The 72,089-nt window shown below is 47.4% G+C and overlaps 1 protein-coding gene across 1 annotated transcript; it reads right to left on the bottom strand.

The window, feature by feature from the left end:
* Positions 1-24,890: 24,890 nt before the first annotated feature.
* MSMP (microseminoprotein, prostate associated) lies at positions 24,891-42,169 on the bottom strand. The gene is made up of 3 exons (XM_069626535.1): positions 41,902-42,169; positions 33,867-33,975; positions 24,891-25,703 (listed from the first exon to the last, which is right to left on the bottom strand). Exons 1-3 carry the CDS (start codon positions 42,002-42,004, stop codon positions 25,514-25,516), a joined length of 402 nt encoding a protein of 133 aa, XP_069482636.1. The 5' UTR covers positions 42,005-42,169; the 3' UTR covers positions 24,891-25,513.
* Positions 42,170-72,089: the final 29,920 nt, after the last annotated feature.

Here is a 72,089-nt window from a genome sequence, read left to right as displayed (position 1 = left end):
GACTGGTAGAGATGAAGGCCTCTGGTACTAGGGCTCCTGAGGTTATGCTCAGGCGTTTCCCTTTCCCAGCGAACTTCATCTCTATCAGCCCCTGCTCCCTTTTGCAATGCCTCGAGCCTGGGCTTTCAGCTCCGCAACCAAGGCCTTACTCGACTCTATCAATCTCTGCTGCATGGCTACCTGTTGCTGGATCCTATCATTGTGCTGGCAGAGAGCCTCATTCTCTCTCTGTGCCTCCTGATTGGTCCTGGAGTACTGGGCCAGTCTTTGCTGCAGGAGGGTTACCTCCTGCGTCCCATCCCTACTGGCCTGCTCCTTTCTTGCCAGAGCCTCTTCCACCCTCCTGGTGTGCTCTAACAGGTTCTGATGCTCTTTTTGGAGGTCACCCAGCCCCTGGAGGGCAAAGTGATTTTCTTCAGTTTTTCTTTTTAAATGGCAGACTTCCTGGCCTAAGGTGCCCCTTTCCTGACTAAGAGTCTGCATCTGTGCCGCCAGGTCGTCCCTTTGCCTTTGAAGGGCACCAGCTTTCTGGCGCTCCTGATTAAACTCTGACTGGGTATCCAGGTCTTTCAGGATCAGTTTATTGCTCTCTGCCTTTTCCCTATCTAGGTGGCTTTGCAGGGTGACTACCTGCTCAGCACATGCCCTATTGAAATCTAATTGTTGCTCCAGCTTATTCTGGCTCTGCAGTAGGAAGTCCAAACCTTCTTGGTACTCCTTCTGCAAGGCCAGAAATCTGGTATCCTGGTCAGACTTTTCCTGTTGCAGGATACACATGTCCTCTTTGATTTTAATGAGATACTGTCTGCTCTCATTTTCTGACTCCTGGCTTATGTGCATCCTCTGCTCAGAAGAGACCAGGTCAGATTGGGCCTTCTCTAACGCGATCTGTTGCCTATTTGCCAGATCTTGGCCTTCAGCACATTTGTCCTGCATGGCTCCCATATATAGATACAAATATGCCGCTATCCTAACCATCTTGTCGTGTTCATCTTTAGCTTTAGGAGCCATGTATAGTTCACTCAGGGCCACATGTAAGGGACCCTGATCTCTCCAGATATCTAACCCAGTTGCAGTGACCTGTTGCGTGATTGCCTGCAACCACGCATCCTGGCCCTGCTCAATCCATTCACCTCTCACAAATAGCTTATGTAAGAAGTGCTCTCTGGCTATTTTGATGTCTACCAGTGTCGTCATTCTGGAATTTGAGTTCCTTCCTGACTTACAGAAGTTAGTATTTTATTTTGCAAAACAGACCGTTTCCTTAGAGCGTTCCTTTGAGGGGTGCTTTCACAGTGTAAAACAGCGTGGTGATCTAACCGGATATGTGTATCTGGTCAGTTGGCACACTGTATTAAGCAGCACAAGTGGTAAATCTAACCCAGAATATCCCGGCTCCGAGCCCCCACTCTGTAAGTGACTCCAATCAAGCGATCCCACTAATTCAGTGCCTTGTCTGGGATGCCCAAGGGAAGCCCTTATTTATGTATTTTTATGGCAGGTTATAATCTGGATGATGAACCCTTGTATAACACCCCTGTCTTAGAATCCCCCTTGACCCAACTGAGCCAAGAAGTAGGCTTGTTTTGCAAATTTAAAAGGTTTATTTGAAAAATTAAACAATATTTATATATATATGTATCACACTTCTATAAATAAATTGATAATGGATAGTACACTTGTGAATATGAGCAGTAATCCGCAAGAGGTAATCCTACAGTAGCACAGTTCTTGGTTACTTATGAATAGGAACAGAAGAATGAGGTGGGACAGAATGCTTTATATGGTTCAAGGAAACACAATGATGAATGAAATGCAGTACAGAAAATAACTTGATATGGCTTCAACAAAAGACAATGTAATCACTTTTCCTTGACAATTCACCCCCCCCCCTTTATGCAATATAAGGAGATGGAAAGAAGACACACAGTTCTCAGGAATGCAATCAAATATAATTCAGTTCCCCCCTAGCAAGCTTAGAGGAAAACAGGTATGAGTTTTAACACAGGCAAGATACTTTGATGTGGTTGCAATTAAGTGAAAACTATGCTAAAAAGGCTTTTAATTCCCTATAGGGGGTTCAGGGTGGGTGATATCCAGTTTATATTAGCTCAGGCTCACTTTAGCAATGCTCTATGAGTAACTAGCAGGTAAAAACGAATTTTAGCAAAGGAAAGCAAGGAGCTGCTGATTTTTACACATGGCTGAAATTGTGCACAATGTCAAATTGCGGCAAGGTTATATGTCAGTTGGAAAGCCTAAAATCTTAGCTTTAAGATGACAGTTAAAACTCGCTCCTAGCACAAACGGTTCCGGAGATACGGCCGATTTAGTCATGGTAGTTTTTCGGATTTGAAATTTTAAAGCTCAGAATGACAGATGACAGTTTTCAGTTTTAAAGATGACAGAATGACACGATTCTAGGAGGCAGTTCTAATAGGTTAAAATAGTTTGGATTAGATTATTTTAAACTAAGAGATTGGTTTTGCACAGTGAGTACTCACACTATATTTTTGAAATAAGCCGTCAAGGTCTGGTCAAGTTGGACGGGACTTCCGGCGGGTGGTTCTGAAGTCCCGGCTATCTGGGTCAGCTCTGCTCTCTGGGTCTGTCAAGCACCGGTTCTGCTCACAACGGTCTGGTTTGTGGTTCTCTCTGGTTCCGTATACAGCACTGCTTTCTGGATACTGCTACAGGTTCTTGCAAAAGGTCTTGGCAAAAAATTCAAACAGCTCGCCCGGCTGTTGAATAGTTTGGTTGGTTTTGGGGCCTGCTGAAGAGGATTCAGCTTGTGGATTCAGGCCTCTCTGCTACAAATTCTGGAGTTAATTTCTGCTACATGTTCTGGAGATTGATGGATTTGAAGTCTGGATCTCTGGATGTGAAGTCTGGAGTCTCCCGGCAAAGCGTCCCGCAATAAAGTGGAAAGTAAATCTCCCTACCTGTCCTGCACTGTCTGCTTTTATGTGTTTAGAAAGTGTGTGTGTGTGTGTGACATAACTGAGCCTGCCCCTCTCTACTTGTCATTGGCCCAATTCTCCCCTCTCCCATGATTGGGGGAAGGAAATGGATTGTCATCATGATGAGGTCTGTTTATGGGTCAGAGGATCCTCCCCTGGTCAATTTGCCCACAAATCTATATTGGATTCAAATACATATTTCCCAGATACACAAGTGGTTGACATTACATGTACATATTACAGATGAATTAAGACAGGTCTCTGTTCAAGCCCCATGTTCCTGCGAGCTGGGATTCAGAAATGACAACATTTTGCACTTTTTGGTCGGTTTATCAATATCGGACATTTACCAAAAATTACACAAATGTGCGCAAGGAGTATGGACATTAATTGATGAAGTGTCAGATTTTTAACATGCAGACATTTGGAGTAAGACCCTATTTTCCGCTAGCAACCCCCCAGAATACACCACAGGGTCCTAACACCTCTTAAAACGTGCACAGAAAAATCACAAGAATAATGATATTACTTATATAATTCTGACAAGTCAGTACTATGAATTATCCATCTTTTTTTAAATTATGCTCTGGCCCAAAGGGGTGTGGTTTCCCCCAAGCACATGGTGGAGTTTCTGGTTTGTCCACTTCCCCCAAGCTCAGCTTGCTAGCAGAGGCACTGCCCCTCCCAGTTTCTCCCAAGTGGAAGCCATTTTACGACCCTCCCCCCCAATATAACATTTGCCTGAGTCCAGGACAGGGCTTTGTTCAACTTCCTGCAGTCCCCAGGTGCTCCTCCCATAACCCAATCAGAGAAGTGTCATCTCCTTTTGGCAGGGACAGCAGGAGGCAGCCAGGCCTGGGAATGCAGTTGGGCAAGTCTCAATTGCTGTTGGGGGTAGTTGTCAGGCAGAATTCACCTAAATGTCACTTTAGTTCCCAGTTTTCTACATTCAAATCCAACTTACATGCAGCAATTTTTATATATACATTAAATAATTACTTCCTTCAAGTCATTTCAGAATATAGTTTTACATTGTATCCACCTCTTAGCAAGTCTTTCCTTGGCCTGGTTTGGGTTCATTTGTTCAGTTTTACACCAAAGTCTGGTGGTTTTAAAACGCCGGCTTTCTGATAGTGGTGAGCACCGGTATTGCATCCATTTTTGACATTAAGAAAATTAATTCCCCACAGTTCTGGGTTGCTTTTGGCAATAAGCATTGCCATTCCCAATGGTTTCAGGCTACTGTGTGTGTAGCCCAATTGTGGTTTTAGGCAGTGTCCTCCTGTGCTCACAACATAGGCAAAAATGGGTGGCAGCCTATTCTTCATGTTTTCCCTGTGCATTCTCTGGGGAGTTCTGGCCATCATGATGTTTTCAATGCCAGTAATGCACAGTTTTATGGTAGGGCTTGGATGCATGGGTAAAAACATCCCACAGTTTACTGTAGTGCCTGGTGAAGGAAGCAATGCTTGCTGTCTGCTGTGGGACACATTGCATGGTGGCATTGAGAGGGAGCAATGTTTACCATAGTGTCTGGTGAAGGAAGCAATGCTTGGTGTCTGCTGTGGGACACATTGCATGGTGGCATTGAGAGGAAGCAATGTTTACCGTAGTGCCTGGTGAAGGAAGCAATGCTTGGTGTCTGCAGTGGGACACATTTCATGGTGGCATTGAGATGGAGCAATGTTTACCGTAGTGCCTGGTGAAGGAATCAATGCTTGCTGTCTGCAGCGGGACACATTGCATGGTAGCATTTAGGGGGAGCAATGTTTACCGTAGTGCCTGGTGAAGGAAGCAATGCTTGCTGTCTGCAGCAGGACACATTGCATGGTGGCATTGAGAGGGAGCAATATTTACTGTGGTGCCTGGTGAAAGAAGCAATGCTTGGTGTCGGCAGCAGGACACATTGCATGGTGGCATTGAGAGGGAGCAATGTTTAATGTAGTGCCTGGTGAAGGAAGCAATGCTTGGTGTCTGCAGCGGGACCCATTGCATGGTGGCATTGAGGGAGCAATGTTTACCATAGTGTCTGGTGAAGGAAGCAATGCTTGCTGTCTGCTGTGGGACACATTGCATGGTGGCATTGAGAGGGAGCAATGTTTACCGTAGTGCCTGGTGAAGGAAGCAATGCTTGTTGTCTGCAGTGGGACACATTGCATGGTGGCATTGAGAGGGAGCAATGTTTACCATAGTGTCTGGTGATGGAAGCAATATTGGTGTCTGCTGTGGGACATATTGCATGGTGGCATTGAAAGGGACAATGTTTACCATAGTGCCTGGTGAAGGAAGCATTGCTTGGTGTCTGCAGCGGGACACATTGCATGGTGGCATTGAGAGGGACAATGTTTACCATAGTGTCTGGTGAAGGAAGCAATGCTTGGTGTCTGCAGCGGGACACATTGCATGGTGGCATTGAGAGGGACACTGTTTACCGTAGTGCCTGGTGAAGGAAGCAATGCTTGCTGTCTGCTGTGGGACACATTGCATGGTGGCATTGAGAGGGAGCAATGTTTACCATAGTGTCTGGTGAAGGAAGCAATGCTTGGTGTCTGCTGTGGGACACATTGCATGGTGGCATTGAGACGAAGCAATGTTTACCGTAGTGCCTGGTGAAGGAAGCAATGCTTGGTGTCTGCAGTGGGACACATTGCATGGTGGCATAGAGAGGGACAATGTTTACCGTAGTGTCTGGAGAAGGAAGCAATGCTTGGTGTCGGCAGCAGGACACATTGCATAGTGGCATTGAGAGGGAGCAATGTTTACTGCAGTGCCTGGTGAAGGAAGCAATGCTTGGTGTCTGCAGCAGGACACATTTCATGGTGGCATTGAGAGGGAGCAATGTTTACCGTAGTGCCTGGTGAAGGAAGCAATGCTTGGTGTCGGCAGCGGGACACATTGCATGGTGGAATTGAGAGGGAGCAATGTTTACCGTAGTTCCTGGTGAACAAAGCAATGCTTGGTGTCTTCAGCAGGACACATTGCATGGTGGCATTGAGAGGGAGCAATGTTTACTGTAGTGCCTGGTGAAGGAAGCAATGCTTGGTGTCTGCAGTGGGACACATTGCATGGTGGCATTGAGAGGGACAATGTTTACCGTAGTGCCTGGTGAAGGAAGCAATGCTTGGTGTCTGCAGCGGGACACATTGCATGGTGGCATTGAGAGGGAGCAATGTTTACCGTAGTACCTGGTGAAGGAAGCAATGCTTGGTGTCTGCAGCGGGACACATTGCATGGTGGCATTGAGAGGGACAATGTTTACCGTAGTGCCTGGTGAAGGAAGCAATGCTTGGTGTCTGCTGTGGGACACATTGCATGGTGGCATTGAGAGGGAGCAATGTTTAGCATAGTGTCTGGTGAAGGAAGCAATGCTTAGTGTCTGCTGTGGGACACATTGCATGGTGGCATTGAGAGGAAGCAATGTTTACCGTAGTGCCTGGTGAAGGAAGCAATGCTTGGTCTCTGCAGTGGGACACATTTCATGGTGGCATTGAGAGGGAGCAATGTTTACTGTAGTGCCTGGTGAAGGAATCAATGCTTGCTGTCTGCAGCGGGACACATTGCATGGTAGCATTTAGGGGGAGCAATGTTTACCGTAGTGCCTGGTGAAGGAAGCAATGCTTGGTGTCTGCAGTAGGACACATTGCATGGTGGCATTGAGAGGGAGCAATATTTACTGTGGTGCCTGGTGAAAGAAGCAATGCTTGGTGTCGGCAGCGGGACACATTTCATGGTGGCATTGAGAGGGAGCAATGTTTAATGTAGTGCCTGGTGAAGGAAGCAATGCTTGGTGTCTGCAGCGGGACCCATTGCATGGTGGCATTGAGGGAGCAATGTTTACCATAGTGTCTGGTGAAGGAAGCAATGCTTGCTGTCTGCTGTGGGACACATTGCATGGTGGCATTGAGAGGGAGCAATGTTTACCGTAGTGCCTGGTGAAGGAAGCAATGCTTGTTGTCTGCAGTGGGACACATTGCATGGTGGCATTGAGAGGGAGCAATGTTTACCATAGTGTCTGGTGAAGGAAGCAAGGCTTGGTGTCTGCAGTGGGACACATTGCATGGTGGCATTGAGAGGGAGCAATGTTTACCATAGTGTCTGGTGATGGAAGCAATATTGGTGTCTGCTGTGGGACATATTGCATGGTGGCATTGAAAGGGACAATGTTTACCATAGTGCCTGGTGAAGGAAGCATTGCTTGGTGTCTGCAGCGGGACACATTGCATGGTGGCATTGAGAGGGACAATGTTTACCATAGTGTCTGGTGAAGGAAGCAATGCTTGGTGTCTGCAGTGGGACACATTGCATGCATGGTGCCATTAAGAACGAACAATGGTGAAGGAAGCAATGCTTGGTGTCTGCAGCGGGACACATTGCATGGTGGCATTGAAAGGGAGCAATGTTTACTGTAGTGCCTGGTGAAGGAAGCAATGCTTGGTGTCTGCAGGGGGACACATTGCATGGTGGCATTGAGAGGGAGCAATGTTTACTGTAGTACCTGGTGAAGGAAGCAATGCTTGGTGTCTGCAGCGGGCCACATTGCATGGTGACATTGGGAGGGACAATGTTTACCGTAGTGCCTGGTGAAGGAAGCAAGGCTTGGTGTCTGCAGCGGGACACATTGCATGGTGGCATTGAGAGGGAGCAATGTTTACTGTAGTGCCTGGTGAAGGAAGCAATGCTTGGTGTCTGCTGTGGGACACATTGCATGGTGGCATTGAGAGGGAGCAATGTTTACTGTAGTGCCTGGTGATGGAAGCAATGCTAGGTGTCTGCAGTGGGATACATTGCATGGTGGCATTGAGAGGAAGCAATGTTTACCGTAGTGTGAAGGAAGCAATGCTTGGTGTCTGCTGTGGTACACATTGCATGGTGGCATTCAGAGGGAGCAATGTTTACCGTAGTGTCTGGTGAAGGAAGCAATGCTTGGTGTCTGCAGCGGGACACATTGCATGGTGGCATTGAGAGGGGGCAATGTTTACCGTAGTGTCTGGTGAAGGAAGCAATGCTTGGTGTCTGCAGCGGGACACATTGCATGGTGGCATTGAGAGGGGGCAATGTTTACCGTAGTGTCTGGTGAAGGAAGCAATGCTTGGTGTCTTCAGTAGACCCATTGCATGGTGGCATTGAGAGGGAGCATTGCTTACTGTAGTGCCTGGTGAAGGAAGCAATGCTTGGTTTCGGCAGCGGGACACTTTGCATGGTGGTATTGAGGGGGAACAATGTTTACTGTAGTGCCTGGTGAAGGAAGCAATGCTTGGTGTCTGCAGCGGGACACATTGCGTGGTGGCATTGAGAGGGACAATGTTTACCATAGTGTCTGGTGAAGGAAGCAATGATTGGTGTCTGCAGCGGGACACATTGTATGGTGGCATTGAGAGGGAGCAATGTTTACCATAGTGTCTGGTGAAGGAAGCAATGCTTGGTGTCTGCAGCGGGACACATTGCATGGTGGCATTGAGCGGGACAATGTTTACCGTGGTGCCTAGTGAAGGAAGCAATGCTTGGTGTCTGCAGCGGGACACATTGCATGGGTGCATTGAGAGGGAGCAATGTTTACCGTAGTGCCTGGTGAAGGAAGCAATGCTTGGTGTCTGCAGCGGGACACATTGCATGGTGGCATTTAGGGGGAGCAATGTTTACCGTAGTGCCTGGTGAAGGAAGCAATGCTTGGTGTCTGCAGTGGGACACATTGCATGGTGGCATTGAGAGGGAGCAATGTTTACTGTAGTGCCTGGTGAAGGAAGCAATGCTTGGTGTCGGCAGCGGGACACATTGCATGGTGGCATTGAGAGGGAGCAATGTTTACTGTAGTGCCTGGTGAAGAAAGCAATGTTTGGTGTCTTCAGCGGGACACATTGCATGGTGGCATTGAGAGGGAGCAATGTTTACCGTAGTGCCTGGTGAAGGAAGCAATGCTTGGTGTCTGCAGCGGGACACATTGCATGGTGGCATTGAGAGAGAGCAATGTTTACTGTAGTGTCTGGTGAAGGAAGCAATGCTTGGTGTCTGCAGCGGGACACATTGCATGGTGGCATTGAGAGGGAGCAATGTTTACCGTAGTGCCTGGTGAAGGAAGCAATGCTTGGTGTCTGCTGTGGGACACACTGCATGGTGGCGTTGAGAGGGAGCAATGTTTACTGTAGTGCCTGGTGAAGGAAGCAATGCTTGGTGTCTTCAGTAGACACATTGCATGGTGGCATTGAGGGGGGACAATGTTTACCGTAGTGCCTGGTGAAGGAAGCAATGCTTGGTGTCTGCTGTGGGACACATTGCGTGGTGGCATTGAGAGGGAGCAATGTTTACTGTAGTGCCTGGCGAAGGAAGCAATGCTTGGTGTCTTCAGTAGACACATTGCATGGTGGCATTGAGAGGGAGCAATGTTTACCATAGTGCCTTGTGAAGGAAGCAATGCTTGGTGTCTGCAGCGGGACACAATGCTTAGTGGCTAGGAGACGGGGCACTGGTTATTGAAGTGCCTGGCGAGGGAAATACAACTGGTGCCTGATAGGAAACCTGCTATCATGGTGTTTGAACATGTAAATAATTCTGTAATACATGATACTTAGTGACTGGGAGATGGAACATATTTACCCTAATGTCTGAAATCATGCTTATTGCAGAGTCTGGAGATGGAACAATTCTTGGTGTCTTTCTGTAGGGCAGAATGCAATGCTTAGTGACTGAGAGAGGGGGCTATCGTTACCGTAGTGTCTGATGAGAGGAACTAATCTTGGTGCCTGCAGTTGGACACATGATTTATTGATTGGTTGGGGGGTAATTATCATCATATTGTCAGAGATAATTCTTGGTGGCAGATTTTGGACTAAATGATTAGTGACTAGTGGAGAAGACATGATACTTAACGTAATGTCTGGACATACACATGATTCCTAATATGTGCTGTAGGACCAAATGCTTAGTGATTGGGAGAGAGACACATGATTGCCATAGTCCCTGGAGGTTGGAGTCTGCAGTAGGACGAAAAGCTCAGATTTTGGAGCAGGTCATGATGCTCTGGACTGATATTTTACACAATGCTTGGGGGGCAGAGATTGAATACAAAGCTCAGTGAATGTGAATGGATGGGTCCCATTCTTAGTGCTGTGGGTGGGCAATATGCCTCCTGTCTTGACTAAGGTGCACTGTGTGGTAGCTGGTGTAGCATGCAATGTTCTGGGGCCGTGGCTCGATGCACTTGATGGCTCAAGTTAGATACAGTCGTGGGTAGGATTGGGGACAATACTCCATGGGAATATCACAATGATGAGTTCTTGACTAAAACACAATGCCCAGTTTTTCTGATGGGCACAATACTGAGTTACAAAGGTTTGGCAGAGTGCTGGGTAAATAGATGGGCACATTCTTGAGTGACTAGTGTTGGACTCACAGGTTAGGCACAGTACTTTGTTATGAGAATGGACAAAGTGCTGAGTGTCTGGGGTTGGACACAATGCTCTTGTAAGATGGTGGTACTTTGCTGAGTGTCTGGGGTTACTTGGTACTGTAGGTCATCCTTTATAAATAATGCTGTGAAGCCTGCAGGTGCTCAAGGGCGCAGGAGTTTGATCCTGCTGGGAGCACCAGTTTGCCAGAATGAGCCACCGTAGCTAAGCTCTGCCCACACCTGCATCCATCCTCCAGTCATCCCCCGTTAGGGCTGAAGCCTGCAGGGATCAAGAGTGCAGGAGTTTGATCCCGCTGAGAGTTTGAGCAGGTTGGAGAGGAGCTCACTTTGCCCGGAATTGCCTTTCTTTGCCTTGCAGCATGTATCTGGTTTTGCAGGACTTGCAGGGCTACCATCTCCCCACTACTATTCAACATCTTCCTTTATCTACTTATCAGAATCATCAAAAGCCACAGCCTCACCTGCTACAACTACGCAGACGATGCACAAATGATCTTCAAAATACAAGACAACCCGGAAATAAACTCAACGCTAGAAAACTGCCTCCGAGATGTATTCCTCTGGGTGAACTTCAACTGCTCAAAATCAACCCAGGCAAAACAGAAATAATGATCGTCACAAACAATGGAGGCGAAAACAACTTCATCCCTTGGTCAAGGGAACTCGGGACAACCCCAACACCCTCGCCGATTGTAAAAAAACCTGGGGGTCCTGATGGACAATAATCTCACGCTAGAGCCACAAGTAAATGCCCTTCTCAAGAAAAGCTTCTTCCTCCTGCGAGCGGCAAAGAGGAGCCTACCATTCCTATTGTTCGCCAACAGAACAGCCACCATAATCGCCCTAGTCATGTCCCGAGTAGAGTATGCCAACAGCCTATAACTAGGCATGCCGGAACGACTTTTAAAAAAACTACAACGCCTTCAAAATGCGTCAGCCAGATTGCTTCTGTAACTACCCCATAGAGAAACCACCACAACAGTGCTGAAAACACTACACTGGTTACCAATAAAACAACAAATAAAATTCAAAACAATGTGCATCATGCACAGAGCGGTACACAACGAAGGTGCTGAGTTCCTGAGAGACAATTTCATGATTCCTGCCCCTCATGTCCCCAGCCCTCCAAGATGTCAGGCTGGAGCAAGGCCACGATCACCTACATGGCCCTCAAGGGCCTCTCCATCCCTCCAAAGACCCACTTGGAGTCAGACCTGGCGCTTGTGGCACCAGACTCACTCACTCCCATAGGATAACATTGGGGATTGGACTTGTAGTGCATTGATGGGTTACCGATCATTTGGTCGAAAAAGAAAAGGTTGACAGGACAAATGGTCGACGCAATTTGGTCAAAAGACAAATGGTCGAATTTATATTTTTATTTTTTGTTTGTTTTCGCATATTTTTTTTTTTGTGGGCGATTCCCTCCCAACCCTCTTTTTTTGCTGAAAAACCCTTTCTTTTCCTAAACGAAAACCTGAAAAATATATATAAAAATAAAAACAAAAATTCGACCATTTGTCTTTCAACCAAATTGAGTCGACCATTTGTCTGTCGACCAATTTTCTGTCGACCAAATGACCGGACAGCGCATTGATGGGGACAAGATGGATGTCCCCACATATTTCGGTTCCCAGAACTGCATGTGCGGTCTAGTCTTTTGGGTGTGGTTCAGCCCAGAGACACCTGGGATACCCAGAGACTATTTAAGCCACACCCAGGCTGAGAAACATGCTTTGTGTTTTCTGCACCTGCAGCGTGACACTCACCGTGTTCGGATAGGTCTCCAGTAGGCCTGCATCTTTCTTCTGCGCTCAGCTCCTGCAAGAACAAGAACACCTTTGGGAACAGCCTTACCTTGCGGCGCTTCTGCCCATCATTCATCGCTCCTTCTGTTCTGCGGGCATCTTCGGCGGTGTCATTCCCATACCGGCATGCCGCTTCCTAAGGAAAAGGGAAAAGAACAGAAAAAAGGCATTAGTTAGCATTCTGCAAACCTTCGCTTATTTTTAAATGCTGTACGAGCTTCAAACGCTTACCTGAATCCCAGCCGCTCTGGGGGAACTCTGTCTCTGGAACTTCTCATCCATCTGCAAGAGGGAAAAGACACTCCAGGTTAGCGTGGAAATATCTAGAGGCGCCGCATACCGCACTTACCCAACGCATTTGTTCTTCATAACCGGCATCCACGCTGAAAACGTTGCGGCCCCTAAAAGACACAGAAAAAGAACTCAGTTCAATACAAATACAAAAGGGGTGCATCGCGCTCTCACTCACCTTCAGCGCTACTCATCTCATCAGCACGCTGCCATCCCCGGACGCCGGCCCTCATCTAAGGAAGGAAAGGAACGAAGTTAGAGAACTGTTCAAAAGACTCATTATACTTACCTGTCAGACTCTTGCCAGTGAAGTAACTAGGCAGCAACGAGCCCGCATCAATCAACGTGCCCCTGCGCTGAAAGCAGGACACAGAGCACACTATCCAAGAAAACAAGGTGAGCTGTGAATCAAAGGGAAGGGTTGGACCCCAGGGAAGAGGGGTTCAAGCACACAGAGACAATAGGGAGTTAAACTCTACCAAGCCTGTGGTTCAGGCCCAGTCTCCAGTCGAATAGCCTCCAGGGAAGGGTTCGAGGTTGTGAGAGGTCAGAACAGTCTGACTGACGTCTCTGTGGATACCAGGTGAGCGTTATAGACAAACTGTGTCTACATCAACCAAAAGGAACGCTCAGATCAAGCATTGACATCCCACTGGAACCGAAACCCTACAACAAAAGAAAGCTTGAAGGATCCTCCTTCTCTAACCAAGTCCCAAAAACCTGGAACGACCTTCCAAAGTACATACGTAACACAAGAAACCATCTACTATTCAGGAAACTACTCAAAACCTGGCTCTTCACGTCATAGCTAGAAAGACCAGCCACAGGGGCATGCACACAACTAAATAATCAATGAACGTAGAGAGAGAGAGACCTTGATCCACACCAAGCAATTAATGGGAAAAACCCTCAGGAAAATATCCCACAACATACTAAATGACTAACCGGTAGACAGCCGCAATACGAACAAAGACCGTATACATAGCAAGACAAAGACAGAAACACCAGGACAAATCATGAAGAGGACCATGACCTTAAACTGTAGCCATTCCCAACAGACCTAAGGACAACAGATAGAGAGGGAAAGGAAGCACTACACCACAAGCCCCAATCCAGTGGGTGAGAAACAGAATGTTCCATCACTACACACTGTCCTCCAACTATACAGCAGGAAGCACAATGCCACACTACACAATAAACTACTACCAAATGACAGCCCCAAGGATGTTTACCCACCCAACAGAAACCAAAGAACCAACGGAAAGACAGTCATGACAGGAGGAAACAAATGACTGAATACACAGACTCACCAAGACAGAAGCAATAGAACACCACATCAACACCACTCCGACCCTGAACCATTCAAAACCTCAACTGAGCAGTGTCACACTAGATAACAAGAGAATAGATATTAGCTACCCAGTCCCACAACTGTAGAAAAGGTTCAGACACACCTATCAACCCAAACAATACTCACTATGATACAGTTGGGCTAGCGCAGCACCAACAAAGCGAGTCGGCCCACGAGGAACCTGCATCAACCCAACCCACAGGTATACAACTCTAACGGAATCGGGAGTACCTGAATCAGGATACAGACCCCACTAACCCAACCCTTAATCTTCTGCATACTTAAACCACACAAAGCCAAACAACCACCTCAGTCCCAGCAATCCGCACGCACTTTACCACACCACATCAACAACACATAAACATCACCTACAGCACTCGAGGTCTCGCCCGATCCGATACTAGCACCAAAGCCCAGCATTCGGTGTATATCGAGCTGAAGCTGCCAACAGCACATCACTTCTCCCACTCTCCTGCACCCCTCCTCCCGACTAACCCTACCCGCCCTTCCTGTTTACAGATCCACCAGAGCGCCTGGGGACCAATTCTGTTGGTGACGGTGCGCTATATAAGTACCTTTAACATAACATCTCAGCACAACCCATAAATGACCAAGCGACCCAGTGAGCCTCCCCGCGAGCATGCCAGCTACCTGCAACCCGCAAGGAGCTGCCTCATCTGAAGAAGAGGACGAGACGAAAGGTAACGGTCGGCCCAGGGAGGGGGGAGCACCGGACTTGGTGTGCTCCTTCAGCTGTCGGGCGTACCTCCCTGGCATATGTTTAGAGTAACTTTACTACATGACTGCTTCGGCAAACCCTCAGTCACTTGGTGAGGGGACGCTCCCTTATTCACCACCTAGCAGGCGATTTCTAATTCATGGTTTTTGGCTTGTCCATTGGTCTTTGAATATCCTATTCGACTTTTAATATCCCAAATCACCTCGAAGTGCTGTTGAACTGTTGATTTGGGTTTTAACATTTAACATTGTGTTTTTAAAATCTTGTAATTTTTTATCCAAAATTTTGAACAATGGTTTACCTTATTGTTCTTTTTTCCTCCAACTGTCAGTGTGACCAAACACAAGGCAACTAAACACATTTCACCCGGTGGGGGGAAGAAAAGGGCACATAAATTGCTGGAGCCCATTAAAGATGTTAACATCTTATTCACAGAAATCGATGGCCTTCTGCATGATATTGAGGGCCTGAACACCGGGAAACAAATAAACTCCCCACATAGAGATGTCACGGCGGCCTCCAATTGTATACTTACTGCAAAAGATAGCTGAATTCTACCCGAAAGCAAAGCCCATGTTCTTAAGCCCACACTCCAATCGCAGACACACAGCCCTAGGCTTCAAGAAAGACAAAAAGACCATATGGGAGCCTATGAAGTGGGTCTATTTGAAGGCCAGGGGGGAGGGAGAAATGATGCTCTCCCAGTTAGCACAATGGGGGAGATAGGAGCACAAGTGATAGAATCACATACAACCAATAGAGATCTCCTATCCCTATCTGGCCCCTCAAGCCCCAATGAGGAAGGTGGTGTGCCACCCACCCCCAAAGGCCTGCCAAGATCCATTGAGAAGGATGGGCCATCATCCACTAATAAAGGGAAGGGAGATGCTGTTCCCCAGGCCACCCCCGGATGGGAAAGAAGGGGAGATAAAAATCATGGTACCCACAATAAATCGCACACATGGTACCCATGGTACCCACAATAAATCGCTGCCTGGTCCTGGGTGAAGACTCTCATGGGAAACGTAGTATGGACATCACTAAAGTCCTGGGGCCCCTAGATAGACCTATGAAGGTCGCAATTGTTATGGAGAATTCTCTGTTTAGGCTGAATGTCCTAACCTAGTGAGTCCCCCAGCAGCTTTGCTGGATTTCTGGGGTTTATTTTTTTTCTCCTGCCAAGAGTGAGACTCTTTTACCCTCACTCTTGGGCATGATTTGAGTGTGTTTCTTTGAGTCTAGATGTGTTTAATGGGCTATGGGGTCTTTTACTCCATAGGGCTACCTGTGTTTTTGTGATGTGTTACACAGCACCCTCAGTGCAGTGACACAGGGGTGTCTTAGTGACCCCCCAGTATAGACTCCATACCCTGGGACTGACTACTGTCTCCCAGGGCATGTAAAGTCACCATTGACTTTACTAGTCTTAAATTCTGAACAGAACCAGTACAAACCATCATATTGTGGACGTACTGGCTGGGGCAATTCGATTGCCCCAGGGTCTGTTAGTCGAGGGGGCACGTCTCTGTCCCCCCTGATCGAGTTTTGGCTGGTGGCAGTGGATACTACTTTTCATATTCAACCGCAAATATTTTCCTATGGGATTTCCCATTGTTTTAGGTTACTATCTTTATTTAACTATTTAGGGTAGCCTCTAACATACCGCCCTGTTTATTTAATTAATATTAATTCTCCGGTTGGTATTTTTTGCCAAAACTTGATTCTAAAATGGCGTTTGTGCTCTTTCTGTGACTCCAACCCAAGTCGAGCCCTTTGTTCAACTTTTTGGCGGGCTTCACCACAGAAGCCCTCCAAAGTGGTGCCACTATGTCTGGGGTACTTAGGAGGGGTGGAGGGGAATTTAGGCACCCTGGACTGAGTTGCCTAGGCAACTCAAGTCGCACTCCATCCTGATTGGCCCAAGTGGTGAGCCGGCCGGCTCACCACTTACCATGTTTGAGTGACAGCTAGGCTGAGTGAATGGGGGTTTGCTGCATAAAAGCAGGGCTTTGGGGACTGGAACTTCAGAAGTCGCCACAGGACCTAAGAATCCGACGAGGGAGAAGCTGAGCCGACCTGCCACGACACCACCACCGGTGGAGCCCTGCTGGACTGCCTCACCAATTTTCCCAACGACAGAGGAGATCTCCCGCCGGAGAGTCTTCTTCCTTTGACTGGTGGGGATAACCAATTTCACTGTCTTTCCCGACGTACCTCGTGGCCGCCTTGCCCATGCCAAGCACCCCGGCAACCGGGATACCACGTTTTACCACGCCCGCGAAACCAAGGTACCACCTTTAACCGGAAAACTCCGCGGCTGGTTTCTTCCCTGGTAGTGCAACGACCTTCACCTTTCCTCCAAGTCGAGATCTTCTCTTCCCCTGGACGACAACCCAATTTACAACCACTACCAGGTAAAACTGCCACCGCTGGAGGATCCTTCCCACTTAAGGTACCGTGTCCCGCCTGGCTTCCCTTGCTACCGACTGTACGGGGTAGATTTAGCCCCCGGCTTTCAAATCTGGGTTAGCCCGGGACACCTTGGCTAAACTTTTCTAAGCCTCTCTAAAACTCCTCTTGAACCCTCTGCAAGACTTTTCTAAGCCTAGTGTAACTGTGTGATCTTGGGCGCATTTGTGCTCTGCTCTCTCTAAGAGTGGGCCCAGCCTTTGGACTTTGGCTCAACAGTTACTTTTCGCTCTCTGCCTTGCTAACAGTGTTCCTGAATCATAGAGTGGTGTACCTCTTCATATTCTGTCTTTTTCCCTCCCTTTGTCACAAACTTATTAGAGTGCAATCTAGTTAAGCGCTCACCTCTGTATGAAAATAAGTGGTGTTTTACTGTTATTTATCTAATAGGGAAAAAGGGGTGTATATATCATAATAGTAACTGTGTTTAGGATAAGTTTACAATAAGAGCGCTGGAGTGTTTCAACTGTGTGTTTTTAAATAAATAATTATACACTTTGATACCAACGCTCTGGTCAGTGTTTGCTTGTATTGTTGTATCTGAGTGCCTATTGAGTATACTTTGCATACTGTCTAACTCTTCTTGAGGGACGTCTGACTGCTCAGCCACAGCTACCAGGTAAATCTGGGTGGTGCAGACTGCTACCAAGTGGGTTTACTGCTAACACCTGTAGTCTTAAATCTGTTGCAGTGTTCCCCAAGGGAACTGCACAGGATTCTGCCTAACAGCAATCCCCTAGGATTCAAGAATGGGGATATATAGGGGGACTTAAACAGAAAGTTCTACTATGCCAGATATCCCATTTGGGAATGGGGGGGGGATGCTCGGGATCCTACCCGGGGACCCCTGGGTCCAATGGCTATAATGTATGAAAAGTTGGAAAATCAATGAAGGAACATTTTCAATTACTTGCCGCGGACATAGCTTTGATAAAGGAGAGGATGTCAGTCACCCCAGTCATGGTGCCCCAGATCCTATTGATCCCACTGACTGGTGATAAACTTAATGGCATCTCATCCAGGCTCCGTCCCGCAGCTCCAAGGCCATCACAGAATAAGAGTGGGAGCAAAGATAACAGTGAGGGAGAGGGGACTCATGGAGGGGGGGGTATTCCTTGTCCTTGGGTCAGCGTACGCTCAGGCCTAGTGGTAACTACGGAGGCCAGAGGAAAGAGGGCAGGGCGGCGCAGTGTCCTATGTCGTCTAGTACTCAAAGGTATATCCCACGCCCACTATATTATCGGCCCCATTGGCTCACAACACCGAATTCAATACCGGTGTGGACTAGGAGTGCGGAGACCGTTGGTTATGATGATGGTAAGGAAAAGGGACAGCACAATTGGCCATCAGTCATACTGCATAATGTGGAGAAAGTGGTTTCCGGGTTCCACGAATCGCAAGAGTCCCTCATAAACAAAGCAACGTATTACCTAAGATCAACAAGGGGTTGCAAATCTGTGAACAGAAGTGACATAGTGAGCTGCACAAGGCAATCCTCGTCCAGTAATGGTGAGGACACCATAAGCGATTGGTTGATGAGTGGGTTGTTAGCCATAGAGTCACAAACATACCCCCCTTTGGGTTCTAGAATATCAGGGCAACTGTTGACACCCGACCCAAAGCTAGTTGGATCCTTATGGGACACCCCCCCACCCCCCTCTAATAGAGACTGTAGCACACATCCGAATGCAGACGCCGGATTGAGGGGCTCTGCTGCGCATCACCCTTAATGGTGGAATTTTCCTCCTTATATGTATCGAGTCGTGGTACCATGCCAGAATCGGATTCGTTGAAAACTATTTGAGCCTATAGATGTATATCTCATGCTGAACATTGGCCATTTTGCTCGGCTTTCCGGCACTGTATGCATTTCCCAAAACTAATTCAGAGTAACGGCCTTACATATGAATGCTGGCCTTACTCACATCTGAGAATAGTGCCCTTGGTTATGACCATTTTACATTAGTTTGGTGGAACATTCGTGCACTGAATGTGGCATTTGCACATCCGCACTTATTAGTGTGCTATCAGAATAAACATGATCTTCTCCTTGCCCTGAGATCAATCAGAGCGACGACTCAAAGAGCCCTCCACTTTCCTCAACAAAGAGCATCTGACTCAAATATGTAATGTGAGATTCATACATTTTCACCAACTGTCATTTGTGCCTTGATAAAGATGCAAAGGGTCGAAACACGTGTTGGCACTATTGTTTTCTGACCCTGTTGCTCAATTCTCCAGGGCACCTTTATGTATTTGGACACTTGTTCGTTGTATCAGATTTTATTGGTTTCTAAGTTGTTAATATGATTACATTTTCTTGGACTACTTCACAATTCTTTCATTTGTATTAACAATTGTCAGTGCAACTTAGGTGACCCACCTGTTTTTTCCTCCCCCTCTAATATAGTCCCAGTCCAAACCAAGGGGAGGTTGCCAAGTAGACCTAGTGGGAAGAGTGGGGGGAAGGGGTACGGACCTCGAAGCCGTGGACTGAAATAAAGAGATCAATGCCCAGACGATCCAGTCCAGTGAGAGAGCAAGAGAGATCCGTTTGATCTCTTGGAACATAGCGGGCCTCAAGAAGCACATGGCCGTTCCAGACTGGTGTGACTGGGTGGGGGGGGGGAGGGGGGTAGGGGTGGAGGGGGGGGGGGGTTTCACGACTTGATATGTTTCCAGGAAATATGGGACATGGATCCAACTAATTTTGATGGCTATGCGGTATATCGGTTGTCAGCCCAGAAGGGCCCAAAGGGGAGGCCTTATGGGGGCTGGCACTTTGGATCAGCAGAGGCCTTGATTTCCAAATAACTAAGGTTGCCTGTGAAACTCCCAACACCCAGTATTTGGGACCGAGTTCCCAGGGTTTCCAACACATATCCCTTTGTAACGTGTACAATCGGGTGGGCAACAGAAACCCAAATAATGCCATTGAGGAGATTGGGAAAAGAATAGAGGCAAGATTGAGCCAGGATAAAGTGAACCATCAAATTATACTCTTGTGCGATCTCAATCTCCAAAGTGAGCCCCTGATAGATCTTGAGGGGGCATGGGATGAGTTTGATGAGGCATGGGACATCCCACCCTTGGTTCCGCCCCCATTGGGTAGAACTCACCCGATGGCTCATAGTTGTGCCACTAAGCTACTGAGTTTGGGGCTAAGGGCTTGTAATAGCCGCTTTACAAAGGACCAGCCGTCAAAACCCACCTTCAAAGGACCTAATGGAAATTCCCATCTCAACTACATCTTTCTATCGGCTAATCTAGGGGGGAAGACACATGACTTTGAAGCCATGAGTACCCAGGGCAGTGACCACAAGCCCTTGACACTGAAGCTCACCCACTTGTGCAGACAGGGGGAGGTCCCTCTAAATGCTCGCAGTTTTCTAGTGCACCTGCAAGGTGCCTCTAAGCAGCGGGTAAAATGGTCTGACCTTTATATTAGAGAATTGAAATCCCAGATATATGAAGCAATCCTCATCGCCCTCAAAGCTTTAGCCATGATGGAAATGGGGGGCGCCGAGATTCTCGCGTCCGTCAAACAAATAGTCTCGGCTATTCAACCGTTTGTCACAAAACATAGTAAAAAGGCTACAAAACATGAAATAAAATCCCAGCCATGGTTCGATGAGGACTGTAGACTGGCAATATCCGACATATTGAACTGCCTAATAAAATGTCATGGCCCAGACAAAACCGGGTCAAAGGTGCGTAGAGCCTATTACAAAGCCTTGCTAAAATCTAAAAAAGCTGAATATTTTCGCTCAGAATGGGAGAGAATGCAGGAAGCTGCCCAGGATAGTGAGTGGATCAAAGGAGGGGTGGGGGGGTCATGACCAACATAAGCCCAAACACATGGTTGAATCATTTTAGGGATCTGTCTGGACGGGGAGATAAAATGAACGAGATGGGGAGTGTTATTTGCAGTGGGGATAGAATGAGGGATGTAGCCCCACTTTCTTCAGAACTGAAGGAGGTACACACGACCATCTCATCACAGAAGTGGGGGAAATCCCACGGCCCAGACCTATTGCCCATAGATCTAATAAAAGATGAAACGGAAGTATGGGCGACCATCCTAAGGCTCTTCTTTAATACCTGCCTCAGTTTGAATAGGGTCCCCCCTCATGGCAAAACGCGACAATAATTGTGATCTACAAGAAGGGGGGAGGGAGGACCCAGCGAATTTCATACCTATTTCCCTTCTAGATAGGGTGGGTCAACTCTTTGCTAGAGCAATCCATTCACATCTCCAAGAGTGGGTCAACCAGTGTAATGTTATTGATCACTTACAGGCGGGTTTTCACCAAAGATTAGCACAATGGACCAAGCCTTTCGCCTACAGCTGATCACATCGGAGTATGTGGCCCTGAGCAAGGTGGAGATCTTCGTGGCCTTCGTCGATATCAGGACCGCGTTCAATGATGTCTCCAGGGCTACATTTGGGGCAATTTTGGACAGAAGAGGGATCCCACAGGGGCTTCTACAGATCATAATCTATTTGTTTTCAAACAACATTGTCTCAGTACGGTGTGGGTCGGGGGGATTAACCCAGCCATTTGAAGTAAACAGAGGTGTCAGACAGACGAGGTGGTTCGACATGTCATGTCGAAGTGCTTAGATCCCCCCCCCAAGCTGGGTCGGGAGGCCTGTCCGATCCTTCTCTTCGCAGATGATGCTGTTTTATTGTCCACCTCTGTGTAGGGCCTCACGAGCACCATGGAGGCCTTTGTAGGGGTATGCTCTGAGGTACTCCTGGAGATTAATAGGGAAAAAACAGAAATGCTGGTGTTTCGACAAAATGTACTACATTAAAGAAATACAGGGTGGCCATTGACAGCACCCCCTTGGAACAGGTCCAACAATATGATTAGTTGGGGCTGAAGTTCAATAACCAAGGAAATTGGCCCTGAAAGATGGCCAAATCCTGCTTGTCATTGGAAAAATATGGAAGAGGTATCCGAAGGTTTTTTACTCACATGGGCGAGGTCCAATTACACCAGCAATCGCAATGTATCGAGGCCAGGAGAGGGCCGCAGATGCTTATGGGGCTCAAATCTGGGGACTCTCGAACACCGAAAACTTGTATGGTTGAGCGATCCTTTCTGAAAAAATGATTAGGTGTGCCGAAACCATGCCAGAGCGCACCTGTTTATCTGGCAGTGAGCCTCAGACCGATTGAGAGAGAGATTGCTTTTAAACTGGTGCAGTATTGGCTGAGATTGGGGTCTGTGCCCGAGTTGCAGGTATATCAGGAGGGCACTGTCAACCCAATGTAGATCCCTGCCTTGGTTCCAGCACATCCAAATAATTCAGATGAGGCTGGAGCTGTGTGGCCTATGGCAAATCCGGAGGGGGTAATTCAAAAGACATAGGCGCAGCCAAAACGAGGGCACAGAGACTAATAGAGGTTGAGTTGCTTAACGACTGCATGAAACTGCCGGCGGGCACAATGTATCTGTCTAGTAGGCTAACAAGGGGCTTTGAGAAATATTTGGATTATGTCAGGCCCCCTTTGGGCCGGACTCTGTATATGAAATGCAGCCTTGCCCAACGGCACCTGCCATCTCCACCTAAAAGATAGGTAGTGAATGGAAACTAAACGTTGTTTTGGCGGAGCTACTGGGTAGCACATCGGACGTTCTTAAAAATGCTCTGTAATACCCCTGGAATACAGCACATTAGGTATGCCCTTCTACTTTTTAAAAGATGCGACAAGGTAAAAGTGGTTTACTCTGTAGCCAATTATCTTGACTTGGCTTGGCGCATAAGAGCAAATGCAATGAAAGATGGCCTTGTGTATTAAGGAGTGCTAGTTAAACCGCATTATGATATGATATTTTATTTATATCACGCTCATACACAAGTATTTCAGAGCGCGACCAAGCAAAGGGAGGGTAACAAGGGAGAACAAAATACGAACTTACTAGGCCCAGTGACATTAAGAACATGCAAGTGCAAGGAAAAGGGGGAAAGTGCATTGAGGGGTAGAAGTGGAAAGTGCGGACAGAAGAGAGAACAGAATAAATAATACGTGGGATAAATAAATAAATAACTGACGACAAAAAGGTAATGCAGCTAGACACATGGCAAGTGCATGATTAGTCAGATAGGGTATATCTGATAAGTGCAGAGGAAGAGTGGGGGGCTGTGTGGGTGTGGGTATGGGTACAGATACAGATCCCTGTGCCAGGGGTGCAGGTACCTGGGCCCGAAGGACAGAGGGTGGCCAGGTGCACAATGCCGAGCGAGAGAAACAGATTAGCAGGGGAGAAGAGGGACAAAGGCAGAAGGGAAGAGGAAGGTCTTGAGGTGCTTCCGGAGCCTGAGATGGTTCTCCTCAAGTTTCAGGGTGGTCGGGAGGCTGTTCCAAAAGGAGGCCTCAGCTGAAGACAGATATCTGCCCCCAGATTGTTTCTTTGAAAAACGCCCGACCGTGAGTGAATTAGAGGTAGAGGAGCGAAGGGCTCGAAAGCGAGGTATTAACAGAGGGATAGTTGAAGGTATTTCGGTCCCATGCCCCAGAAAGCCTTGTGGACAATGCAGAGGGTTTTAAATTTAATCCTTGCATCCACTGGGAGCCAATGAAGTGATTTCGGAGCTGGAGAGATATAATCCCAGGGGTTGAGGCCAAGGACATGTCTCGCAGTCCTGTTCTGGATTAGTTGTAAAGGGCCGAGGGTGGAGGCGGGTAGATTTAGAAAGAGGCTGTTACAATAGTCCATCCTGGAGAGAACCAGAGCTTGGGAGACTCTGAGCTTCTGGGGGAAGGAGAGGAAAGGAGGTGCAGTAAGAAGTTTGACTTTTTAGAGACGTCAGAGATGTGTGCGGAGAAGGAGAGTGTGGAGTCAAGGATGACCCCGAGGTTCTTAGCCTCACAAGTAGGGGGAGGGCCAAGGGAGGTCAGCCAGAGAGTGATGGGAAAGGATGGTGAAGGTGTCCCAATGAGGATGATCTCAGTTTTGTTGGCATTTAGACAAAGATCGTTGGCAGCACACAATTTTGAATGGCGGATAGGCAATCAGAGATGAGGGAAGGTGAGAAGGTGGCTGAAGGAAGCCTGAAAATGAGTTGCGTGTCATCAGCATAGCACTGGAAATTGGAGCAGAAAATGGAAATGCAGTAGGCAAGAGTTGTCTGGTATTGGTTGAAAAGCGAGGGCGAGAGGTTAGAACCCTGGGGAACACCACAGGTAGAGAGGGAGATAGTGGATAGGAATGACCCGAGTGTTACCTGGGAGGGTTGTTCAGAAAGGAAAGAGTTCAGCCAGGCCAGAGCCTGATCAGTGATACCCAGGTTGTCGCAGAGACGATTGAGCAGGATGGTATGGTTGACCGCAGTGTATGAGTGGCTTAACTAATCCCCACTAACAGAGTAACAAAAAATTGCCTTGAATCAAGCTTATGACCTTTTTAACACAGTTATGTTTAATTGGGGTAATGAAACCAGTGATTAATGTTTTAAACAGCAATAGTTGGATTATCTTAAATGTTCAATACTCTATCATTGTAATATTTTAACTATTGGAACTCGAAGGATGAACTGCTATCCCTCCCAAGTCATTCCCTGCCTGCACTATGTTGCACATGAGTCATGTATGTATCAACGTTTTATTACATCATAGTGATTTTTATGTACATGTATGTTTATGGCGAATGACATGAAGTCGAATAAAAGCTATTTGATGATGAATAAAGCTCTTCTCAGATAATTCTAATTAGTTATTTATAACAAGCTTAATACCAAAGAGGTTTCTAAGCGCGGACCCGGGAGTGTTGCTCTGCGTCGTCTTAGCACGTTGCAACTGAGCTATACTACCCGTGCTATGGCAGTATAGGGCACATTCTGTCCAGCTTGTTTGAACTATTCAGTCTGACAGCATGTTATACTCAAAGTCTGGTTCTTTATTTTATTGCAAAATATTCTTCTGCATCGGGCACTAACAGGCAATGTATAACTGGCAATGGCTGTACAAAAACAACTTTGACAAAGTTTAAGGTTATAACTCTCCCCATGGAACTATCTTCTGTGGCTCGCCAGCTGAGTGCAGAGGTGTTGCGCAACTCTCAAGAGCTCACCAGAACCTGTTCCACCGGCATCGATACCGCAATTATCTGGCATGTTCCACAGAAATCAGGCTACGTCCTCTACGCATTCATACCACTGCCGCAGTGGCCGTACCAACATCCCTAGGCGGTGCCAATGATCTATATTGTCAATACCCACAACTGATTGGATGCCTTGTCTACTTAAGGTGTAACCAATATCCTTCCCCACCCACCTCCTGCAGTAAATATTGACTTGATGAATGTTGCAATGTCCATATCTTGATAGTGGTTTCCCTTCTTTGCTTGGTCCCAGACCACATTTGGGCCAACGGTACGCTCTAAGTGGTATGACGGCAGGCACATGCAGAAAAAGTCCAGAAAAAGTCTCTTCTTGGATACTGGTCCATGTCACACAGGTGGATGGATCCTGGTGGCGGTTCTAGCTCAGCAACCGGGTCTCGAAGACATTGTCGAGTGTGGGATCCGGGCTGTCGGCAGATCCCGACTCATGGTCCATGCTGTGTACACACGGGAGGTCGGGGTTGGATTTTTGGACAACCGAGATCTGGCAGGTCCGAGCATCGTAATGCGTCTCGCACCAGTCGGGGAAGTCAATCGGGTGCTGGATGCTGAAAGGGAAACAGGGGACATGTGTCAGCCGTCTTAAAAACATCAGCTGGTGGAGGCAGCATCACACACGGGGCAACAACTCATACAGATAACATTGTCGTTTGGGATGCTTGTCTACAGGTTAAACCGGAAGAGATCACTGACTTTGCTAATGATCCAGTAGAAATAATCTGAGGGGCTCCTCCACCTGTGAACTAATAGCTTCCAATTCAACAACACTCCCTCTTTTTTTTTTTACAACTTTATTTAACTGTTACATTTGCGACATTCAATTTCAGTGATCATAATACATGTATTAGCCGATTTTACATTACATTTACGTCCTCAGGGGGTGGTAGCTCTGCTAGATACTGTTTGTACCATGTCCATATATTCCTGGGTCTAGAGGGGGTCATTACTGAGTCTATATTCAATTCTTCGGTGTCATTAGCCCACAACATGTCTCTGTTCCAGTCCTCTACTGTTGGCGGGAGAGCGTTTTTCCACCTCATCAGAATGACCCTTTTTGCCAACAGCAGACTTAAATTGAGCAGTTTTCGCCAAGTTGGGTTCATCTTCCCAATCGCCCCCAATATATACAACTGCGGTGTCCATTCGACCGGTTGGTCCGCCATCTTATCTAGAGCTCCACAGACTCCGGCCCAGTATTGACTTAGTTCTACACAGTCCCACAGCATATGGTATATATTAGCATTTTCAGAGTTGCATCTTGGGCAGTTGCCAGAGAGAGTAGGGTATAGACGCTTGAGTTTCGCTGGCGTGTAGTGGGTTCTATGGATAATTGTATAGTGTATCAATTTGAATCTAGAGTTGCAGGATACCAGTTTAGTCAGTGCACAGATCTGGGACCAATTCTGTTCTTCTATCGGCTGGTCCAGATCTCGCTCCCAACCGGCCTTTGCGGTGTGGAGTGGTAGTTTTGTAGAGAGTGGAGGCCGTAACCTAACCTTCTGAGTCCCTCCTGTGAATATGTAACCAAGACCCATGTTTATTTCGGGTTTGTTCGGCAATGATGGGTAGATCTGTTGTGTGGGTGTTGCAACCTTGTCAAACTGCTGTCTGTGTGCGTTTGTGTTTCCTACCGTGTCTTTAATCTAATCCCACTTCAAAAACTGTTTATCCCGAAACATCTGTCCCCATTGTGTGATTCCTCTGGCAGTCCAGTGCATTGCCACCGCACTGTCTATAGGGAAGGGTGTGTGGGGGTCGCCCCGTATTGCCATGCTCGGGTGGTATAGTTTGCCGGCTCCAAACATATGATTTATTTTGGCCCATGCAGTGATTGTGACATTGGATGGATGCATAGTGTTATATCGTTTAGGTGTGGGCCTAGTGATTTTCTGTAGGGCCAGTATCGCTTCCTGTTCCCTCGCGGGAGGGGGCGGGGGCCAGGGTTGAGGAAGCATGTAGCCCAGTCGGCAGCATATTGTGCCTGCGCTGCCAGGTAATACAATTCCACATCGGGAGCCATTTGGCCGCCTCTGGAATACGTATCTGTTAGCACCCTCCAGCTCAGCCTCGAGTGGCCTCCCCATACAAACTCTATGCATGCACTATTAATTCTAGAGAATAGTGTGCGACCCAGCCACACCGGTACTGTACTTAACAGATAGAAAAGCTTAGGTAGAATGATCATTTTAATTAATGCTATCCTACCCATCATTGAAATTGGAAGGGCATTCCAGCGCTTAATTTTGGTGCAAAGTGCGTCTGCCAGTGAGCTGTAGTTTAGTGTTCGGGAGAGTTGAGCGGATCTGGCGACTGCTGAACCTAAATAAACAATGTGTAATGAACTCCATATAAGGCCGTGGAGGCTCTGGGGCTGCATGGTGGCATCCGTGAGTGGGAATATCTCCGACTTATTGGGATTTAGGCGAAGACCTGAATATTCACCGAACTCTTTCACTGCAGCCAGCACTCTGCCCAATGTGCGGTCTGGGTTCTTCAGGTATAATAAAATATCATCCGCATAAAGCATTATAATATGTGCCTTACCTTCTAGCCATATCCCGAATGTGCTATAACGGAGTATGTCCGCAAGGGGTTCAATAACCAGGGCGAAGAGTAGTGGGGAGAGTGGGCAGCCCTGCCTAGTGCCCCCCAGTAGTTCAAGTATGCCTGTGAAAGATCCATTAATTCTGATCTTAGCGTATGGTTGCATGTAAAGAATTCGGATCCACCTTATGAAGTTTGGGCTAAATCCATAGTTTCGTAACACCCCGAACAGGAACAACCATGAGACAGTGTCAAATGCTTTCCGCATATCTAAGGAGACCGCTATTCCTTGGGTTTCTGGGGGTATCGTGGCAATGATTTGGTGGCATCTCCTTATATTCATTGCCGTAGATCTGCCTAATATAAACCCAGCCTGATCTTCGTGTATCATATATGGCATCAGTGGTGTAAGCCTAGTTTCTATTATTTTGGCCAGGATTTTGGAATCAGTGTTTATTAGGGATAAAGGTCGGTATGACCCACAGTCTCCAGGGGGCTTCCCTGATTTCAGCAGGAGAGTAATTATAGCTTCCCTGGTGGTTTCGGGGAGTTCCCCTGTGTCCAGTGCCTCCATCCATACAGCGTGGAGCCTTGGAACCAGTTCACTACTAAACTCTTTATAGAACTCAGCACTTAGCCCGTCTGAACCCGGCGCTTTCCCGTTGGGGAGAGCTTTTATTGCATCGAGTATTTCAGGTTCAGTGATGGGTAGCTCAAGTGATTCCATAGTGGTATCCGCTAAAAGGGTTGTGGGTATCTGGGCTAGGTAGCTCTCAGTCTCGTCATCTGTTGCAGTGCTTTGCGGGGAGTATAGGTCTTTGAAATAAGCATAGAAGGTCTCCTTCATTTTGTCATGGTCGGTGGATACCGCGCCATCAGGCATCTGTATGCATGGTATGGTTGTGGGGCCATTCTCTACACGTACTGTTCTAGCTAATAATTTCCCTGGGCGTTCCCCTTCCCCATATCTATGGGCTGCAGCTGGTCGATCAAAGTATCTGACCTCTTGTTCTGCGGTCTCGGTGTATTCGTCTAGTTTGGTCTTTAGTTCAGAGCTGATCTGGGGTGACGGTGACGGGGAGGATGCGTACTGTGGTTGCAAGGATGATATTTGAGATTCTAGCCTAATTAACCTATTCCTAATGTCTTTAAGGATTCCACCCTCCACGGATATTGAGTGACCTCTGATGCAGACTTTGAACGCCTACCATAGTATAGACTGGGTCGAGACAGAGTGTTCGTTGTTATCAAAGTAGTCCTGTATATATTGTTTCATCGAGGTGTTATAAACCAGGTCTTTCAGGGCTGCCGGCTTGAATCTCCAAGGTGGTCTGGAGAGGACCCGACCAGGGATTCTTAGTGTCAGCTGTATCGGTGAGTGGTCTGAGTACGTTCTTGGGTGTATATGGGAGTCTGTGACCCATGCCATGCTGTCCCCATCTATGAGCCATAAATCTATCCTGGAGTGCATGTCATGGACTGTGGAATAATAGAATACTGATCGGATTCAATGTTCTCCAGACGTCTTTTAGTTTTAGATCAGCCATATATAGGTGTATTGCTTGCGCGGCTTTAGTCAGTGTTCTAGCTTGCGTCGATGTGCGATCAAGATGTACATCTAATATTGTGTTAAAGTCCCCGCCACATATCACCAGGGCTGTTGGGTATCTTGCCAATTTTTCAAACACTGAGGCATAGAAGTCTGGTTGGTCAATGTTCGGACCGTACAAGTTCAGAAAGACAAATTCTTTATCATATAGGTTGCCATGAAGCATGACATATCTCCCCCCCCCCCGGGTCACACTCAACATTAATACATTCAAAGGACAGTGTTTTGTGAATCAGAATTGCTACCCCTCTTGCCCGGCTGGAGTATGTCGTGAAATACTGATGTGAGCCCCAGTTAGGCATCAATTGTCCTCCTTGTCGCGGACCAGAATGCGTTTCCTGTAAGAAGATCACCCTGGCCGCATGTCTATTGAGGTAGGCCAGTATCTTCCTCCTCTTAATCCTAGATCCCAGGCCCCTTACATTCCAGCTAAGCATATTAATGTTGTCTTTGTCTAAGCTAGCCATTGTCTATGGGGTGTTCAAAGCCATGTGGCCCCTTAAAATCTGCCATTGTGAGATGGAATGACGACATGTCTGACATCTGTGTGCTTTTCAAAACCCTGCAACTCCCGTGTAAGGCCCTCCCCCCCACCCTCACAGTTCCCCAAACTTCAACTGTGCCATTAGACATCCATCCCTCCCCACCCAACAACATTTCAAGCACCTGCTACAGGGGGGGCTGCGGCGTCTCCAGAGTGGTTTTCAGGGCCTCTAAAGCGTCCTCAGTGCCAGATATCCTAGATTCCGCCTCTGTCATGCCTCTGTCATGCGAGTGGTTGTCTTGTCAAGTTGTTTCTTAATGTGGGCTACACTTGCCGTGATCCCATCTAAATTGTCCGTGAGTGTAGCGAAGCCCTGTTGCATCGCCTGAAAAACGGCCTGGGGGTCCATCATTGTAGCCGGGGGCACCTGCTTCTCATGCACCGGTGTTTCCTGGTTTGTCTCGGGCTCCGCTTCCCTCTTCATCGCGGTTGTGAATTTGCTGATGGTTCCTCTGCCTTTCTTCGGGCCAAAGTTCTTGGGCATCGTCTCCGGAATGGGAGATGTGGGTTATCCAGGCGCTCAATGGGAAGGCCGTGTTGGTTCCACCACGATTCACTCTGCGCTATATCTGCCCGCGGTGGTGGAACAAGTGCCCCATCGCAGCTTTATTAGAAGGGGCAGACGTTTCTCACAGTCATATATGGACGAATGGAGCGCTAGTTTCGGTGCGCATACGGTCATCAATCCCTGGGGGATGGTGGCCTGCGTAGGCAGTGCGGGGAGGCCCCCCCGCGGCCCGCGGGCATGCAAGGCACCAAGCTCTCAACAAGATGAGTTTATTAACCGCCTGTCCCGCAGTCCCCCGAGCCCGCCGGGGTTAGCTGGGCGGCGCGCCGGTAATGAGGTGAGGGGGGCCTACCTCTTCTAGTGCGGTCCGACCACAGAGCAGGCCTTCACCCGTCCGGGCCTCTCAGGCTCCCAGGCGAAGAAGGCGGCAGGGGGGCCAGCGGGCGGTCCTCAATATCCGGGGCAGCCGTGGCTTCCTCACGCTGGATGGATGGCAGGAGCGGCCTGATGCTGCCGCGCTGGGGCGGCGCTCCTCCAGCCGGTCGCCGACATCCGGGCCGCCTGCGGATCATCCGGGCCCCTATCTCTGGAATCCCCGCACCGATCAGCCTGAAATTTCGTTTTGGCTATCTGAAGATATTGTTACCCGTCCTCTGCAAAAATTGCGGGTAACCGGTGTCCGCAAATTATCTTTTCTGGCTTTGCGGCCTTGGGTCTAGCCAGAGCTCACACGAGAGCCGCCATCTTCTCTTGTGCGCAACAGCGCCCCCCCAACAACACTCCCTCTTAAAAAGTCCTCTATTAAATTCCCTGACCTCCTCCATGGCGAATCAACTTCCTCATCAGTTCTGTCACACGCTGCTACAATGTCTGTTTTCCTAGTCTCTGTTCTGCTTTGCATTCTTTTAATCCACGCCACAGTTGTTCTTTACTACCTTGCTCCCTAGTGATTTAGTTCTCAATTATGTGCAATCTACAAGTTCTCTGTCACCCACTCCTCAATTCTCAGATGTTTACTATTCTTGCATTCCCCGTGACCTCCTCCTCAATTGTCATTTGTTGGATGCCACTACGGGGCTCAAAATGAAGATTTGCTGAGCAGAGTTCAAAACTAGCTCATGGGGTCAGGCATCATCCAGTAGGCAGGGGCTACTGCTGGTTAACCAGCACTGTGAGTCTAACTTCCACATAAGATGCACACTTTAACTTTCTGCCCATTATGTGTGATCCATGATATTTAAATGTGTACTAGATATGTTCTAATTCTTCTATATAACATTCTCAAACACTTACACTCTTTACTGTTCTTACATTCTCTGCTACCTCCTCCCGCGTTCTGGGTTTTATTTTGTTCCTCTTCTGTTATTAATTTCTCTTCCACCACCTCCTGAATTCTGGGTTCATATGTTGTCACTCATCTTTTCTTAAATTCTCTGCCACCACTTCCTGAATTCTGGGTTTTCTTGTGTTGCTTTTTTACTGTTCCTAAATTCTCTACCACCACCCCCTAAACTCTGGGTTTTATTTTGTAACTCTGTATTGTTCCCACAGTCTCTGCCACCACCACCTGAATTCAGGGTTTTATTTTGTTACTTTTCACTATTCCTAAATTCTCTGCACCACCTCCTAAATTCAGGGTTTTATTTTTTTACTGTTTATTGTTCCCACAGTCTCTGCCACCACCACCTGAATTCAGGGTTTTATTTTGTTACTTTTCACTATTCCTAAATTCTCTGTACCACCTCCTAAATTCTGGGATTTGTTTTGTGACTCTTTACTGTTCCTAAATTCTCTTCCACCATCTCCTAAATTCTGGGATTTGTTTTGTGACTCTTTACTGTTCCTAAATTCTCTGCCACCACTTCCTGAATTCTGGGTTTTCTTGTGTTGCTTTTTTACTGTTCCTAAATTCTCTACCACCACCCCCTAAACTCTGGGTTTTATTTTGTAACTCTGTATTGTTCCCACAGTCTCTGCCACCACCACCTGAATTCAGGGTTTTATTTTGTTACTTTTCACTATTCCTAAATTCTCTGTACCACCTCCTAAATTCTGGGATTTGTTTTGTGACTCTTTACTGTTCCTAAATTCTCTTCCACCATCTCCTAAATTCTGGGATTTGTTTTGTGACTCTTTACTGTTCCTAAATTCTCTGCCACCACTTCCTGAATTCAGGGTTTTACTTTGTTCGTTTTTGCTGTTCCTAAATACTCTGCCCCCAGCCCTTGAATTCAAGGTTTTACTTTTCACTGTTCCTACATTCTCTGCCACCCGCCCTTGAATTCAAGGTTTTATTTTGTTACTTTTCACTGTTCCTACATTCTCTGCCACCACCTACTAAACTCTGGGTTTTATTTTGTAACTCTTTACTGTTCCTACAGTCTCTGCCACCACCCCCTGAATTCAGGGTTTCATTCTACTGTTACTCAGTTGTCCATAACTGCGTTCTCAATTTGCAGATGTTCCATGTTCTGACATTCTCTATAACCATCAACGTTATTACTTGATCATTGGTCCTTTGTTCTCTGCTAGGTACAATCCTCTGTACTGCTGTTTTACAGTTCAAGGTCTCTCCTTGCCATCCTCGCTGCCCAGTTTAGGTCTTCAGCTTCTCTGCAACCTCCAGCTGAATTCTGCACTTTTCACTTCTCCTACCGTGTCTCATTCTAAATTGTCTTTTTCCCTGGGTTCTCCATAACCAGCTCCTCACCTCTGAGCCAAATGTTCTCTGATGTGTACTATTCTGAGCATTCCTGTGATGTCATGCCTATGGAAATCTTGGTAGTACATTGTGGAGCCCCTCTTACCTTGCTATTATTTCTCTTCTACACTATCTAAACAATAACCCCTAATAAGCGGGTGTTATCACTTGGGCCTAAGTAACAGCCTGATAGAAGCGAGGGCTTTAATGTGGCCGGACACAATTACGACGTGGTAATGCCCCCTACATATGGGTGTTATTGCTTTATTACACCCCTGGCATTTTGTCTGATTGTGAATAACTTATATTTCAAGCTTCAGAAGTTTAATAAACTACAAAATGAAATGGCTGTGAAGGGAAATATGAACATGGGACTACTCTGAGTTCTACCTTCAGTTGCATGACAGCCATCAGGGAAGGGATGTGCAGACTGTGAGTGGTGGCGTTGGCAGCGTGGGGAAAAGTTAAGAACGGGGAGGCGAGAGGCGGTGGAGTATGGACTGCATGGTCAACGTGCCATGGTGCCCATAGGGAGATCAGGAGATGAGCGGCGGGAGGACACAGAATTTTAGAGGGGCAAAGGAGGAGGTAGCGTGGGAGGGACGATAGTGGCATCATCAGCGTCCAGCAAGATAGCATGGGAAAGGTTTGTCTTTTGAGACCGCGGATTGGCTGAGACACTATATGACATCAGAAGCCTGGAGCTTGTAGTTGCTGTATATCTATAGACTTGCAATTCTAGTGACAGTAATTTCAAGGTTTCATGCTGTATTTCCTTGCTAATACATGCATAGTAGGTACTCACATTTCACAGCAGCCCACGCCGATGGGGTACAGGCAGGTGCAGAGCATGCAGTCGCTGCTGAGCCAGGACTCCCCAAGAGTATAGCTTTTGCCATCGTAGTCACAGGGCACTAAAATCATAAAGGGAGTAGGGACAGTTAGGTAGAGAGACACTAGTGCCATATCATTTTTATGACTACAGTATATACTGGAAGTGCGATAATGACCCCTCCCTCGATGTATAAGTCTCGATCAGGGGTCTGCAAACTGTGGCACTCCAGATCTTTTGAAATACAACTCCCATGATCTCTCACCATTGATTATGCTGGCTGGGACTGATGGGAGCTGTAGTCTAAAACATAGGAATGCCAAAGTTTTCAGACCCCTGGGCTACAGGATTACATTGGAATGTCAGCATTTCTTCTAGACAAAGGACAGCCTAGAGCACTGTTAGGAGGCCTGGCGATTGCTTTCCCCCCCCCCCCCCACTCTGCATGAATGCTTCATATGTTTCTTATCCATCACTCCACTTTCATATGCACACTTCAAGGTTCTAAGCACCCTCTCAATCAGTGCTTTTCAAGCCAGAGCACCTACTTCAAGGCCCTATTATAATGAGGTCGTGCAAGCCCTCCCAGAAGGTGGGTGGGGAGGGGTAGGCTGCAACACTTGTGATCGGTCATGACTCTTCCCAAGCACCATTGGCTTCACTTGGGGCAAATAAATCGTATGGGGCGTTATTACTGATTAGAGCCTGCTCCCGGGCTCCTACACATTCATTCATTGTAGTGATGCAGGCCTTTGTAATGGCAGTGCTGTGACGCTAATCAAAGTGGTCACCCTTTAAAATATGTTGGCCGGCCTCTCAAATTCTTGCCTAAAAGCTGAGACCCATTGTGACCAGGGGCTGAGTGACATGCAATGGAATTACCTGGCATAGCATGTTGTTTCAGGGCTAGAATAATTATGTTACATACAGTGTCAAGGTGTGTGGCGAATAAAAGGTGTATGTGAAGGCCAGAGAAATAGCTCAGCGGGTTGAGTGCTTGCCTCGGGGATGGAACCCTTCTGTGCTTCCCAGCTTGGCATCTTGGCAGGGACACCAGGCGTTCATCTTTCTGTGGTTGATACATTGAGTACCTCTACAGTAGATAACAATCCAGCATGAACCCGGTTATACATGTATGCCACTGTTATGTGGAAGGCGCCCATGGTGCAGAGAATCTAGGTGTGTGGCGTGGACATCATGTTTTGGCTGTGGCACCCCAACAGCACATTATATTGGCGTTCTGACCAAGCAATGCCAGCTGCCAGCACAGAATGTGAAAAGCAGCTCCCCGAGCAGAAGGCCAAATGCCATTTAGACACTCAAGTTTAAAGGGATGCTCAGACCTGCATATTCATTTCTTCTGGGATTTGGTTGGCTGACTCTGCACAATGATTGGTTGATCAACAGATCATCTATGGTCGCATGTTTGGGTAAATGAGGCTGCAGGGAAGGATACTTGGGATCTAGCTGTCTGCTGTTCACATGCTATAATATCAGTTTTATATAGCTGATCGTGCCCGATTTCTCCTGCCTTGAAGCACTATAATAACAGCGGCTACTATGTAATTCAATGGCACTTGGTTTTTAAATTCTGCAGCATGAATGGCTGGGTTGGCCCAGCTCATGAGCTAATGATCCAAGACTTTGCAAGTGACTGGCATAAGGCAGCGTTAAGCTAAATCGTGTGCTTTGTACATTGTGTGAAAAGATGACGCCATGCGGCCTTGACAACACATTGCACGTCCTGTGTTTTTGTTGCGACCTTGACAACACATTGCACGTCCTGTGTTTTTGTTGCGACCTTGACAACACATTGCACGTCCTGTGTTTTTGTTGCGAGCATGACAACACATTTCACGGCCTGTGGTTTTGTTGCGACCTTGTCGACACATTTCACGTCCTGTGTTTTTGTTTAGCAAATCAATTGCCATGCAAGCAATGCTTAGATTAAGCAGGGCTACAACTCCCAGAATGCACTGTTTTGTAGAATAAAAGACCAGGTTGGGAAAAGTGGTGTTCCAATGGTATGTAGTCACCAGTTTAAGCTATTCTACAATGGGAGAAGGTAACTGCCATGTCTTTGTTTCTCTAAGTGAAAAGCTAAGCAGGTTAATCTAATGACAACACATAGCACCAGTCCCTCTGTGAGTACACCTAGAGCACAACTAGGCAACACCTGGAGTACAGCTGGAGTACACCTAGGCAACACCTGGAGTACAGCTGGAGTACAGATAGAGTACACCTGGAGTACACCTAGAGCACAACTAGGCAACACCTGGAGTACAGATGGAGTACACCTAGGCAACACCTGGAGTACAGATGGAGTACAGATAGAGTACACCTAGAGTACACCTAGAGCACAACTAGGCAAAACCTGGAGTACAGCTGGAGTACACCTAGAGCACAACTAGGCAACACCTGGAGTACACCTGGAGTACTCCTTGAGTATTTTGTATTTGTATTTTGTTGTTTTTTATATAGCGCTTTTTTTCCAAAGCGCTGTACAATTTAAAATCAAAAACCTGTCCAATAATAATGGTGGGTATACATCAGACCATCAGTGCTGGTAGCAAACAATCAGAAAATGTAAAAGATGAGTTTTCAAAGAAGAACGGAAAGTACAATAGTCAGTAATTGAACAAATAGCCACCGGGTGGGCATTCCAATGAAGGGGGGGGTGAGAAGCTGAATAGAGCGAAAGCGGGACTGGGCACAAAGTGGACGTGGAACATTTAGTCTAAAAAGACTAGAAGAACGCAAGGGGCGAGATGGACAATAAAAGGAGAGAAGGGAGGCAAGATAGCCAAGAGCAAGCTGATAGAGTGACTTGAAAACTAAGCATAGAAAATGGAATTTAAGTTGAGAGTGAAATGGTAGCCAACCAAGTCAAGCTTGTGAAGAAGAGATGGGGGGTTACGATAGGAAAGAAGGCAAAGTACACGAACAGAAGAATTATAGATTGATTTCAAGGGAGTGAGGCGAGAACTTGGGAGACCAAAGAGAGTGTTAGAGCAGGAAGGAAAAAAGTCGAGAAAGAATTCAAGGAGCGATAAGACGTTAAGTAGCCTGAAAGGTAAGAAAAGGGCGAACTTTACGAACGTTGTAAAGGTGAAAACGGCAAGAGCGAGAGGTAAGGGAAATGTGGTGATCGAAAGATTAGAATCGAGATATAGACCAAGATTCTGTGCTGTGGGAGAGATAGTAAGGTTAGCAGGTGGAAATGATATCGAGGGAGGTGGCGGGTCAGGTGGGATAGTGTTAGCCGGGAAGAATAGCGCTTCGTTTAAAGTAAGGAAATGAGAAGCCATCCAGGATTCGATGGCAGAGAGAAAAGCTGTGAGGGTATGGTGAATGTTGTGAGTAAAAGACGAGAAGGATAGAAAAAGATGTGTGTCTACTGCATAAAAGTCATGAGAGAGACCAAAGGAAGAGATTATAGGTGAGAGCTCAGAGGTATAGAGAGAGAAAAGAAACTGACCCACAACAGACCCCTGGGGAACCCCATGCTCGAGGGGAAGAGGTGGGGAGGTCTGACCAGTCCAGGAGACAGTAAAAGTTTGGTTCGAAAGATGAGAAGAGAACCAGAAAAGAAGAAAACCCCTAAGACAAAAAGACAAAAGAGATTCCAAAAGCAAGGAGTGATCCACAGTGTCCAAAGCGTCAGATAGTTCTAGAAGAATAAGAAAAGGAGAGTGTTTGGAATAACGAGTTGAGAAAAGGGAGTTAAGTACACAGATCAAAGCGGCTTCAGTAGAATGGTGGGGGCGAAAACAAGTCTGAACACAGGGAAGAAGTGATAGATCAGTGACAAAGGATGAGATTTGAGAATAAACAAGGCGTTTATTCACCTGGAGTACACCTAGAGGACACCTGAAGTGCACCAAGAGTACACCTCGAGTACCCCAGGAATACACCTAGAGTACACACAGAGCACTAGAGAACACCTGGAGTAAGCCTACAGTAGACCTGGAGTAGGCCTAGAGTACACGTGATGTGCACCAAGAGTACATCTGGAGTACATCTAGAGTACATGTGGAGTACAACTAGAGGACAACTAGAGTACACCTACAGTAGACCTGGAGTATGCCTAGAGTACTCCTAAAGTGCACCAAGAATACACCTAGACCACTCCTACAGTACATCTGGAGGACACGTGGAGTACACCTAGAGCACTCCTAGAGTACACCTAGAGTACACCTAGAGTACACCTGAAGTGCACCAAGAGTACACCTCGAGTACCCCAGGACTACACCTAGAGTACACCCAGAGCACTAGAGAACACCTGGAGTAAGCCTACAGTAGACCTGGAGTAGGCCTAGAGTACACGTGATGTGCACCAAGAGTACATCTGGAGTACATCTAGAGTACACGTGGATTACAACTAGAGGACACCTAGAGTACACCTACAGTAGACCTGGAGTATGCCTAGAGTACTCCCAAAGTGCACCAAGAATACACCTGGAGTACACCTAGACCACTCCTACAGTACACCTGGAGGACACGTGGAGTACACCTAGAGCACTCCTAGAGTACACCTGAAGTGCACCAAGAGTAAACCTCGAGTACCCCAGGACTACACCTAGAGTACACCCAGAGCACTAGAGAACACCTGAAGTAAGCCTACAGTAGACCTGGAGTAGGCCTAGAGTACACGTGATGTGCACCAAGAGTACATCTGGAGTACATCTAGAGTACACGTGGATTACAACTAGAGGACACCTAGAGTACACCTACAGTAGACCTGGAGTATGACTAGAGTACTCCCAAAGTGCACCAAGAGTACACCTGGAGTACACCTAGACCACTCCTACAGTACACCTGGAAGACATGTGGAGTACACCTAGAGCACTCCTAGAGTACACCTGGAGGTCACCTAGACTACACCTACAGTAGACCTGGAGTATGCCTAGAGTACACCTGGAGTTCACATAGATCACATCTAGATTACACCTGGAGTACTTCTAGAGTACAACTAGAGCACACCTGGAGTACACCGGGAGTACATCTGGAGTATGCCTAGAGTACTCCTAAAGTGCACCAAGAGTACACCTGGAGTACACCTAGACCACTCCTACAGTACACCTGGAGGACACGTGGAGTACACCTAGAGCACTCCTAGAGTACACCTGGAGGTCACCTAGAGTACACCTACAATAGACCTGGAGTATGCCTAGAGTACACCTGGAGTACACATAGATCACATCTAGAGTACCCCTAGAGCACACCTGGAGTACACCGGGAGTACATCTGCAGTACACCGGGAGTATTTATGGAGTTTTCATAACTGTGTATGTATGTGAGCTCGTAGCTGTCCAGTGTACCCATCACATGTAGCACACTGGATTTTCCAATTGCTTCCTGGGACATGTAGTCCATACTTATAATGAGAAAAACAAACTACAAGTTACAGATTGTGAGAGGAAACCCCGCGACTGGGGCACGCTGCCACGCCCCCGTGGGGCCCATGAGGAGTAAACACGTGTGTGTTTGATGAAATGAGAAGATGGTGTGAGAAATGACCCCGGCCATTAGATTGGGGGGCGTGGAGTAGGAAGCGCTGTACAACACCGGACAGTATTATATAATAAAGCAGGACATTGTTCTTTATAACCGACTCGATATCGAACCTGTTCAGCACTGTCTTGGTGCCAAGACGAGCGCATTACCCATGAGCTGTCCTCCGGGTCCTATGCAGCCTATTAAGGGCCTAGGGCACGGCATCTCGCATGCACGAGTCCCCTAAGGACCTACTGCAGAAAGGAAGCTCCTGAGGCCAGCAAGATATCCCAATGGGTAAAAACCACCGCCTGTGCCAATGCCGACAATGATGTGCTATTTACAGAGCGCTTTCGCCAAAGCGCTGTACAGAGAAGCAAGTATAACCCAACCAAAGTTAATACTCATGTCCAGACCTCGGAGGGATGAGAGGCCAAGATAGTCCTGCCTGGATTCGAGCTTGCAACCTGCAAATCACACACAGATCGCAACAGCCAGCGCTCAACTGGCTGAGCTGTTTTAGCGACTATAAAGTCAGCATTATTGAGTTGGGGGAGAAAGCTAATTCTTTGAATTGATGATCGTCAATAATGACAATTTGCAAAGGATACTTGTTGCAGAACTGGCGATCAAAATCCTCACGGCAGCTCATTCATTTGGAAGCAACTAATATGTTGTAATTGTCTGGGGAGGATAGCTCAGGGGCAACGTGCTCGCCTTGGAAGCAAGACGACACGCAGCAACACAGGTTCGATCCCCGAGTCCGCGATTAGAATCCTCCGGGTATTCAGCGCGTTATAAATAACCAGTTATACCATATCGTGTCTTTGCATAGTGGATAACTTGCCACAAAAGTTCACTTTACACAAAGCACAATGATTCTAGCCTGCCTTTGCCAATGCAGCGCTAAAGTGAAGTGGATCACATCTAACGACTCCTTATTTCAGTAGTTCGAATACATGGTCCAGGATCTCACAATTTGGTTAACTGGCGAAGCTGTCTGCAATTGACTAAATATCCTCCCACGTGTAGTTAGTACACACGTGTGTTAATGTTTGAGTTTCAGGATCTACTATAATACATTTTCGGATAGAGACGAGACCTAAAAAATGACAACACTCATATAATAAAGCAACCGGACAATATACAAATCGGTATAGGAACATCTTGCGAAAAATGATTATGACTGTGTCTCTATTTTTCCATACTGAATGGAGGAATGCAAGCCCCAGTATGCGAGTTAACGGGATGCTCAAACATCTCCTCTGGGTTCTATCACTGTACTAATATCAAGCCCCCACGAAACGGCAAGAGGGTGCTGAACGACGCTGCGGGGACTAGCGACCCTTCCGTGACCGGATGCCGAATAGGTCGAATGCCCATCAACTGTGAGACATGTTAAGACTGTCTTTGGAGCAGCCCAAACAATGTATCTTTTACATAATGACCATGTATGCGCACTGTACGCTAGCTAGTAAGCGCTATAGAATCAAACACCCTACGCTAGCTAAGCGCTATAGAATCAAATATCCTACGCTAGCTAAGCGCTACAGAATCATACATCCTAGGCTAGCTAAGCGCTATAGAATCATACGTCCGGTCCTACGCTAGCTACTAAGCGCTATAGAATCAAACATCCTACGCTAGCTAAGCGCTATAGAATCAAATATCCTACGCTAGCTAAGCGCTATAGAATCATACGCCCGGTCCTACGCTAGCTACTAAGCGCTATAGAATCAAACATCCTAGGCTAGCTAAGCGCTATAGAATCATACGTCCGGTCCTACGCTAGCTACTAAGCGCTATAGAATCAAACATCCTACGCTAGCTAAGCACTATAGAATCAAACATCCTACGCTAGCTAAGCGCTATAGAATCAAATATCCTAGGCTAGCTAAGCGCTATAGAATCAAACATCCTACGCTAGCTAAGCGCTATAGAATCAAATATCCTACGATAGCTAAGCGCTATAGAATCATACGTCCGGTCCTACGCTAGCTACTAAGCGCTATAGAATCAAACATCCTAGGCTAGCTAAGCGCTATAGAATCATACGTCCGGTCCTACGCTAGCTACTAAGCGCTATAGAATCAAATATCCTAGGCTAGCTAAGCGCTATAGAATCAAACATCCTACGCTAGCTAAGCGTTATAGAATCAAATATCCTAGGCTAGCTAAGCGCTACAGAATCATACATCCTAGGCTAGCTAAACGCTACAGAATCATACATCCTAGGCTAGCTAAGCGCTATAGAATCATACATACACTGAAGGGCATTTTAATTAGAAGGAGTAGTCTACAGTCATTGCCTCACTTTTGGTTCTGCACAAGATAACACATTTCAAGCAACACAACACGTAGAGGGAGGCTGTCGGGACACCAGGGCTGAACAGGGCCCAATCTGGAGTCAGATGTGGGCATTGCAGAAGAAGGACGTGCGCCCTTTTATAAATACCTCAGCGGTGGCCCCCTGCGCCCCACGTGCGGCACCGAGTCCCCGATGCCCACTCACCTCTCGCCTGGAAGTAGCACTTGGCCTGCGATTCCCTGAGGGGGAGGATGAAGGAAGCCCCTGGCCAGACGTGCAGCAGACTCAGGAAAAGCAGCAGCTTCATGCTGGGTCCGGCCAGGGCAGCGGCAGCCTTGGGGTGGTTCGTTTTTTTTCTTTCTTTCTTTCTTTCTTTCTTTCTTTCTTTCTTTCTTTCTTTCTTTCTTTCTTTCTTTCTTTCTTTCTTTCTTTCTTTCTTTCTTTCTTTCTTTCTTTCTTTCTTTCTTTCTCTCTTTCTCTCTTTCTCTCTTTCTCTCTTTCTCTCTTTCTCTCTTTCTCTCTTTCTCTCTTTCTCTCTTTCTCTCTTTCTCTCTCCCCTTCTTTTCTTTCTTTCTTTCTTTCTTTTTTTCTTTCTTTCTTTCTTTCTTTCTTTCTTTCTTTCTTTCTTTCCTTTCTTTCTTCTCTCTCCTCTCTTCTCCCCACTTTATTCCTCTTTTAATCGGCCTTTCCCCTTCTCTGCTATCCCACTCCCTGAGCCACACGCACCTCGTCGCCCCTCGCGTGTTGTGCTTGCCCACGCACTCCCTACTGGAGATATTTATAAAGTTCCGATGCCCCCCACGGGCCACCAGCTGGCATCAGCTGGAAAAGTTACAAGCCTCATTTCCTCTTGTGATAGGCACGAAAACACCGGGACGGATCAAGTTTTTTTAACAAGCTGTGAAAGGCTGAATCATGCCCTCCAGGGAGGCTCCTGTTCCCTCTGGGCTCCCGTGGGGCACGAGGCAACGCCATGAGCTAACACGGAAATGGCACCTTTTCCCCCTCTCTTTGGCTGCCTGTCCAAAGCCCTCTGTAAACACCGGCTAGGAGCGGTCCACACAGTGCGCCTCGAAGTGGCTCACCTGCTCCTCTGCGCACTGAACATAGCGCACCTATGTGAAGGGCCGGCACCCTCAATGGTACGCACGCCTGCAGTACATGGCATATCACACATCTCGTGCACAGGTTCACCCACCTGCCTCGACAGAGGCTGCGCAGCTTCGCCCACATTTTTCCTAATGCACAACCTCTGATAGGTGCCTTCACCCCCACCACTCTCTTGGCGAGTCTGGGGTATATACACTCTGTCCAAGTAGGAGCGTACATGCTACTATTTAGCTCCTGCCTGCAGCCTAGAAGTGCCTGGTTAGCTTGACACCAACAGCTACTAGGAGCTACATCTGACTGCCCCAGGCCAAAGACACTAGACTACGAGTATACTTGGGCACTTGTAGGGATATTTATAAAGGTGGCATAGGGCAGATACAGAAGATATTTAAAGCATAATGGGTCATATGGACAAAAAGATATTGGAAGCATCTCATGGGGAAGTTAGATTTGCACCACACTACATAATAATAATAATAATAATTTGGCACTTATATAGTGCTACGAACCCTCGGGTATCTGAGCGCTGCTTATTATTACCCACGGTGTGTGGAAGGATGAAGGGCTGAGTGTGGCCCTGGCCGGATTCGAACCTGTGTTAGCAAGGATGAAGGGAGCACTCTACTCGCTGTGCCACTTGACCGGCTTAGCGCCTCCTTCTCCAGAGATAGCTCCTGCTTACTGGGTAATGTCTGCTACAGAGGAACTGCTATACGTTCCTGCTTATCACATCTTTATTTGGATCCCCGTGAGGGTGTTCTACATCACCAATAAACAGTGAGCATTCTGCCATCTCTCTGATGGTTCATTGTGTATTAAGGACAATGACAGCCAGGCCACAAAGCACAGAAGTAGCACTGCACCCATAGCCAGCTCCAGGAGCCCTGCTCCACTGGGGCCCTAGCCTTTCTTGGCTGAGCGTACCCTTTATACAAGGGTGAGAGTCATCTTGGAAGTCTAATCAGTAACTCAACCACACCAAGCAGTTCATATTTAAGCAATCAACCCAGACAGGAAGCAGGTAATGCCCCACAGCCTTAAAGGGGTAGTTCGCTCAGAAATGTTACTGTCCCAATCGATCAGGCATGTATTTTCGATCATACATCGATCCACATAAAAATAATTCCTATGAATTTTACCATAGTTTTCCTCACTTTTATACATGCGAAAATGACTGCCTGGGCACCGCCATCTTGTGGAAATCTTATCAGTTGATCTATCGCCCTAAATTCAAGTGCCCCCGCGGCAGTAATACAGGTCAGCCGCCCCTAAAGCGGACATCACTAGTCAAAACGATATGCTGCACCTATTTTAATGACGTTGATGGGCAGCGTAGGCAAACGTACCTTGTCATCACCCACGTCATAACGTTATCTAACGAAGAACATGGAACATAAACACACACATCCACACAGTATGCAAAACCTTTAGTTTTTTTCACAAAAAGAGTAAAAAATGTATTTCTCAAAGAAAACAGCAATAATCAGAATGGTAGCAAGTACTTTTATTTTTGTAATAACGCAGCAAAAATGAGATTATGGGGCCAATTCATGGATCAAATGTGCGCCAAAAATCGTGGCGCAAGCTGGCACAAGCGTGAAAAAGCAAGCGCACGCACACGCATTCATGGAAGACCCTGTGCGTGTTTTCCCCGGGATGTACGCCAAATCCGCGCGAGGCGCACACATCACTGCAACATCCCAAACGCTATGCGCGACGCGCACAGGGAAAGCACACAACGTGTAGCGCACACACCAAAAGGGGGCGGACAACACGGGGTGGAACACAGGGCGGACCGCGCGGAATGGGGAACAACGCGTGAAAATAAGGACGTAACTGGGGATGTACTGCTGGGAAGTACACGGAATGCCCACACGCACGCAAACTACACGTATTCATGGAATCGAATAGGGGAAATCCGCGCACGGCCAAAGACACGCACAGGCCTAAACACGTCCGTCACACGAAGGCATGCCGTAGAGTATCTGCGCATTACAAAAGTGTGCGCAAACAACAAACACCTATATACAGCTACGATGAATGTCCCATTCTGTGGCCCCCTAGGAGAAATGACGTGTCACGGAACGCTCAGGCATCCCCAAAAAGCAAGAAAAGAGATACCCGACCCCTGTAGCCCACGTGCGTGTAAAAAACACACGCAGCAGGCAGGAACACAAAAAATGTGTACGTGGTGAACACGCAGGCTAGTATGCCTGAAAAAAAGGGGTACGCGACTAACAGGGACACGCGCAGTAGGGAAAAGAACGTGCGCGACTCTACGTCTGCCATGCGTGTAGAAGAAGAACACGTAGGCAACACTTCCGCCAAAAGAAGAAGTACGCACTGTGGCCGCTGTGAAGTAATCGTGTGTGAACCCCAATGTCTGGAAAACACACGCACCGCTCTCCACGAAATTCACGTACAGAGCGATTGCAACCCACTTGGGACCTATAACCCGTGCCGAGGTAAACGCCCGTGCATGTTACATAACAGATGCTCTTACGCGCTAAGGGCCTTTCCTCGAATTACACGCTGACGTGCAGTTTTTTTCACGTGCCAAATCACTCCGTATCAAGCTGGCCACGCGACAACACACAGAAGACCACGCTCCTGCCCAGAAGGCCATTTTACTGCCCCCCAGAGCCCCGAGCCCACCCCCACCAGCCATCTGCTGCTGCCTGCCTGCCTGCTGGCCAGGTGCCCTGCTATTTGGTGCCTGGCCGTCAGCCATCTGCAGGGGACCAGTAGCTGTGACCACCCCTGCTGGAACAGAAGACTCTCGACTGAAGTTCCATCGGTCCACAGCCCAGCACCAGGACCCAGTTGCCCACCCACACCTGCCTCGGGGGTTGCCATGTCGGGGCAAACACCATAAGAGACCACTGGCGACCCCCAGCCAGAGAGGCAGATCAACGTGGAGGGGGTGGCAGCCCGCAACATACGACACGTCCGGAAGCGCTGGGAGGACTTCAGGTCCAGGACCCTCAGGAAGCCCCGGTGCCTCTTGTAGGCAGCGGATGCAGAGGGGTGCCGGGTCTGCCTTCCCAACATCCAGATGAGGGTCCTGGAACGTATACGCCCAGCGCTCCACCTCCAGGTCCTTGAGAGGCAGGCCCGTCTGGAGTCGAGCGGTAAGTGTCCATGCGTACTGATTGGACGCAGTGCATGTTGAGGTGTGCCAGGAGTGTGCAGGTTGGACATATGTCTTGAAAGGTCCATGTATGGATGTGTATGTGCAGGGACATGAGCCTGCCGCATGTGAGTCCAGTCATGTGTGAGGCACAACAATGGTGTATGTGTTCAAATGCATGATGCACAAATGCATGTGAGGATGCACACATGTTAGCATTTCTGTGCATGTTCTATGGCATGGTTGGGGTGTGACACATGGATGCTGGTTCCACCTTCATGTACGTGCATGGCATACATGTGCGTGTGTGTGTTTGACATGTTTGCAAATGTGATACGCCATGGATGCATGTGACAAAGACATGTAGGAACCCCATTGGCAGATGTGACATAGTTGCCGATGATTGCTCTGTGACAGGTGGTGGAGATGTACAGATGCATGTCTGTCTGGTGCCGTGTGTGCATGTGTTTGGCACTCCCCGTGTTGCTTGTGACATCAGGCTGACCTTCAGATGTTCATGCTGTTGTGTGTGTATGGATGCTGCTGCCTGCTGCACGATTCATGTTAATTTGCGCATGTGTGTGGGTTCAATTTATATGTGTGTTGGGGAGTGTGATGCAACTGTGAAGTTTGAGACTGCCACTCATGTGCAACTGTCATGTGTGTATCAGACCATTGTACAGTGCCCTGATGCCTGTGTTCTGTCTCTCCCTGTCTGCAGCGTCAACTAATGAAGAGGGCAGAGACGGTGCTGTGGAGCACAGCGGCAGGGATCCCACCACCATGGATCCCACCGCCAGCAGGAGACACAAGGCCCAGCTCCCCTCCCAGGTTGACATCTCTTCGGGGAGTGAGGAGTCTGGTGCCGCATCTGCGGCCGCAGCTGCCAAGGGAAGGTCCAAAAGGCGGAGGTTTGAGGTGGACTCCTCGGCAGCAGAAGGGGCAGCTGAGCCCGCACAGGGGCCTATGGAGGAAGATGGCACAGAGTCATCCAGGTTGGTGGGGGGTTCGGTTGAGGAGGAGGCAGTGGAAGGCCCACGCACGGGGCCTGGAGGGGGGATTCCACTGGTGCTAGTGGTGCAGTCCAGGGGCAGGGACAGGAGGCAGCACAGGCCGCCGCGGAGGTGCCTGTGTGTAATCCTGTCCCCGATCCTGTGACTGCATCATCCGGCACCGGCAGGGATGCCTCCGTCCAGACCCGTTTCAATTGAGGGGATTCCTCTCCCTGCGGACGTGGCAATCCGGGACCGTGTTGATCCTGTCCTAGCTGGGGTGGCATTGCGTCAACGTGGTATTCGGGATGACGTGCAGGGTTCTCGTGAGGACAATGCATGTCATTTCAAAAACCTCATTGACCGCGTCGACCGACTAGGAGGGGCCAGCAGGGCTGTGTTCCTCCGTGTGCTGGAACCTCTGGCGACCACCTCCTCAACTGAACCCCCTATGCGTCAGTCGTCCTCCGTGCCATCTTCCCACCCAAGTCTCACCTGGGCACCCTGTGTAGCTGCTGCTGAGCCAGCGGCCAGGCTGGTGGAGGACACATCCCTGCCACAGTCGGGAGTCGGAGGTCCATCAGGGGTGGCCACCCCAACAACTGGACGCCAGCAGGAGGAGGAAGTGCAGGCATCGACAGGTAAGGCACATGCACGGCAGCAGCAGGCTCAAGGTGGGAGCGATGATGACTCGGGGCCATCAACATCACAGGGGCAGGCATCGGCCGGAGGGCAGGAGGACCCTGGATTGGGAGTGTCTTCTGTGTGGCACCGGTTGGGCCAGGAAATAGATGAGGAGCGGCGGTGGGCAGAAGAGGCACGGCTCACTATGGTCAGGGCGGAGAACTCCATGTGAAAGGCATTGAGGCGGGCTGAGTGCCTAGAGGCAACTCGCAGGGAGTTGGATGAGGCCATGGCTGCGATCACCCCAGTCCATACCCCGCAGGCAGCCCATCCATCCTGGGCATGCCCCGCAGGCAGCCCATCACCCCAGTCCATACCCCGCAGGCAGCCCATCACCCCTGGGCATGCCCCCCAGGCAGCCCATCACTCCAGTCCATACCCCGCAGGCAGCCCATCCACCCTGGGCATGCTCCACAGGCAGCCCATCATCCCTGTGCATGCTCCACAGGCAGCCCACTCCACAGGGGGGACTTTTTCCATGTGTTTTCGCTGGCGCGAGCGGGGTATGTGTATTCCAAGGGGTGCATGTGAAGTTTCACACGTGATAGGCCTGGCGTGAGCCGGGTGCGTGTATTCCGAGGGGTGCGTGTGAAGTTTTACACTCAATAGGCCTGGTGCAAGCGGGGTATGTGTATTCCGAGGGGTGCACGGGGAGTTTTACACATGATAGGCCTGGCGTGAGCGCTGTACGTGTTTCCAAGTGGTGCGTGTGAAGTTTTACACGCGATAGGCCTGCCGCGAGCGGGGTACGTGTACTCCGAGGGGTGCGTGTGAAGTTTTACACGCGATTGTCCTGGCGCGAGCGGGGTATGTGTATTCCGAGGGGTGCGCAGGGAGTTTTACACGCGATTTCGTGGTTGGGGGGCTGTATGCTGGTCCACTGGCCTTTGTGCCATGTACTGGTTTTGTGCGATGTTTTTGGTACACGGGGCGGGATTGGTGGCGTAACTGGCGCTGCTGCAGGGTCGCTGCGCCACTCTGCGCCATGGCTGCTTATGGATGTATAAATCCATGAACAAGCTGTGCGCCTAAATGAGTTTTGGCGCACGCGGCTGGCACAGACTGCCGCACGTGCACTCTGTTCGCCAGCCGCATGCGCCACTTGTGCACCGAATTCTATGAATTACCCCCTAAGTCCACAAGAACATCTTTTAATGCCAATTCCGATCAGTGATAAATTAATCACAGTCTTTGTATTGTTCACAGAAAGTTCTTATTTTCCATCACCGATTTTGGATCGACGGACATTGCGATCTGTTAGTGAGAAAAACGGAGGGGTGTCAGTTTCAAATGCAACGCTTTCACATCTGCACGTTTTCATAATCTATAGGGTGCTGTGTTGCTCCTTGTTGCTGCAATGGCAAAAGGAGAGATTTGTGTCTGGCGATCGTCCCAGATAATGGATACCACAGATGTGTTGTTCACTAGTATTGTCAAATTTTGGTTGAATAAGCGGTCACCTTGAAGACTCACCCCATGACAGGCGCATATCGCTACAATGTAACCGTGTAAATTCTAGAATGAAAAAAATATATTTCAGTACCCACTTTTTAAAATAATATGCCCAGTACATAAATATGTTAACTATGAATTTCATTTGTAATTAACACGTACAATGTCTATTCTTTTCATCAAATTGAACATTCATCCGTGACATCGTTATTCATGTAGCATAGAGCACACTTGTCCTCCTAACTTGCCTAAATATTAATTAAAACCTTGCTTAGATTGTGCATTGAGTTTCCATTCATTCTGTGATGGATGATCAACTGCTTCGAAAGACAGATCTCAGTAATAGAAACCTTATCAGTTCTTTGCGGATATTTGACACATTGGCCCTCATTACGACCCTGGCGGAAATCGAAAAACGATGGCGGAAATGCAATACCGCCATCGAATACCGCCCGTTGCGATTATGACCCGTCACCGTAAAGTACGATGCCATTAGCGACACCGTGGTGAACGCCAACGCTAACTGCACCAAGTACACGCACGCGCGCACTGCGAAACCGTAATTACCACCATGGCGCAACGGTACGGGAATTCTGACCCTAGCGGACATGTACCTAACGCCATCAAGAATGGCGGAAAGTACCATTCCGCCATGGTGATAAGTACGGCATCGCAAACCAACCGTAAAAGGCCTGACTGAGTGCCTGTACACCACTCCCTGGCCACATTGCACAACTCCTCGTAGGTGCAATGAAGCCAAACAATGCAACCAGTGAAATGTACAAGTCACCCATGCATGCCAACGAACAAATGAATGTAGGGGCTCCAAGTGCCTTGTGAGTGGCCATCCATATTAGCCATGGCACCATTGCCGTACTGATGCAGCACAGGCATGTGAAGCTCCAAGTACAGCAACATGAACTGAAAACTGAGACAAACAAAAACAGGCCCCCCATCGCTTGACACCAGTGCAAGGCAACATACCAAGCAGTATCCTGAGTGAGACTGCACCAGCCCTGTACTCCTGCCAGTAAACAAACCAACCAGCAGCATAAGCATGGACCACACAAGTTGGCAGAGTGACTGAGCAGCCAGGCACATCTCAAGAGGGGCCAATGGGAGCAGCAGGGCACAGATGGCACGAATACAGAAGCCATTCCAATGGACATGACCTCAGTCTCCCTCCAAGAAACGCACGCAAACACAGGCACCTGTGACCAGCCATATTCTGAAAATCACATCATTCCACCAATCCACCTGGCTGACCGGCATCTGTTACACAAAAGCCAATCCCCCTCCCATGACCATGACATCATTAAAACAGTCATAATGGCAGCCCCTATCCCTGACCTTACTGGCCTTCGTAGGCAAACGCGCCCAGTACAGTACCACGCAACTATGCTCAGAAGGCCGAACCCAAAGCAGATCTCCTTACAATACATCGCTCCACAAATAGGAATATGCTACATTACTTGCAAAGAATAACGCTACAAGGTCAATATCATAATCAAAATTTAATGCACAACAAAATCACCCGGGCCATACAGCTATTAGGTCATGAACTCCAAATCACATCTCATAATTGTGGGCTGCATCCGCAATAAATGACCAGCTTCTTCTTGTGTGACGCCCTGTTCCTCCATGGTACACAGGGGCTACATCCACGTTCAAAAAGGCAACATGGAAGCACCTAGAACCGCAGGGCCGTCCCATTAGGTAGGCACTAGTCCAGCTGAAAGCTCGAAATGTTGCTCCTAGCCACTAGTACTGCGTAAGGGCATGTGGGCCATTGGCGATCGTCCCGTAAGATCGTAATGGTGCTCCACTGATTAACACGAAGCAGCAGGTGTCGGGAGTAAAAGCCATCTGCAGGAGTGGCATACAGATGGCAGCGGCAAAAGGGGAGGAGATACCTGTCACCCAAATGAAACGAAAAAGAATAGTATGGGCATCTGAACTCCATTTGCATTACTCACTTCAAAGATCACACTAAATCCACAGCCATATGCATGCTAGCCCACTCAAAAGGATTATTCGCACCCAAAAATCACTTGCGAATCATAACCATATAAATCGAGTTGAAAACACTATTACAAACGAGTGTTTGTGTGCATGCGTCTGTTAAAACAGAATCCATTAGATGGGATTAGTAACGTGCGTAGACACAAGTGTTTGAAGGCGCGTCGAGACAGGGAGGGTTCAACAAGGGCAGATAGACGATGGCCCCACTATGGCAGCCCTGCATCACATAGCGCAGAGGAAGTAGATAGATTCCAAAAAGCCATGTACATGGCAGACTCTCCATTAAATCATCTGTCCTTGCATCCATACATCATTCCCTCATCCCGGTATAAAAACGCCTGATTATTTACTCACATAACATTAGAAATTTCCATTGAATCTGTGCTTAATGCAGTCTGCTAAATCCACTGTGCTCCAGGCCGGAATTCTAGTGTTGTGAAGTAACATGTATTTGGGAACGTCCTGCCTTATCCTCCACTACGCTATTGCGGATCCCATACTATTCATATCAATCATTGCATTCACGGCATGGCCCCTGTCCCAAGGACATTAAACAATAGAACTTTCTATCTGCAGTCAGACCTGTGGGCGTCTCCTCGCCGCTAGCTGGAAACCGAAAGCGCTGTCCTTCGAATTCCTCATTTGCAACATCACGTCGAAAAGGCATCTGTGACCGCTTGAAATCACAAATCCATCCATTTAGTGCGGCAGTGTGTGAAAATGGCTACTGGCTACACTCACAAATGGGACGCCCCGCCCGTCGGTGAACCGCGGTACAGCGCTGCATGAGGGTCCACCGTTAATCGAGTACTACATTCCACGGACCCTTCACAAGTATGTTCCCGACTGCAAAGATAGTATGTGAAACAATGGGAGCATAGCAGAATGAACATATGAAGCAAAATCTCACTGCCATCGGGATGAAATACATGATTGTAATAGCAAGATGCCATGCGTCGATTTGCAGCGTTGTGTGCGGGACGTGCTCGCCCAAAGGGGATTGCAGCTTGCACAGGTGGAATGAATCACCACAGGTGGAGGCTATACAGCTTGGATACACATAAATTGCACACCCAACCCCCTCCCACAACCACACCCACTCCAAAATGCTACCGGCAGGACTTGCGATGTTGGCCCTGGGGGACCTGATAGCACTGCAAGTACTCCAACTTCAAGAAGAAGACGAACACCAACTACTACAACAACCGGCCGCACAGAGGAGACGCAGGAGGAGGAGGAGGGCAAGGCAGGGCCAGCAAGGCCCACCAGCACAGCCACTACCACCACGCAGGCAGCCCGCAATCCCACGCCTCCGAGCACATCCGTTCAACCTCACTGATGAGCAGATCCACACCCTCTACCGTTTGGACCGGGACACCATAACCGCCATTGTGGACATGACACACGCTGACCTTGTCAGCATGATAGATAGCCCAACCGCCATCCCACCCCTACTGAAGGTGGTGTCTGTACTCCACTTCCTGGCCACAGGCACCTACCAGCACACAGTCGGACAGTTGCATGGCATTTCACAGCCACTGTTGTCACGGACACTATTGCAAGTGCTCGATGCCCTCCTGAAGCACGCAGACGACTACATCTCTCTACCACGCTCGGAGCAGGAAATTACGAACACAAAAGTGGGATTCCATGCACTTGCCGGCATACCGGGTTGCATTGGTGCCATCGACTGCACCCATGTGGAATTGGTTGTCCCACATGCCATGGAGGCCCAGTACCGCAACCGAAAACAATATCATTCTCTTAATGTACAAATGGTGTGTGACTCAAACAGGATCATTACACATTGTTGTGCCCGATTTCCTGGATCAACCCATGATTCCATGGTCTTACGGAACTCAACAATACCACGCTACATGGAGCGACATGCAGGGAACAGATCCTGGCTACTCGGTGAGTCTCATTTCATGCATGATAATGTGGGGTATGTGATGCGGCAATGACCTGCCGGAAGGGGGGGGGTGCTTACGTAGCAATGTCATTCCTCAAACATCCTTTATTGTCCACATACAGGTGATGCCGGGTATCCACTGAAGAGATGGCTCCTCACACCACTCCGGAACCCACAGGACCAGCATGAGGAGGACTACAACCATGCCCACTCACATACCCGTGTAGTCATAGAACAGGCATTCGGCCTACTGAAGGGTCGTTTCCGCTGCCTCAGCAGGTCTGGCGGGGCACTCCTGTACCGCCATGAGAAGGTTGCTAAGATGGTCATGGCATGTGTCATGCTACACAACATGTGCATACGTAGAAATGTGCCCATGCCCCCTGACGCAGAACTGCAAGCACCTGAATATGGTCATGATGTGGGTGGGGATGTGGCAGAACCTCAAGGAGTCCGCGAGGCACAGGAGGGCCGTGAAATTCGTCAGAATATCATAGATTCATGCTTCTAGCACTCACGCCTGGTGGTTGATACATGGACACGGGAGTTGTGGCACTGTGTGTGTCTGGAACATGCACAATATGAACTGTACGCCTATGATGGCCTCGTACACAAAGATCAATGTCCACACATCTCATTGGATGATTGTGAAATGTTTATAGCAAATGTGAAATTGTGTTACACACCCCATCGACCCACCACCCAAGTAAGCCCAACACACCCCCTCCACCCTCCTACCTCCCCCCCGAACACCAGTGTCCAAGGATGCTCATTGTCAGTGGGCAGACGCTATTGCAAGCCCCCTCTCCGGGTATCAGGGGCACCCCTGCCTGTGGAGCGCAGGTTCCTCCCAGATCTACGTTGGGGGCTGCCCTGGACGGAACTTGCAACGGATGATGTCTCTGCCTGCTCACGTCCATGCATGTCCCTAAGGGTTTGTGAGAGCTCAGTGAGCACACGGCGCACAGCGGCAAGTTCAGCACATACGTCTTTGGACGTCGCATGCAGTTCCCCCCTCAGGCTCTCGGTGCTTCTCTCCATTTGTACTCTCAGGCTCTCGGTGCTTCTCTCCATTTGTACTCTCAGGCTCTCGGTGCTTCTCTCCATTTCTGCCCTTAGTGTCTCTGTACATGTTTTTATGGCTGCCTTGGTACCCCCACATTCATCAGCATGGTCCTTGAGGAGCGTGGCCAGTTGCTGCTGTTGCACGATCACCTGGTCGAGGGACTTTTGCCTCTGCTGGGCCATGGCCATTTGCGGTGGTGTCACAGAGGGGCTGATCACCTCATGTTGCCTTGACACAGGGCTTGTGGGGGATGGCCAGTCGTCGTCTTGTGAGTGCCCCTGCGTGGTATCCTCATGTTGTACGGGATGAAACAAACAGGGGGATTGAGACAGGTCATGGATGGATCGTACATCGACATCACCGTTTTCTGTGTCGGAGCATGCTGCCATTAATGCAGTGTCACCTATGGTGCTGCTGCCACCAGAAGCAGTGCCTTCTGTGGCATCCATTGGGGGGGGCCTGTGGTGGTGGTGGTGTTGTGGCCATGCTGGCTGCTGGGGTGCCTGTTGAAGTCCCCTCCTGTGTGCTGGCACTTGATTTGTGCTGCTGCCGTGTCTTGATGCGTGCAGCTGAGGTGGAGGGTCTTTGGCCGTTGGTCTTGGCCCTCTTTGCAGGTGTGCTGGTAGGGGTGTCCTGGAGCTCGTCGTTAGAATCGGACCCTGTGGTGGAGTAAAGGAGGGCGAGCGTTATTAATGGGTGTGTGGAAATTGGAATGGCAATGTATCACATGCATTGGGGTGGTACCTGTGGGTGATTTGGGTCAGGGCCTTGGAGGTGGTTTCATTTTTGTGTGGATTGAGGGTGCAGTTGTATTGCAGCCTGCAGTTAGGGGGTGCCTGCTGCACGTGTAGAGGGTGTTTTTAGGAATTTTAATTATTTATTTATTTAATGTGACTTTTAATGTCCGCTATCAGGCCAATGTAAGTGGACGTTCTCCTGGACATGTGTTTCTGTTGCACTATGTGGACACATGGTACTTCACATGATTGGACATTGTGGTTTTCGCATGGTTTTATTTGGGCCACCTACCTGATTCTTCGGATGTCTGCACTCCTTTCTCCATCCCTCCGACTCCCTCTATGGTCTCCATTCCAATGGTGGAGGCACAGATTTCTTCCCAGGGCGTCAGCTTGATGGGTGATTCCGATCCTCCCCCGGTAGCTGTGGCAATGTTACGGTTGGCGGATAGTATGCTCCGTACGCGTATCCGCAAGTCGTCCCATCGCTTTCTGCATTGCTGTGGGTTGCGGGGTGCGGTCCCCACCGCACTTACCCGCTGTGCCACCAGGGCCCATATGGCCTTCTTGTTCGCAAGTGCCGTCCTGGTCATTTGCGTCGAGAAGACGACGGCAGCATTCTCCTGGAGGGTCTCTGTGAGCACCGTGAGTTCCTCACGTGAGAAGTGGACCTGCCGCTTGCGGTCGCACGCTTTTTTCGCTACTTTTCCCATTGTTTTGGTTTCACTAGGGTGGATGACTGGTTGGGATGTCTCTCAGGGTAGTGTTTTTAATGGTTGTGTGAATGTTCTGATTTTATAGGTGTACGGCGTGCTGTTTCCCGTTCCGGGACCATGTTTTTGCTTCCGTTTCCGTATATTTACGGTCACCGTATTTTCTGATTGCCGCTCTTTACGGTGACCGCTATGTACGGTGGCAGAATTGCACCTAGGTCGCCGTACGACGGCGGTGAGGGGCGTTTTGGGGACATTTCCGCCATCGCGGACTTTGCACTTCCGCCAAGGCGTAGTGCTCGTGCCCGATGGGTCAGAATTAGCCGCACTTTACTCTGTCGTGCCATGGCGGAAACGCTATTTACGCTATGGCGGTCAGGTCAGTTGCTTTCCGCCAGGGTCGTAATGAGGGCCATTGTGTCCTTCAAATTGTTAGTCTGGTGGATTGAAGGCCAAATAACAATGAGACCCTTTATCCAGTGTCCACAGCGGGCCACAGTGAGTTTCGTTTCTGAGGGTGCACATGCCACAAAAATGAACAATATTCATGGGAAGCTGTGCGGTGAAACACAATGAAATAGTTCAAGTATTCGGCATAGTAAAATATTTACTACCATTTTAACGGTAACAACGTGTCTGGTCACACAGCATTTACGGATTCTTTCGCAGATGCACCTAGTCGAGGTGCAGACAGGCCGGACTGCCCTGTACGGCAAAAGGGCAATGGTCGAAAAAAGAAAGCAAAACGATATGATAGTGTGGGGGCAGTTTTGTGGTGAAAAACAGAATTAGAATACATATCAGGAAAACAGGCTTTTGCACCTTGACTCCAATATGCATCCTTGTGCCCAAAAACGCAGAAACGTTTGATTTTCTGTAACACTGAGGTCTGCTTCCTTGACAACCAAACAAATGGGTTTATTTTTAATTTTTTTTGGCATACAGTAGGTTGGCACTAACCAGGGCTTTCAAGTACCGCGATGCTCAAATCCACTGCTGGCCTTCACAGGCACCAGGCCATTCTACAAGTCTGGTTCTGTGATGTCATCTCTTTTATTATTGTGCTGGGGCAGACACAAGTGTGAAAGCAAAAGTACTAATGGCCCCTTTCCCTGACAACCCACAGCTCACTGGGAAATGGCCATTTGCATTCCAAAGGCCCTCATTGTGTGTACTCTCCACAGTAAATGCCGCGTCACATAAGCCTGAAACAGTGTAATGCATGCACACTTGCAGATTATATTTACAATATGCTTGTGTGAAACAATTCTGTGATGTGAACACCAGTAGTGCAATACACAGAGATGTCTGGTTGTCTTGTGCATGTAAGAATTTTTCAAGCACCAGGGTATTGTAATTGTTTACAGATTCCTTGATTTTGAGAACAAGGTATGTGTCGACCGGATGTTGAAAACAAGAAAAGGGTGTGTTTTATCAAAATGGGGGCGAGCATGGGTAGAACTTTAAACTGAGAGGGCCCCCACTGGGACACCAACGCAGCTGGCCATTTCGTTGATTGCTTAAATAATTGTATCTTTGGGACTATGCAACCTATTTCAACATTTATCAATGCACCTAGTTCCCAAAACTTGATAAGCATGTATTGTTGTTCGCTAAGTAGCTAATCGCTACCCACCTTCAGTAATTTTACCTGACGTATAGAGGTGGTTACAGCATGGAATACAGATGCATGTATACATGATGAAAAGCGGTGTGTTAATATATAGAGGCGACACAGGTGGACCAGGGTCTACTTCGCACCAGGATGCGTGGACTGTTGCACCCAGAGCCACACGTGCAATGCACAACTTAAAAAAAGTACATCACTTCACCTCCTGCATGTCTAGTGTGAGTTCAGTTTTGAAAGGCTTACTGGCTTATGTATAGATCTATTACAGTAATCATCTTCATTTCTGCATCGCTTTGACTTTGATCCGATGAGTATTTGTAAGGTGCTTATACATAAAACAGTGTCACCAGGTGCCACAAGACATAAAGTGGGTAAGGAAACAAGGGGAGTAACTAAACAATAACAATAAATAAACAATAGCAGTCCTGCTAGGCCTTATCACTTTCGTATCATGCAAGTGCAGCTAGAAGTGACAGAGAGGGAAGGTGGACCATGGGGTGGGTAAGTGCTAGTGGGAGCCCAGGAGGGGAAGTGCCAGGGATGAAGCTACTGGCTAAGTGCTTGGACGGAGCTGTCTCAAGGGGTGGATGCCCAGTCGCACCAGCAGCCAGGCGGGGGGACCAGAGGGCAGTGCTGATGGCGGTAGGTGCTGGTGTCGACTGGGCAGAGGGCTTGGTAGCGTGTAAGACTCATGAAGGGCCAGGCCGGCAGTCACAGCGGCTGTGGGCGACTGACCGGGAGGCGGTGGCGAGATTTTAGGGCTGGAGAGATTTGGTCCCTGGGCTTGAGGATAAGCATAGGTATTGCAGCCCTATTCTGTATTAGTTGAAGGGGGAGAAAGGGGGAAAGAGGCAGAGTGATGGAAGAGGCTCCAACCAGGAAAGTACCAGCGCTCTGAAGACATTGAACTTCTGGGGGAAGATGAGGAACGGGAGAATGCCTTGAAGGAGGTGAAGTTGAAAGTTTGCCTTCTTGGAAAAGTTCAAGATGTGATGGGTGAATGAGAGAGAGGAGGCTTAGATCACCCCAAGTTTTTTGGCCTCACTAGATTGTCAGGGTAGAGGGCCCAAATAGGGCGGCCAGAGGAGTGGAGGGAAACAGGGTTCAGGGATGCCAATCAGAAGGATCTCAGTCTTACTGCCATTAAGACAGAGATCATTGGCTGCGCACCAAGCGTGAATAGTTACAGACAATCGACATTGAGAGATGAGGAAGCGGAAGTACTCGAGGGAAGCGTGAAGGAAAGCTGTGTGTCATCAGCATAACACTCAAAATGAGTAGAGAAGGAGCACATCAGGTGTCACATTAACCTTTGCTCTGTTTTAATCTGCAGCGGATTAGCAAGATTCTGACTTGACAGCGAAGTTAGACTATGTGACTTAAAAGACCACAAAATTGTGTTTCAAAGCGCCAACAGGCTAAATGTGATGGGAACAGGGAAATTATAACAATGGTAAAAACAGCAACTATACAGTTGTGGTACTACTAGGCCTTGTTGTATTTGGACGTGCAAGTGCAATGAGGAGAAGTGCAGGGGATGGGGATGAAAGGAGGAACAGAGGAGTGGCAGGTGCTGGAGGAGGGAACGGGAGGGAAGTGCTAAGGAGAGCCAAGGAGGAGAACCTCAGGTTAAGTGCAAGTACAGGCAACTCTCAAGAGTGGGATGTAGAGTCACCAAGCAGGGGCCCGCAGGCAGTGCAGTGGGGGTGGAGGGGTGCTGGGATTGACTGGGAGGAAGGGGCCTGGGATCATGTAAAATTTATGAGGGTCAGGCCACTGGTCACAACTGCAGTGGAGCGATTAGCAGGGAAGGGAAGGAGGGAAAGACACAGAGAAGAGCAGAGTTTTGAGCAGTTTCCGGAATTTAAAGAGGTCCTGCTCAAGTCTGAGGGGGGTAGGGAGGCTGTTCCAAAGGAAGGCACCGGCCGAGGAGCGAGGAGCGAGACTGTGTAAACAGTTCAAACTGGCTTTATTAAAAAAAAAAAGTATTGTGATGAAAGACATACACCATTTGAATCTTGAAGTCAACCTTTCAACAATTTCACATTTGGGAGGGCAAACCTCTATCGCAATGTTCTGTGGCATAGACCTGGGCCTGGGAACAAAATCTGGAGCTATTCCACGTGTTTGCATGGCCAGCATATTCAATGTCAGATCTTTTACCAATTCAAAATCCATCGGCTGGAAGATTGGCTTTGCCTCCCACTGTTTGCTTCTTTTGTTGTAACGGAGATTCGTGAATGTTCCTGCAGTTTTTGGTTATTCTTTGCCAACGTTCTTGTTATGTGCAAGCACAGCCAGTCTTGTTCTGGCCTCCATACAAACTATGCAAAATTCAACCCTTTAGGCCTGTACTTTAGGCACATATTATGGAACATATCCAAATCTCCAGTGTGGCAGAATTTGGTGAGTCCCCTCCTGTCACTTGAAAGCGTTTTGTCATAAACAATCTTCTCAAGTGCATTGTAAGGAGGGGGAGCCTGGCACCGACCACCTTTTCTTATGCTCGTGGAAATGTTTGTTTACTTCCCAAGAGTGTTTGTTTGAACACTGGTGCATCAGTGAACGCCATTTTTCGAGCATCATATCTACAGAGTCATCACAAGTTTTTGAGCACCACCAAGGATGATCGGTGATAGAATGTGACCAATTTAAAATGTTTTCTGTAGCAACATGCCATACATCATACTGATGCTGTATGTGTGGGAACTGCTCTCGCATGGCCTTGGCTATTGAAACGTGCCTGTCACTGGCTATCAGGGGGATCAGTTCCCGACATCATCAAAAATGTTACGATAACCCCTCTAGTAAAGAAGGCAGGTCTGGATCCCAAGGATCCCAGCAATCTCCACCCCATCACTAACTCAAATTTCATTTTGAAAATCCTAGACAAAATAGCTACAAACCAGCTACAAAAAGTCTCAGATGTATTACACGAACAACAATCGGGTTTTTGGGCGGCTCACAGCACAGAGTCAGCTATGCTGGATTTACAGACTCACATGCTGGAGCTGATAGAGAAAGCCAAACCCGGGTTACTCATGCTGCTGGATCTCAGTGCTGCGTTTGACCTGGTAGACCACCAGTTGCTCCAATCAGCTGTGGATAAATTAGTAGGGTGCTCGTCATTAGCATTAGCATGGTTAGCATCTTTCCTGAAGGACAGGAAGGCGAGAATACATTGGGGCGATACATTCTTAGAAGCAACCCCGATACTGTTCGGAGTCCCTCTGGGAGCCAGCTTGTCTCCACTACGTTTTAACCTCTACCTAAGAACTCTCTGTAACCTGCTAGAAAACATCGGCGTGTTTTTCAACAATTACGCCGATGACACGCAGTTGATTTTCGAACTGACGGCAGACAATGCAGTAGACAGTGCAAAAATAGAGGAAATATATAACATCATTGATATCTGGATGCAAAGACACTGGATGTGTCTAAACAATACTAAAACCGAATTAATGGTTTTTGGATCAAATCAGGCTAGGTCCAAGCTTGACTCCCAATACAAGGCCTTCCACATTAAAGAAGCCATCATACCAGTAGTATCCAAAGTAAAAATTCTGGGGATGATGGTTGAAGCATCAGTATGCTCCGGAGCACAGGTTAATTACCTGTACAAAAACAACATGAACTACCTGCGTCTTCTGAGAGCCATCAGACCCTTTCATAAACGAGATAAATACAGCCACAATCGCGAGAGCAATTCTGTTGTCTTGTTTAGATTATGGAAATGCACTGTTATTGGGAGCCTCCAAGAGAGAGTTAACAAGATGTCAAGTGATGCAAAATGTTGCAGTTCGCATCATTAAAAAGAAAAAACATAGAGACCATATATCAGAAGGAAGAAAGGAATTGCATTGGCTCAGAATAGAGGACAAAGTCAAGTTTAAGGCAATGACGATAGACCATAGATGTCTCTTTGGGGAGGCACCGTCCTATTTCAAAAAACTATTTTCTATGTACGTGCCCCAAAGATGTCTAAGATCAGCAGATACAGGTCTCCTAAACATACCAGAGGCCAAACGGGCAACTGGAAGGGGGAGATCTTTTCCTGTCAAGACGGCAAAATATTGGAATGGGTTACCAGTGACCCTGAGACAGGAAGGAAACTATCTCAGCTTCAGGAAGGCATTGAAAACATTTTTGTTCCAATAGCCTTGAAGTTCATATGTTTCTCCACAGCTCTGCTGGACATCACGAATCCTGGAAGTCCTCTACCGTGAATTCAACATTTCTGGTCTCCCCGCACCCTGATGCCTGCGGGCTTATGGCGCGTTATAAGCTTACAGACTTAGACATAGACATAGACAGGCCTATTTGCATTCCTCTGGATTGCAGAAGTTCAATGAATTTAATGAACCCATATTTTTCCATTGCAACCAAAGCTGTACATTCAGACACTTGCACGACAACTGAGCTCACTATTATTTTGGTTTCCATGTCCTGGAAGTGGTAAGTTCAATATTTAGCAGAACAACCTGGACTGTCACACTGTCCATCACCCGCAAGCCTGAGCCTTTTTCCATCAAAAGCATTGTCCAAAGATATTTGTTTGAGTGTCCATGCCTGGCTAATAGCCAGGAACAAGAATTTCTTCTGATATCTGTAGTATTGGGTTTTGCAAGGAACTAAAGTCCCACTAATGTACAGAAACATGAAATTGTATTGAACGTTGATCCACAAAACAGCAAAACAGATTAACAAAGTACATTTCCAGCAGGGAATTTTCCAGTATAGGTTGAGCAGAATATGAAAATGTGTTATGGTTGTGTACACAGCTACCCTTGACCTTAAGGTTTGTGCCTTTAAATACACTAGTAAAGTTCAGCAATGTCTCCCCACAAATCCTCATATGTATGATCACATCTTATCATTTTCATAATCTGAATCAGGCAGCAGTTGAATACAATGTTTGTTGGCTACCGTAAAAGCCAATCGTCCTGTAGTAGTGGTTTGCGATTCCATGTTGGTAAATAAGTCCTCAACACTTTCAAAGCTGCTTGACTTACTTCTGTTTGTGACATTTCCAGATTTTCCAGATGTATTGGGGAAAGAGTGAACATTTTCTGTTTCTTAGATTGTAATTTTGTAGCGGGTGTGGATTGTGTGAGCGGTTCTGCAAGCCATTCGGAAAAATCATATGTTATTTCTGTCTCGTCATGGTAACGTTTTGTTCTGTAACAAAGATCCATGGTTACTTTCCATGGGTCACTGGTGACATTCCATTCAAACTCCAGACACAGGACATCTGCATCATGGCTCTGAATCTTGACTGAACTATGCTGAACTTCAAAAGGTAGCTGCTCCCAATCGACATTGGTTTTGCAAGCCACACCATTAGTTTGTGTTGTTGTCTGCGTTGTCAGGATCCTCTTCTTCCTAGGTCTCTAATGGATGAAAAGAAAAATGCTTCATGTTTTTTACACATACATAATACATGATTTATAACCTCTAAATGACAAATCAATACAATACTTCATAAACAACTTAATTAAAAACAAAATGTGTTGTTATTTACCCGTGTTGTGAGAAATTTTCTTGGAACATTTAATTCTGATTTGCCGACCACAAGTCCAAGCTGAAAAACAGCATTTTGAAATTGTATCCACCATGCAGTTTGCTCTTCAACTTCAAGAATCATATAAACAAATCTACAAATATAACCAATTTCACTCTGGTAAACTTTAGAAAATGAAACATGACATGAATGTTATACATTTATTTACGTATTTATTTATTTTATTTGTATATGGTTTAAAAAAACCTTTAAAAAATTGTACAAAAAAGATATGATGATAATCAATTTCACATTTTAAATTTAAACAATATTACACTGTAACATGTTATCTAAAAACAGGCTAAAAGGTTGCCGAATCTGCAACAAACAATAATGATCAAACAAATACTAAAATTCATAATAGAATACATCAGCCTATTTGCAGCCAATTTGTAAAACTATGATGGATTTCCTTTTCTCTGGCAATCAACTATACAAATGGCTAAACAAGACCACACTCTGTCTTTAGGAATCTTACAACCGCTAATTGCAAAGGGATTTTTTTTTTCAAATAACATATAATTCCACAAGAGATCCAAGTCCACATTTGATACATCAGGGACAAAGCGAGCGAAGTAGTGTAGTCTATTCATACTCAAAGCTGGACACTCAATCAACAAGTGTCTCAATGTCTCTTTTACTTCTGGATCCTTGCAATGTCGACACAAAATTGTGGCTGTCAAAGATTTTGCTCTTACATCAATTATTTCTCCGGTAAGCAGTACATTAAATCGGAATCTCATGTACAGATTTCTCCATTCTCTGCTTGGAAAGGAGGTTAGGTATGGTTCCATGGAACCCATATATTTATAATAAGAGACCATATGTGAATACAACCTATATTGAGACCCTTTCTGAGTTGTGTTAGCCCAATCATTATTTTGAAGCAGCTGTTTCACTTTTTTAGGATTAGATATCAGAGTATTCATGGATATGTCATGCGCCGGCTTCATTCTTGGCACCTGTGGCCCCGCGTATGCTTACACTCTTCCTGAATTCCGTCATGTTTGGAACTTACGTACATCCAACGGTCTAGTCTTTATCAGCGTGGATGTACGTGGCGCTATTTCAACCACGCCCCTGCTTGCACTCCTTGTGTTGCAACCGCTATGGTCAGCTGTTCCCGTGCTGCCGCTGTTGCGCTTCTCCTTACTTTTGCTTAGCCTCCGCGTTTGGCCTACTTTCTACAATCTTTCCCAGTTCTTCTCCTTTTCTCTTCCTCCATTGCACTTCGGTCCGTTCGGTGCCTCTTACCTGCTGCCCCTCTGGGCTTACTCTCTTTGCTCCTCCCCTTTTCCTTTCCTTGATGCTAGCTCCTGGTGTTTTCCTCCAAGCTCCCTGCATGCTTTGCTTTCGTATTGCTCAAGTTACCTACCTTCCTTGACTTTACTCGGATTCGGAGTGTTAGTTACAGCACATCGGATCGGATCCACCACGAGCCCAAGTTCCACAAGGAGTCCTGCGGTAACCTTCCGTCCAACAGGTTTTTTCTGCCACGTTTGGTTTTTTCCCCATTTGGTACCTCCCGGGAAAGGGGTCACAAGGTGGTGCTTTATAACGGCCTTCATTGTGGCTTCTTCCCATGTAAGACAAAAGATGCAAACAAAAAAGGAAAAGGATTACAGAGCATGACGATCTCTCAGCCCACTAGAAGAAGGCACAGACAACTCAGGTGAGGAGGAGACACAGGAGGAGGAGGGGATAAGGGACGTTTCAGGTTATCAGGACAAGGAGTTGACAGTTTACAACGCCCCCCCTCAACAATGGCTACTCCCGAGCAAGTTCAGGAGTTAGTAGCCGCAGTTCAGAACCTCTCACTGGAAATGCAAAACATGAAAGCTGAGAACAACCTACTGAAACTGATGGTAGCAACCCGTGAACCACCCTCTACCGATCTGCCCCCAATGACATTGTCTTCGGGCAAATACGACGGGTCACCCAAGAAATTAAAAGAATTCCTGGATGCCTGCAGGGTGTATTTTACATTCAGAGCCCCCACCTATGCCTCAGATCACGCTAAAGTGGGGTTTCTTATCTCTAATATGTCTGGTAATGCCCTCGCTTGGGCCACCCCTTTGGTTACACAGGCAGATCCGGTACTCCAAGGATACAGTGCATTTGTGGATCTCCTGAAGCGCACTTTTGAGAGACCAGAATTAACTACGGCAGCAGGAGAAGATTTGCTAGATGTCCGACAAGGGCAGTCTGACATGTTGACATACATCTCATTGTTCAAAAGATTAGCTATGGAGACCGGATGGTCAGAACAATCTCAATACATTTTGTTCCGTCGTGGGCTACGAGAAGATCGAAAAGATGAGCTGGCACACTTTCCACAACCCGCTTCCTTACCAGAATTGATGACTGCCGCACTCCAAATGGAGTTTAGGATGCAAGAGAGACGACACGAGAAACGTAAGACATGTACCATTTTTCCACGGACACCTTCTCCTCCCTCGCAGTCTGTTAAGTGATTCGAGGAACCCATGCAGATTGGAGCCACTCGTCGTTCCCTAACTCCTGAAGAAAGAAAGAGGAGAAGAGAGCAAGGACTATGTGCGTATTGCGGATCCGATAAACACTCCGTACGTACTTGCACTGAGTTGTCCAACAAACCGTCGGAAAATAAAAACCCTCGATCCTAGAAGGGACGGGTTATCGAGGGCCATCAGGTAGTGCTTATGTGTCGATGTCTATTGATTCCTCTGACACTTCAGAGGATTCTCGCCTCATGGTACTGACGGTCACAGTCACTGTGAACGGTAATCAAGTGGAGACCCTGGCTTTGCTTGACTGCGGAACCGCAGGGAATTTCGCTGACACACTCTGGGTGGACAAGGTTGGAGCTACGCGCATTGATCGCAAACATGGCCAAAAAGTAGAGGGCGTGTACAGAAAGCCCTTAAGCTCTGGGCCTATTCTGCAGACCACAGAACCCCTACCACTCAGCATACATTGACATTCAGAAGTCATCACCTTTGACATAATCCGTGCTGCTCACTTTCCGCTGATATTAGGTATCACCTGCTTACAACAACACAATCCTAGTGTAGACTGGAAGACCAACTGTTTGAGTTTCAATTCTACCTATTGCCATACAAACTGTTTTCAGGGAGTGTACTACCAAAACGTAAGAACCATCCCCAGTGCTCTTTTCGATACTATTGGTGTCCATTCTATGACTCAGGTGTTAGAAGAATACAGTGCAGTATTTGCTGAAGATTCTCCTTTGGAACTACTTCCTCAAAGAGCAGAGGATTGTGGCATAGATCTGGTGCCAAACGCCTTAGTTCCCTTTGGCAGAATGTTTGCGTTGTCAAAAATGGAAAAAGAGACACTACGAAAATACCTTGATGAGAATCTACACAACGGCCTCATTAGGCCTTCAAATTCCCCTGCGGGTGCTCCTCTATTCTTTTTACCCAAATGAGACTACAGATCTTCGACCATGCATCGACTACAGAGGCCTCAACAAAGTAACTGAGAAGGACCGGTATCCTATGCCGCTTATCCCCGACATCTTAGAAGCCGTCCAGAGTGCCTCTGTATTCACCAAACTGGATTTACGCAGTGCCTATCATCTCCTCAGAATACGCTCCAGAGACGAATGGAAAACTGCATTCCGGACTCCCTTTGGCCTATACAAATATCACGTAATGCCATTTGGACTTGTGAACGCACCTTCTATATTCCAGAGTTTTATGGATCGGATTTTTTCAGACCTTCTGTTTATATCCGTTGTCATATACCTCGACGACATTTTGATCTACTCTCAGAATATACGAGAACACCTGGGGCATCTTACAGAAGTGTTGAAACGACTCATAGCACATCACCTTCTGGTAAAGAGAGAGAAGTGCATCTTTGGAGCTACTTCGGCACCTTATTTGGGCTTTATCCTTTCGCCTAAAAACATTCAGATGGATCAAAGAAAGGTAGACGCCATTCTCCAATGGCAAACTCCTACTTCCGTTAAAGAGGTCCAAAGGTTTCTGGGCATGGCGAACTTCTACAGGCGTTTTATATCTGGCTTTTCAGACATGGTCCTGCCAATTATCAACCTACTTAAGAAATACTCTATGCTCTTCACTTCGAACACTCAGGCTGAGGACAGTTTTCATCGTTTGAAGAAGCAGTTTTGTAGTGCTCCGATACTACGTCACCCAGACCAAGGCAAACGGTTCATATTGGAGACTGACACCTCAGCAGCAGCGATAGGAGCTGTTTTGCTACAAGAACATGACAATGAAGAACACCCTGTAGCCTACTTATCGAAAACCCTCACTTGTAGCCAACAAAATTATTCTGTCATCGAAAGGGAGTTACTAGCCATGAAGAGGGCGTGTGAGGTATAGAGACACCTGTTGCAGGGGACTAGTCTTCCTTTCATCATCAGAACGGATCACAAAAATGTGCAAGTTCTACAGTCCATGGACTGTATTAATTCCTGTCAAGCCCGAAGGGCACATTTTCTTTTCCCAATACGACTTCCGCATCACGTACATCCCGGGAAGTCAGAGCACCTTAGCCGACGCCCTCTCCAGGAAGACAGATACCTCAAGTGTCGCATCCGGTACGTCAGAGAGACTGTTTCCTAGGAATCGGATCATCGCAACCCTCTCCCCGTTTTTGCAGCAAATCAAGGAGGCAGTTGCTAATCACCCGGAACCAAGAGGATTAAGGAAGTCTGATGGCCTATTCTTCAGGAAGAGGCAGTTGTGGGTGCCATCCAAAGCTCCCCAGAAGGACATTCTATCATGGTGTCATGACCATAGGACGGCTGGTCATAGAGGACAAGCCAGTACCCTGGATTTGGTTCGGCAGACTTTCTACTGGCCAGGGTTTTCCAAAGACGTTAAACAATATGTCAAGACCTGTGATGTGTGCAATCGGAGTAAATACGGCACACAAAAGCCCATAGGTTTACTACAACAAGATACCATACCTTATCGCCCATGGAGCCATATCACTACAGACTTCATCGTCGATCTGCCTTTATCCAACGGTTGTTCCTGTATTATGGTATCCATGGACTCTCTTACCAGGATGGCTCATTTTTCCCCCCTTTCGGGGCTACCCACTGCGGATGGTATGGCAGTGGTATTCATCAAGGATGTCTTTAGGCTACGTGGTCTCCCAGACAAGATTGTCTCGGATCGTGGAAGTCAATACGTTTCCAAGTTCTGGAAAGCACTTTGTGCAGCTCTGGGTATCGAACGTGCGTTATCGTCTGGTTACCACCCCAAACCAATGGGCAGACTGAACGCTACACTGGAACAGTATCTGCAGAGTTACACCAACTTGGAGCAGGATAATTGGGCAGAATTACTACCCACAGCAGAATTCGCCTATAATAATGCCCCACCATTCTGCAAGCGGGATGTCCCCATTCTACTGCACTTATGGGTACCATCCCAGGTCCATCATTCCTCTCTCTCCCTTGCAGTCTTCTATTCCCAGGGTGGAAGAGGTGTTATCTCGTCTCAAAGACACTCAAGAAAGGGCTAAAGTCAACTTAGCCTCAAGACCTACAAGAAACAGGCTGATAGGCATTGGCAGGATGTTCCTGATTGGAAAGCGGGCTCAAAAGTATGGCATTCCATCTAAAACTACCTTTTGCTCTTAGACGAGTGCATCCTGTTTTTCATGCCTCTCTTTTGAGGAGTGCAGATCTTTCCCGGAATACTCGAACCTTTTCCCTTCCAACCCATCATCGCAGCGAGCCTGAATATGAGGTTTTGCAATTAAGGGATTCCCGATACCACAAGGGTCAGTTGGAGTACCTGGTTCATTGGAAAGGGTTTCCCATGCTGAGGATTCGTGGGAAACGATTTCGCATATACATGCCCCTTGTCCTTCTTCTAGAAATTTCATCGGGCACATCCAGGCAAGCCGGGGGGTTTGCGTCTGAGTAGGTGGCATACTGTCATGCGCCGCCTTCATTCTTGGCGCCTGTGGCCCAGCGCATGCTTACACTCTTCCTGAATTCCGTCACGTTTGGAACTTACATACATCCAACAGTCTAGTCTTTATCCGCGTGGATGTACGTGGTGCTATTTCAACCACGGCCCTGCTTGCACTCCTTGCGTTGCAACCGCTACGGTCAGCTGTTCCCGTGTTGCCGCTGTTGTGCTTCACTTTACTTTTGCTTAGCCTCTGCGCTTGGCCTACTTTCTACAATCTTTCCCAGTTCTTCTCCTTTTCTCTTCCTCCATCGTTCGCACTTCGGTCCGTTCGGTGCCTCTTACCTGCTTCCCCTCTGGGCTTACTCTCTTGGCTCCTCCCCTTTTCCTTTCCTTGATGCTAGCTCCAGGTGTTTTCCTCAGAGCTCCCTGCATGCTTTACTTTCGTATTGCTCAAGTTACCTACCGTCCTCGACTTTACTCGGATTCTGAGTTTTTGTTACTGCACATCGGATCGGATCCACCACAAGCCCAAGTTCCACAAGGAGTCCTGCCGTGACCTTCCGTCCAAGGGGTTTTTTCAGCCACGTTTGGCTTTTTCCCTATTTGGTCCCTCCCGGGAAAGGGGTCACAAGGTGGTGCTTTATAACGGCCTTCATTATGGCTTCCTCCCGTGTGAGACAAAAGATGCAAACTAAAAAGGAAAAGGATTACAGAGCACAACGACCTCTCAGCCCGCTAGAAGAAGACACAGACAACTCAGGTGAGGAGGAGACACAGGAGGAGAAAGGGATAAGGGATGTTTCAGGTTATCAGGACAAGGAAGTTGACAGGATACTCCGACACAGCTCAATAAGGTCTTACAAATTTCCATTAATTTGATGAGAAATACCGATTTAGATGTGCCTTGTTTAAGCATACGGGACAAATCTTTGTACAGATTATTTTCGGTTTGGTTAATAAGAATTACGAAATGACAGTAAGCATTTCCACTCTACAGTACTTTTCAGTGATTGTAGACCAAGTTCGTAACGGATAGCTACTAGTGGAACGCATTTAGGGAGACAGAGGATAGTTTCTCTAAGAATGTTCGCCTCCAGTCTGTTCACGTCCAACTTGCCAGTTATGAATGGAATTTCACTACCATATAAAATTTTGGGAATAGTTTTTTGTTTGTAAAATCTTAGATATGGAGTGTAAGAAAATCTGCCAAATTTGCGATCGACTATACGCATTTGGGTGATGCATATTTTGACTTTCATCAGGAAGTGGTTTAGTACTTGAGCGCCATTTGAATTAGCGCTCACAAAAAACCTAGATATATCATCAAGTTTTTGATTCCCAATTTATTCTTATTCAAAAACCAGCTTTTTTGCGGAAGCTTTCTCTTTCCATTGAAGCACAGAATGTGAGATTGTTGTGCATTTACGGCTAAACCATTGCACATCATATAGGTTGCAAAGTCAGTTAACAGATGCTGAAGCCCCACAGGAGTCCTGTCAAACAGTAAAAACACATCCGCGTAGGAACATCAGCACATTTATTTGCCTTCCAACTTAGGTTGAATGAAGGAAGCATTCAATAAAAATGGGCCTATGTCAGATGTGTACAGGTTATACAGTGTCGGAGCAAAAATGCAGCCTTGGCTTAGTCCATTAGATGTTTTGATTGGCATGGACAGAAGACCTTCATTATTTAGACGAATTTGGATTGTCGAGCCTTCATGCAAATGTATCAGGATATCCAGGAGATCTTGTGGGAGGCCTAATAGATCAAATTTCTTCCAAAGTGTAGCTCGATTCACCAAATCAAAAGCTAGGGATAGATCCATACTTGCCAAATAGACCGGAATTGCCCCTTTTTTCCATCCCATTTCTTGTAATAAAGAGATCAAGAGACCCCCAGCCATGATGCCTATTCCTTTCCTAAAGCCGAATTGAAATGGCGAAAGAATCTGATTTTTAGAAGCCCACTGTTCAATTTGTTGGAGGAGAATACTTGCATAAATGTTAGAGTCCGAATCTAAAAGAGCAATTGGTCGGTAATTTAACGGTGAGGATTTATCCCCCTTCTTATAAATTGGAATGATGTAACACATGTTCCATGAACATGGAATGATCTTTGTACGATTTATATCTTGAAAAAGAAGAAATAAGGCCTTTGTCAAGCGCCCGGATTGCCCTTAAAAAGTGCATTTGATATGCCATTAGGCCCCGCAGCTCTAGAAGCGCTGGCCAGATCAATCCTCTCGCTGATCTTAGCAATAGTGAAGTTACATTTCCACTGGACGGCTACCAAAGGATAAGATGATAGCTGTAGCAGCTCTCTGCTTGCATAAATGTTCTTAAAATGTCTCTTGCATACCTGTTCGTCAATAGGATTTAGATTGCGTTCTACATTGGGTTTAGAGGTCCTGTTTATGAGGTGCCAAAATTGTCTCACTGAGTTATCTTTCAGACAACACAACATTTCCTCATTATCTGCTTGAAGCTTCATACATTTGTAGGTTCTTATCTAATTTGTATAAGTTTGTTTCAGATATTTGGCGCCCTCTCTCCTGGAAGTTTCAGAGAGTTTTAATAATCTAAGTTGCCTAAGAGAACTTCGTAAAATAGTTGTGCTGGCACGTACAATGAAGTCATATTTATGAGTATGTCTTTTCTTTGTCTGTTTTTTACCAATTGTCTTTACTGAACTTTCTATGAGGGTTTTTACATATGGACCAAAATGATCATGAGTGCACCTTATTTTCTTTTCCTCATAGGTAGATCCATTATGATTTTTACAGAATAGATTATTACAAGATTGTACATTACCTGGATGCCAAATAACCCTGTTATTACCAGAATTCATAACGAGTTCATTAGACGTCTGAACAGTCACCACCTGCACTCTGGGGATGAGCAAATTCAGCTCAAGCATCATATGATCACTCATCAGCGTAGGTCGCACTGCAAAACTCTCTGCCAGATGGAAGATATGCTCTGAGACACACATATAATCAACAGCCGAAGATCTATCTTCCAGCGACCAGGTTATATATGGTTCATCCTCTTTCAACATTTGATGTACTGATTTTAGGCCCCAGATTTTACACAACATTTTCCAGCACATTACATCACATTTTTTGTATAACGGGCTCATGGACTGAAAGTTTGTATTCCCAAGATGCTCGCCCATCACATTCATTGGAGGAACATATGAAACCCCTTCACTCTCCATCACGAGCTTCATATTAGTATTCAGATCCCCCATCAATAGAATGTGAAGCCCTAAGTGTTTATGTAAACAGTGCTCCATAATCCCTTCCATTTTTGTAATCACCTCATAAAGATTAGATCCTGGCGACCTGGCATGCCATAGTCCAATAGAGGATAGAGTAGAATACTTGGGATGTTTAAAAAGCATAGTTTCCGCCATGGAATATGTTTAAATTCCATGTCAAGATAGATTTTAGGGTGCCTTATCGCTGCCTCACCGA

The sequence above is a fragment of the Ambystoma mexicanum genome, chromosome 6p (genome assembly GCF_040938575.1).
Source record: "Ambystoma mexicanum isolate Mex_15411 chromosome 6p, UKY_AmexF1_1, whole genome shotgun sequence".
Taxonomy (NCBI): domain Eukaryota; kingdom Metazoa; phylum Chordata; class Amphibia; order Caudata; family Ambystomatidae; genus Ambystoma; species Ambystoma mexicanum.
This window is presented reverse-complemented; position numbering and strand designations above follow the sequence as displayed.

What these genes read in the sequence shown, in the direction of transcription:
- MSMP (XM_069626535.1), bottom strand. Translation starts at nt 42,004, where the DNA reads ATGAAGCTGCTGCTTTTCCTGAGTCTGCTGCACGTCTGGCCAGGGGCT. An exon ending in GTGCTACTTCCAGGCGAGAG is followed by an intron (nt 33,976 to 41,901) that starts GTGAGTGGGCAT and finishes TTATGATTTTAG; the next exon opens with TGCCCTGTGACTACGATGGC. An exon ending in GGCGTGGGCTGCTGTGAAAT is followed by an intron (nt 25,704 to 33,866) that starts GTGAGTACCTAC and finishes TTTCCCTTTCAG; the next exon opens with CATCCAGCACCCGATTGACT.